At 39.6% G+C, this 72089-nt stretch overlaps 1 protein-coding gene and 1 long non-coding RNA gene across 3 annotated transcripts in view; both read right to left on the reverse strand.

The window, feature by feature from the left end:
* LOC116643967 overlaps positions 1–5200 on the reverse strand; it is a 22577-nt gene extending 17377 nt beyond the window's left edge. The window contains exons 1-2 of the long non-coding RNA XR_004301680.1: positions 5090–5200; positions 1772–1883 (exon numbers count right to left, since the gene is read on the reverse strand). This is a non-coding gene — a long non-coding RNA (uncharacterized LOC116643967). The remainder of the gene's footprint in view (positions 1–1771; positions 1884–5089) is intronic.
* A 17758-nt stretch (positions 5201–22958) lies between these two features.
* On the reverse strand, positions 22959–37279 carry RWDD3 (RWD domain containing 3). Of its 2 annotated transcripts, XM_032423084.1 has the most exons (5): positions 37182–37279; positions 29511–29998; positions 27616–27731; positions 27381–27517; positions 22959–25351 (listed from the first exon to the last, which is right to left on the reverse strand). In XM_032423084.1, the coding sequence occupies exons 1-4, from the start codon at positions 37264–37266 to the stop codon at positions 27403–27405; spliced, it is 804 nt and encodes a 267-aa protein (XP_032278975.1). In that variant the 5' UTR covers positions 37267–37279; the 3' UTR covers positions 22959–25351; positions 27381–27402. The 2 variants fall into 2 exon arrangements, with proteins under 2 accessions (XP_032278975.1, XP_032278967.1); XM_032423076.1 differs by lacking the exon at positions 22959–25351 and having other exon boundaries at positions 26728–27517.
* Positions 37280–72089: the final 34810 nt, after the last annotated feature.

Here is a 72089-nt window from a genome sequence, read left to right on the forward strand (position 1 = left end):
CATAGAAATCTCTAAATTATGAGAACAGTGAAACATCACCTTCCACTCTGGCTCCAACATACCATAAAACTAAGAATCTAAATATTTTATAATTATTGTTAGAACTGATGCAGTGCTGAGTTAAAAATCATGAGTCACATAATGTCCACACCTATATAACCTGAATTAGTCCTTTGACAGAAGACATTCACTGAATGAATGTTCAATAAACACTTGTGTTCCCTGCCAAGGGGAAACTTTTTTAAAAAATTACTACAAGGTCAAGCCAATGACCTCTGTAGATCCTGGTGGCAGAGAGTCTAGATCCTTTCCTCTTGGTTGGAGAAAGCACAGGGAGTCAGGTAGTTTACAGGAGAGGATAATAAGAAGGAAGAATACACAGTAATCGAAGGTAAACTGAGTACGGTGTAAATCCTTCTCTGAGGAACACATCCCTTCATCCCTTCATCCCCTAAAGTTATCCCCAGGTAAAAATGTCTAAGTGACAGAGACTCTCACCACAAGTCAAAAATCCATCTGACCATGGGTGAACCAGGCTGCTGAGCCTTATCCTAAACTATATTTTATAAAATCATTCTCTCTGGATCAATAAAATGCAAATGCTAAAATTATCTTGTTAGCCATTAAAATAAAAGTAACCTTGAGAATAAGGTTGTCATTCTTAATTAAAATGGGCTTTTTAATTCCTTTAACTGACTAACGTAGATACGAATATTGTAAACACTTAGCCAACTAAAGAAAGATTCTACCCATACCCCCAATTACAGAACACTTAATTTATATATGATGCAGCTTACAACTATTTAGCAGTATGGTTGGGCTAAGTCTCTTTGGCCTACTTTTTAAATGATTAAATACTCTCCATCCAAGTAAATAGACGTCTTCAGAGCTGCATTTCGCACGATAAAACATTCTTTAAACACATAAGCCTTTGCTCAAGATTTAAGAGGGAAAAAAATCTTAGTGACAGTACATTCATTATGTCTTTATTAAGACTGGATTTTTCCATACAGTTATGCGCAGCTGAAAATAAGGCTCAGTTTAATAACAAAGCAAGCTTTCCTAGTACTACAAAAATTATAAAATTTTAATGTTTAATGCATTCCTTAATTATAGAAAACTCTGCAAAGAATAACATCCTTGAAATTTACTATGCAAATGCTCTTAATTTATGACAAATTGCTCTTTAAAACACAAGTATTAAATCTCTATTAGATTGTTGAGGTAACGTACTAATATGCATCACTAAGATCTTAAATTTCTAAGTGGCAATGCTGTTTGTTAGATGCAAACAAGGATTACCTTAATTAAAATATACTATCCCCAGCCTTTCAGCAGATTTAGCTCAGTCTTTATATAGGACAGGTTCATTATCTACCTCAAGTTAATAAAAGTATGACCCACTGTGGTTATTTCCTTTAAAATTTAATTTTAATTACTATTTTGTTAATGGAAATAAAGCACTACAGAATTGTGAAGATGATCCAAAGGCAATTTTGAAAACTTAATTAAAATACCTCTTGAAAGCTTCAAAAGGAATTTAACACTTACGTGGTTTAATAACTGATGGCCTTACAAATACAGCATTAGATACCAACTCTATAAAAAAAATCACTGAATGAAACATGCTTTAGAACTCTAGCACTGCCTTAGTCTATATCTTGAACTAATGGTGCAACTAAATAGGTATAAACATAAAACTTTTCCTTCAAAATTTTAACGTTATACAAAGGTTCTTAACAAAGAAATGAAATGGGTAATCATTACATACCGCCTTCACAATACATAAACCTTAAATGCATTCAGAGTTTTTGCATAAAACCATTGGGGCTAAATCCAGATAATTGCAGATGTGTTCAGTTTGTCTTCTGATCCTTCAGGACCTGAATATAAAATTAAAAAGCTGGTAAGATGTTGTATAAAATTCAGTACCAGGGTTTTATTAGGCAGCTTCCTCTCCAATCTAAATTTCAAAGGTTTACACATATATTATTGATCTTATCTGTGAAAATATTGGTTCAGTAAATAACCTTTAAACATAACACAATCCATAGATTTTATTGAGATTCACTACTCACGAAAAAGATAAGAATATGAGAAGCAGGGTATAACAAAGAGCATGCTCCGGGGAAGAAACACAGTCTTTGTGATACTCAAAATATATTTAGCAGCTCTTATATTACAAACCTCCCAATGTTATGGTTCATAATGCAATGTGCATTTTTGTACCAGACCACTTGACTACTTCCAGTAAGTAAAATCCCTGCATTCATTAGCAATAATGAATTTTTCTTCTTATAGATCTATTTAATGAAAAAGGCATTTTTCCAGACACCACCCCATGCCCCTCCCTCCAAAAAACTGGTATGCCATTTCATTTAACATAAAGTCAGGGATCTATTCTTTTAAACATGGGAATTCCAACTTCAGAAATCAAAGAAATTTTACTAAAAGTGAAAAATAAACATATGACTAAAATAATGACATAACAATTAAGTTGAGGTAACACTGATTTCTGTAAATCTATATTAGCCTTGAAATGTGATTTAAATTCACACTCACAAAAATGGCCTAATTGAACTAACTAAAGAAATTTTATAAAAATAGTCCATCTTTTGGTATTTTTTTTTATTTATTTACCACACAGGAAATTGCCAATTTATGAGTGAGTTATTTTCTAAGAGTTTACTTACATGTCAGTTTTTTAAAACTTAAGATGAATATTACCCTAGCAGCAATAAATAAGGATCAGGTTCATCCTAAAAAAAAAATCTATAAAAGCCTTAATTTAGCTTTATAGTGTAGCTGAAAGACTTGCAATGAAATACAGCAGAAAGCAAAACTGTTTCAATACTAGTAATTAAAGCACATGAAAAGTTAAATTGAATAAAAGATAGTTTATTATTCTTAAATGCTCTGGGAATAATAGACTTAATTGGAAGAGAAAGCAAATGTAGATGAGACATTTGTGAGAATTCTGAAGGGGACTTCTGAGCCTTTTCAAGGTCTTTGGAGTTTGTTGTCACCAATTCTGTATCAGGTCTTAATTTTGTGTGAAAACATAACATTTATTAATTATGCAGTGGAGGTGAGTTTAAAAAATGAGTGCTTTTTTCTCTTCTCCTTGCAAGTATTCTCTAATATTCACTTGATTTTTATCAACAACGATAACAGTAATTTTTAACTGATAATTGCAATGGGAAAAGAGGGATGGTAGAAATTTTCCTGGAGACAACACACACTCACGCACGCACATACATGCACGCTTGCCGGAAGAAAGGAAAGGAGGCAGGAAGGAACAATGGAAAGGTATTGGAAAGAAGGGAGACAGGGTTAATAAGGAAGCCTGTACATGAAAGAAAATGGTAACTTGAGGTCTGTTGGTAGGAATGTTTTATTCATTTGGTTGGTTGGTTGTGTGAGTGTGTGTGCATAAAACAGAGAATAAAGAGATGGGGAGAAACCAGCTCGATTTCCTGACACCCATCCTTCCATTTAAGTTAGTGTTTTAATCTCGGCTGTTTCTTTTGAGAGTAAAATGTACCAAAGTGGTGGATGATTCATATGATCCCTTACATTCAAAATACAGTGGCTTATGTTTCTATACTAATAAGCATTGAGAAGAGACATAATCAAGAAGCCTTGGAATAATTCAGTTTTTGCATAAAACCACAGTGGTTTAGCTATATTATTACAAAATATTTTGTTTGTATTTTGGTCCTCCAGGACCTATGGAAATTACCAAGCTGATAATGTACTATATAAAATTCAGTACCGGAGCTATATTAGGCAAAGACCAAAAAAAACAAAAAAAACAACCCCCCCCAAAACAAACAAACAAACAACTTAGAGCTTTTAATATGCTCATGTGCATTGGGACTCTCTAAGAATATGTAGTGCTTCCCACACCAGTCTAAACTTTTCTCAAGGGGTATGTCAGTGTTTACATTCTGTGAAGCACACTCTGGGAAAAGTAGAGTTAGAGTCAGTGATAAGACAAAGATTCCCACTGACACCCCTGTTGTCCAAGAGTGTTCTGGAGGATCTAGCCAGTGTAGTGAAATGGGATAAAGAAATGTGGCATACATCAGAAAGGGAGAGAGAGCATTTTTATTCTTTGTAAATGATATTAGAAAATCTGAGAGAATGAATTAACATCTATTAAAACTAACAGAGAGTTTAGAGGAATAACAAAATATGAAAGAAATAATTTTCACTTATACTAACAATCAATTGGAAAATATAATAGGAACAAATATTCCACTCATAATAGGAATTTAAAACAGAGAAAGAGAGATCACCCAAAAGAAAAATGGGCAAAGAATATTAACAAGCAATTAAGAGAAATATGCAAATAGCCAATTAACATATGAACAGATGTTCAAATGCAATAATAATCAAAAAAATATAAATTAAAACAAGATACCATTTTCCCCTTATGAGAACTGAAATGATTAAAAACGTGGGCAATATCCTATGTTGACATGAAATGTGGAAGGAAAAGACACCCTTCTGCAAGTGGTATTACTCAGAGTCCAGACAGGAAATTAAGAACACACCCAAATTGGGTAATTTGAAGAGCATTTAATAAAAGGGTTATCCATAAGGGTGTCAAGCAGGGTGGAGGGCACCCACAAGGAAGAGGGCAGTCTCCAGGGCTAGAAGCAGAAAAACAAAGTGGAGCAGAGAGAACTGTAACCTTAGGTCTGGGAAGGCAGCCAGCCCTCCGTAATACCACAGGAAGAGCCAAGGAGAAGCGGAACCTCTGAATTCTCCTTCCTTTTCATCTCCTGCCGGTAGCCCCCATCCTGGACAACCCAGCCCAACCAGAAGCCTGAAGGTAAGGGACCTATACTCCCAGCTGAGCCTCTCAGAGCACAAAACAGGGTAGAAAAGGTAGAGGGCACCCCCCTCCCCAGGGTGCAACATAAGATATCTAGCATGTAAGTGTTAGGGGAAGTATAAATTAGTAAAGCCAAATTGAATGATAATTTGGCAACATATATCATAAATTTAAATATTTACATATACCATAATATTTGTTTAGTCATTAAAAAAAGAAGAAGAAACAGTGAGAAAAATATCCAACCATTAGCAGAGGTTGTCTCCAAGGAAGGTTGGGAAGGAAGCTCAAGGTTGTAGGGTCAGCCAGATCTGGGTTGGCATCCTGACTCTAGCTGCTCATTCAGTATTTTTTTGACTGCAAAAAAAGAAGACAGGAAATCAAACTGAGTTGAGGAAGACAGTTTTGATCAAGGCTCATATCACCAAATCATGGAGAAGCTGGGGGATAGGTCTGCCTTCAGAAATACCTGGATCCAGGGACTCAAACCTCATCAGGTTCTTCTCTCTCTTCCCTCCATCCACTCTTGCTCTCCTCCCAGAGGCTACCAGCTCTGCTCCCTCTGGTTGGCTTCATTCTCTCAGGCCAGCTGTTACCGTAAGTTCAATCCATGGCCAAACACAATGATAAAGGTACTTTCTTCAAGCCACAAGGCCAGAGAGAAATGAGTTTCCCTGGTGCTTCAGTTGGAAATTCTTCCAGAAAATGCCACTGCTTGGACAAGCCTGGATCACATGGCCAACCATGACAGAAACGTATGGTAAGCCACAGGACCAAGGGCATGATGATCGGCCCTTTCTGGTACAAATGCCTGACTCTGTGGCCAAAGGACATGAGAATTTTGATTAGCCTCCACTCTACCATAACCACATGTTTGGGATAGAAGAAACACAATCTCCCCCAAATAGAAATTTTCTTCTGGACAACAAAAAGGCAAATAAATACTATATAAATGATAACTTTGGACGAATTACTTAATACCTCTGACTCCCAGTTTCCTCATATATGAAATAAAAGAGGTGATGGTGCCTATATCAGAGGATTACTGTGGAATTAACCCTATGTGTTGATCTTATTCTCTTACTGTTTTTTTATCTCTGTATTTTCCATATTACTCTATTTTTTTTTTTTTAAATAGGCTCCATGCCTCGCATGGAGCTCTATCTGGGGCTTGAACTCACAACCCTGAGATCAAGACCTGAGCTGAGGAGCACCTGGGTGGCTCAGTTTGTTAAGCGTCCAGTTCTTGGTTTCAGCTCAGGTCATGATCTCATGATCTCAGGGACATGGGATCAAGACCAGGTTGGGCTCTGCATTCAGTGGGGAATCTGCTGGAGATTCTTTCTGCCCCTCCCCCCCCAACCACGTATGCACTCTCTCTCTCACACTCTAATAAATAAATAAATCTTAAAAAAAAAAAAAAGACGAGCTGAGATCAAGAGCTGGATGCTTAACCGACTGAGCTACCCAGGCATCACATATTACTTTATTTTTTTAAAGAACATGTGTTACTTTTAATCATGATAAGAAACCTGTTTCCATTTTGAGAAAAAAAGGAGAGGCCAGCTACATTAATTTAGGAAAAGATGTCAGGTTAAGTTAATTACTAATTACTTAACAATTTGTATTACTTTTATAGTGACTATTTACAAAAAAACTACAACTAACAATTACTTCTCTGTATGTTTTGCATACCTTATCAAATTTAATGCTCACAAAGACTTCATGAAGTTGGTGCAGTCCCCATTTTACTGACAAAACTGAAACGCAGAGAAGTAAACTAATTTACCCAAGGAGACAAAGCCAGTAGCTAAGAGAGCTGCTGTGTAAACTCAGGTCTTTCTAAAGAAGAGGTCAGCACACTATAACCTGTAGGCCAAATCCCACCTGCCCCCCGTTTGTCTATGGCCCACGAGCTGAGAATGGTTTTTCCACTTTTTAACTGTGGAAACAAAGGAAAGGAATACTGTATGACACATAAAAATTATGTGCAATTCAAATCTCAGTGTCCATCAGTAATGTTTTATTGGAACACAGCCCTGCCCATTTATTTACATCTTCTCTGCAAGCTTTCGCACTACATTGGCAGAGTAGAGTTGAGAGAGATCATGTGGCCCGAGAAGCCTAAACTATTTACTATCTGGTTCTTTACAGAAAAAGTTTTGCCAACTCTGGTCTAAATCCCAAACACATTATCTGTCAAGGATCTTTCACTACCTATCCGAATACTGCCTAAAAATTATTGCATGCTGCCACTAGGACGTGTCTGGTGGCCCAAGCAAGAGTATTTCCGTGCAAGAAAATAGAAGAGCACACACAAGTTCATCTTGGGGAATGAAGAGCAATAAAGGAGCTAAAAAATGTCTGTAGCCATACCACCCTGACTGACCTGATCTTAGAAGCTGGGTAGGGTTGGACCTGGGTAGTACTGGAATGGGAGGAGAGGTAAAGAATGCACCAGTTAATGACATCTGCTCAGGACAGGGTAGGGGAAGGGAACGGTTATTGGTTCTCAGTGGCACGTGGAGTGACCATTCACTTACATAAAGTGTTGAGTTCCTGAACGCAAGATCACACATCATTCACAACACCTAGTGGGGGCAGAAAACTTTTTTTGTTATAAAAAGTTTAGAAGTAAATCCTGCATGACATTCTAAGTTTATAAAAGTAATCTAAAGAGAGGCGCCTGGGTGGCTCAGTTGGTTAAGCATCTGCCTTCGGCTCAGGTCACCATCCCAGGATCCTGGGATAGAGCCCTGCATCGGGCTGCCTGCTCGGCGGGGAGCCTGCTTCTCCCTCATCCTCTGCCTGCCCCTCCCCCTGCTGTGCTCTCTTTCTCTCTCTGTCAAATAAATAAATAAAATCTTTAAAAAAAAAAGTAATTTGAGAAAGAAAAAAAGGATGTGGGTGAGGAGTAAAGAATGATCTATTAAAATTCTTATAACAGAAACTAAAAAACTTTGAATCTTTGTAAATATCAGAAGATAATCTGCTTTTCACTATACATAACAAATATGGACTGCCAGATTCACAGCAACCCTAGGGAGTTTCCTCGTGTATTCCCTGCTTCATTTTACCAGTACTATATTTATACCATCCTTGGAAAATAGTTATCTACTATTTTCTCAAAAATCTCTTAAGACTGTACAATCACGTGTGTTCAGAAAAGAATTTCTCATAACCTTTATACTTAAGCGATGTTTCTAATATAATCAAAATATCAACATTAAAAATAATTTCAATCAGAGAGATGGAACAGTAAATCCATACTTGTTTTATTTCATCATCGACTTACTGTGTAGCTTAGATATATATGAATGTTACCTAGGCTCTAAGTTTTTTATTTATAAATCTAAGCAAATATGGAATATTTTAAGAATTGGACTTAGACATTGTGTGAATTCCTTTATGGTTTCTGACAATAGATGTCAAGTAAGTACAGGGGATTCTCATCAAGGTATCCCTACACCCTATTTCTCAAAGTTAAAAACATGAGTTCCCCTAAGAGAACTAAGGAGCCACTGGGCCACAGAAGAACGAGTAGTAGACAAGACAGATTGTGAGTGCTAACCACAACTTAATCTCTTAGCTTCTGCTTTCTCTATTTTTTTTTTTTTTTTTTAGATTTTATTTATTTATTTGACAGAGAGAGAGAGCCCAAGCAGGGGGAGCAGCAGAGGGAAAGGGAGAAGCAGGCTTCCCGCTGAGCAGGAAGCCCGATGCAGGCTGGATCCTAGGACCCTGGGTTCATGACCTGAGCCGAAGGCAGATGCTTAACCAACTGAGCCACCCAGGTGCCCCTGCTTTATCTACTTCTGAGCAGTTGTGTGTATTTGATATATTGAAGCCCTTTATGCACTGCTAAGTGCCATAAGATGTGAGTTTGTGTTATTGTCCTCAATAATTGCCCTTAGGATCTCAAAGACAACTGATTTAGAAACACAATGCATTGCGAAGACAGAGACAGACCATCTTTAAGCAAGTTTCTGATGTCTGCTTAGGGTTAAGTAATCATGGCATATATTTCACATGCAGCATTACAAGTAGGAATTAAATAGGAAAAGGTTGATGGGTTGCAGGAAATAGAGAACATCTCGTTCTAACTAACTCACGGTTTCTTTGTCTCACTGGGTTGATAAAACTACGGTGAAGTCTTGATTGGAGATTGCATATTACCTGGCAGGCAGGTTAACCTTTCTACACTACAGGATTTGGGTTCAAAAGCTGATGACAAAACCACCATGTGTCTAAAAACTGATCTTTTCAATTCTACTGTGTAAGCAGGTTGAAACTGCTGGGCCTGTTAATTAACCCCTGAATCCCATCAAGATAATTGAAGCATAAACTTAAGATAAGATTTATATGGCAGACAAAGTAAAGAATTCCAGAGCATGAGGCTCTCCACCCTGCGCCCTCTTCCTAGCTCAATCTGACAAAAAGCAGATTCCACCGCCTTTGCCCAGATCTACTGAAAGGCGCAAAGTGTGCACTTGGAAACCAAATAAAAATGTAATGCCTCAGACCATACTGTTAAACATATATTTTATAGATATCTGGTCTTACAGAATTTTCTTGTTCTCCTTGTATGTATTTTTTGTGTAGAGAAAGGATAAGCAGATTCCATTGTGGTCTCTTCTCGTTTAGTTAAATGTTGTAGTATTAGGCCAATGATAAGATATCAACTACTTTTATTTAGAAATTATTTTAGTTATAGACAATGATCTGTTTGGCTTTGTTCAAAATCAGCTCCAGGATGATCCTTCTTACATTTCCATTAACTATGAAATTAAAGAGAGGAGGCAATTTTTAAAAAGAGAAATATTGCTTTTAGCCTGAAACCCTAAGTGTTGAGTTTCTGCCTGCAGTGGGTTTTTTCAATTAAATTATAAACCATGGGTAATAGAGATTTATAATGGGAGTGCTGATACAATCTTAACTATAGGGAAACCATCCCACACACTCTATGCGGTATATGGATGGATTATTTGCATTAAATTATCTTTAGGGAATGCAAACAAAACAAAGAAAAATGTAAAGCTTGTCGCATTATTAGCATAAAATCAAAGTCCTCGAGTGCATAATTGTTCCATACCCAGAGCGTTAACGGATTTTATTCTGAGTTCAAAGACCTCCTAATTAATATGCAAAATGGCCTCATTTTGTAAGCAAGTTTGTTGTTGTTTTTTTTTCCTTCTCAGCAAAGAGACAGTTCCTTGCTGGAGGAAAATACTATGAGGTGTAGAAAACACTAATATTGGTACAAAAGCCCACACATCCATATAGCCAAAAACAGTAACAACTAGATGCTACTAGAATATTTATTTTTCCTCAGTCTATGTATAACTATAAATTGTATGTTTAATCAAATAATACCTAGCTTTGGAAGATTAAGTGTACAAAATATAAAAAGAACGCAGTCTTTCTCTAGAAAGGATCACCTATTTGTACATTTTTTTTAACTATTAAAAAGAAAGAAAATCCAATAGAAAGAGAAATTTTGGACCTAATAATATAAATTTAAATTATGTGACTCCAAATCCAATTTTACAAAGCAGTCCTCTCCAATTTACATGCCCTCAGTCACCAGGATTGTAAAAAGAAAAAAGAATTACTAAATTACACAATTTTTTAAAAAAATGTACCAACAAATGGATGATTTTCCAGAATTCTGACTTTTCAGAATGCTATCAGAATACTATAATCCTTGGAAGTGATTTACTGGGTTATTTTCTTTAATAAATTTCTTTCCAGTATGGACAGTACAGAACAACCGATTTTTATTCTGAGTACTTACGTATTTTTAAATAATTTATGCTCTTTAAAGTATTTGACATATGTTGTAAATCAAACTATAACCACCACAACACTGTCATGTTTTAGAAAATGTAGTAATTTCTCTTAACCAAGAAATAATGTTCAATGAAAGAGATATGAGCTCTTAAAATACAGTACAGTCTCTAATGTGTCTTACTCATGTGAGCAATGGCACATCAATCTACAGGACTCAACCTCCAGCTGTCACACCAGGCTCACTGCCTGATTAGAAATAATCCTCCCCTAATAGGCAGTATTCATGAGGCCAATGTTGATTAAGAATCTGCTATGTGCCAGGGAGTGTGCTGGGCTCCCCATCATTCCCTTTATCCCATTTGGGTTTCATATTTTTATTTTGCATTTATATTTACACACATTTATATTTACCAACTGTAACCTGCTACTGCTAGTTTTGAGATTATCCCATTTAGCAGTGCATTAAACCCTTAGTCAGAATGTTCAAGATGTAAATTCATGCCATGCATTTTAGATAAAAAGTTATTCTTTCCAAAAGTCTCCTAGGGTTAGTGAAGAAAGAAGGATAAACAATTTATTAATGTCTTTTTCAAGTTCTTAACACATAATCAATACTCAGCAAATGAGAATGAATGGTTAGATGACAATATTAAACCATAAACCACTTTACTCAAAATTTAAAAAAGAAATGTGTAGAATGGAAGTTTAAAATTTATATTTTAAAATGGAAGAAACACAGATTGTATATTTAAAACTTTACTTTGAATGTGAAAATGCTTCCACTTATTAAAATGCCTTGTCAATAGGAGATTCTGCTTTTGTCTCATTAAATAAGTATGCACAGGTTAAAAATGACATTTATCATACACTTAAAAAAAAAAAATCATGTTCCAAAGAGACTTGATTATTTAAAACTTGTTCAACCAGTACCACAACATAATGGCTGAGTTTAAAATTGTCTTCACACTTTTACCCAGGAAAAAATAGCAGCCTCTTTGCTAACTCTGTAAACCCAAAGGTTGAAATCAACGTTGTTAATGACAGGGGAAAAAAACTCTTTGATTATTTTTTGTATTTTTAAATGGAATGTAACAAAGCTTTTCATTTATAAAGCACCTTACAGTTTACTGAGTGTTTTCGTATAAGCCACCTTCTTTTAAGGGACTTAGGATACTTTCGTGAGAAATTTCTACCCACAGATCACTACCCATGACAGTTCTATTGGATTTCTAGCTAGTTAAACCACATCTATAATATAGAATTCAATTCCAGGTGCCACGTTTTAAGAGGGACTTTGACCAATTAGGATGTAATGAAAGGCAAATGTCCAGGTGAATAGGAGAAGCTATAATTTTTGATAAATTATTCAAGCAACTTGGGAAGCAAAGAATAAGAAAAGGTATAATATCTGCTTTCAAATATTTGAAGGGCTGTCATGGAGAAAATCGTATACTAATTCTGTGTTGCTCCAGAGGCCAGAACTAGGATAAAAAGCTGGAAGTTAAAGAAGGCAGATTCTGACTCAGTGCAAGAAGGAACTTCTTATGCACTCGTGCTGTCCAGTAACAGTAACAGCTGCCTCATAAGGGTGATACCGGCTCCGGAGGTTTTCAAGCAGACGTTGGCTATCTGTCAGAATTACAGCTTTTAAAAATTGCTGCACTGGGTAGGGAGTTGAGCAAAAACTCCACGTTTCTCTCTAAGTCTCAGATTCTACTTTTCTAGAGAAGGTGAAATATGCAAATGCAATGTAAAAGATTTTTATTGTATGCTCATTTCTCTAATAGCAAGATGTTTTTAAGTTTGTTTTTTTTAAATAAATATAAGACTGTGATACTCAGTGCTTATTCCCGACTAAAAAGAGTCATTTAGCTGTTAAAAACACCCAATATGTATGAAGCAAGTTTCAGGCATTGGGTCATGTACATTCTGTTCAGACATAAATAATTGCAATCATAAGAAAACAGCTTTCATTTGTGAAGAAACCCTATGATCTTACAATGTATACATGAGTATATATTTAAGGATAATTTTACAACTCAAGAATAAAGAGTCTCTCTCCTCTCTAAAGCACCAGAACAGAATGGAGCAGATATTTCCCTGGAGACTGTAGCTATTGGACAATAATTGTTTGCTTGGCTCCTTGAGGTCTCCTTGTATTATATATAGGACTAAGGAGCTAATATAATTCTCTTCCAAATGAAGATGTATAGGCCTATGTCTTAGTCCTAGTTTTGCTACCAGACGTATGAATGCTCTTAGGTAAGTTACTTACTTCAGTACCCTGCTTAAAAAAAAAAAGGAATTGGATTAAACTATCTTTTTAACTCTTCCTAGAACTTCCTAGTTCTAAGGTCTATGACTTCTATATACATGATACCCCAGTCAAGCAGTCAAACACTGTCAACCTTCAGGAACAAACTATGAGCCTAAAAAGAATTTGCGAAGCCTGCAACTGTGAGTGAGTGGAAATAACAAAAAGAAAAAAGAGTTGAAGTTTAAGAAGACACATTGTGATTGGCTGTCACTCTCATTGGATGATGATGGCTCTAAAACCTAAGCCCTGATACCCTAAAGTCATAAAATTTGGAGGAAATGGTAAGAAAGGGAGAAAAGAGACAGCAAACGGGAAAAGGGGAAAAAAAAAAAAGAAGAGAGGAAAGAAATCAATAAGCAGCCAATCTCTGTGATGGTAGAGATTAAGGGAAGCATCAGAAATGGTGAGTAGGAAAAAGAGACAGAGGGGAAATGGAGCAGAAGGAGCAGAAAGAAAAAGGAGGAACCGACACTTGCAGGAACGTGAGGGCAATGGGGTCCATGCAGTAGAAGTGGAAGCTGAGGCTCTTTCACCTCGATAGACCAGGACCCAGCTTTCTTATATTGCAAGAGGCTGGAGTCCGGGCTGTTAGTGACGACCCCCATGCAACGAGCTTAGATCATGTTCAATCCATTCTGTTCATCAGATGAGTGCAAAACATCGTTAAAATGTTTTCATCTCTAAAATGTTTCCAAAAGAGCCTTGGAACTGACCTTTGGATCATGGGGAACCTTATTCATCCAAGTTAACTGAGATCCTCCCTGGTGCATGGAGTGGGTTCATACACAGATTTACATGGATGATTTATAAATAGATATAAAGACCTTCATACTTGAGGGCCTAGAACAAAGCTCAAGCCATAAAGAAATCAAATACATTCTGCCCTTCTCTCTATTCTCTTTGTACTTGGATTTCTTGGGAATTCACATTTATGTGGGCTGACGATGTAAATCCAGCCGTGGGCTTAAAGAAAACCAAGAAGTGAGCAAAAATTAAATCTGCAGATTTCTCTCCATTTTTTTTCCCTGTGTGTTATTTTCATAGGAATCTATGTCTTCTGGAAAACTCCAAACAAAAAGCTTAAGTCATTTAGGTCGACTGGAGATATTAGCACCATGTAAATTTCCAATAATTATTAGTAATAATTCTGGGAAACAGAAAGATGATAACAACAAAAACGAAAGCCCACACATTGGGGCGCCTGAGTGGCTCAGTTGGTTAAGCATCTGCCTTTGGCTCGGGTCATGATCCCAGGGTGCTGGGATCGAGTCCTGCATTGGGCTCCCTGCTCAGCCGGGAGTCTGCTTCTCCCTCTGCCTGCAGCTCCCCTTGCTTGTGTGCGCACGCTCGCTCTCTCTCTAACAAGTACATAAAATCTTAAAAAAAACAAAAGCACACCAAATTGATGTGTACTTTATTAAAATGTGGGAACATAAAGTACAAATGTGCCAAGGTGATATTTCCCTGAAAACAGTAAAAGCATATTTATCTATAGGAGATGATGTGGGATGGTATTTCGCACACGCGCTCCCCCTCACACGTTCCTGTATCCCTTACCCAGCCCAAACAGCTTGGGCCTCCCACCTCCTCTAACGACAGGAAATGGCTGTTGAAGCTGAACACAGGTAAACAAAAGAATGAAATTCTTAGGCTACATGTTTTGAAATCTTACTTCGAATTAAGAAAATCTAGGTTTCTAAGAACTCCAGGCAACAAACTGAAGCCATAACTAAGGGATCTGGACTAATTCACAATCAGTCACGTTTTAGCTTCTATTATTTTACTAGGGTTCAATCTTCAGATCCTTCAGGGCTGGATTGGATGGCATATGATAGAAAACTGAAGATGGGGCCGAAAGCCAAAAAGGTATATTCTTTGACATTAAAAAAGCATTTAGAAGGTAGCTCTTATTTTCAGCTCCATTTTCACCCTCAAGCTCTCCTTGTCATCCAAGATTGCCACTGGCCTTTCAGCCACTGTGTCCACTGTCCAGGCGGCAAAGGGAGGAAGCGCCAAGGCGCGGCTCAGAGTGAGTCAGCACCTTGAAGAGCCTTCCTGGAAGTCACACAGCACTTTCCTTTACTCTGAATTTAGTCTTATGGCCATAACTAGCTTCAAGGGGAGCTGCAAAATATAATTTTTATTCTAGATAGTAATGTACCCAGGTAAAAATTACTAAGAAATTACTTACTAAGAAAAATTTATTAAGAAAGGAGGTTAAATGGAAATTAGGTAAACACCTAGTGACCTCTACCACCACTAGCTTTTCTCTTTCCCGGGGACATAATATTCTCTGGGCAGGGGAGGGGGCGACGAAAGGGATTTTAGAGGAGATAATTTTGGGAGAGAGACAGCAGAGCCTGGAGATAAGCACAACCAACCTGAAAGGACCAAGTGCACAAAAGCAAAGGTGGTATTCAGAGACCTTCCCCTCCCTGAGGGGGCCCCGGGACCCTCCAGTGGGCCCCAAGAAATAGCATAGGAACAGAATCTATGCTCTCCCACGATCCAGGCTCCGTACGAGTGAGCACTGTATCTCACCAGTGCGGAAGAACTGTGTTAGTCAGTCTGCCCACTGGTTTCTGACTAGGTCTCCCAATGGCTGCTGTTAGTGTACCAGAAAGAGCGTGCTCCTCTAGGCCCTGAGGCTTGCCATGATCTGGGTGGGCAGTGTCCCTTACAGGGGCTCTGGACATTCAGAATTCCCCTGAAACAGAAATTATGACACTAAACATCAAGATGGGTCCTGTGATCATAGGTTTGGTTTGGTTTTGAGTTTTTAAATGTATATTCATAGCCACACAAATAAGTCTTTTCCAGAATCCAAAGGAGGAGTTGAAATTTCTCTAGCAACACCATCTGTATTCATTTCACATAACTCAATATTTACTGAGCTTCTAATAAGCAAGTTTCTACCCTCAGAAAACTTCCAATCTAGTAGTGGGGACAATAAAAGCACATTTAAAACTGTAACATGAAGTACAGAATATACTAGGAAAAAAGCAAGGAAGGGGTGCCTGGGTGGCTCAGTCGGTAAGCATCTGGCTTTGGCTCAGGTCATGATCCCAGGGTCCTGGGATCAAGCCCCACATCGGGCTCCTTACTCAGTCGGGAGTCTGCTTCTCTCTGTCTCTCTGTCTCTCTCTCTCTCTCTGTCAAATAAATAAATAAAATCTTTAAAAAAAGAAAAGCAGGAAGAAAAAGCAGAAGAAGAAAAAGGAAGAACTAACCTCAACTGAGTCCTACTATGGGTCTAACACCATGCTAGGTGCATTTGTAACATTATTTAATCCACTGACAAGTCTAAGGGGTAAGGAAGTGGGATCATTCTCATTTCCATATGGGAAAATTAAAGCTTGCTACAAGAATTTAGACCAAACAACAATTACTGATCAAACAGTTTATAGAGGGAAACATTCTGAAAACAGAAAAAAGGTCAATAGATAGTTGGCAGAAGAATGGACAAGAGGAAAGGACATTTCAGGAAGAAGGATGAGCCTGAATATACACAGAAGAAAAAATAAGAAGTATTAACCAGTTTAGGTAGGTCAAAAGGATATGTAGAAGATAAGTGGAAGATAAAACCAGAAAACAATGCTTTGTGGTCAAATTGAGAAGATATTTGAAAATAGCAGAGTGAAGAGTTTACAACTCACCCAGTAGGAAATGGGAGTGATAGGGTTACCTGAGGAAGATTTACCTAGTCCAGATCTACGAAGTCTTTTCCACAATTCCAAAAGCAAAAGTTCTAAAAATCAAAAATGCAGGACGTTGTTTTGGTTCTTTTTTGATACTCTGCCTGGAGGCAAAAGCCAATCTTATCTGAACTCATTTGGCATTAAAGTTTAACATCAACAATACAAGACCATTTATACTTTTTATTTATCCTGCTTAAAGTGAATATTCATACACTTCACTGCAGAAAAACAAGATTTGACTACAGGACATTACCCCAGTCCCCATTAGGGAGACTTTGTAACATAAAGTATCTTCTCCACATTACCTTTCTAAAACTCCAACAATGGAAAAGAAAAATCTGCATTCTGAAACACATCTGACCCCAAGTTTTATATGAGGGATTATCAATGTATCGGATGGGTCAGGGGGAGAACAGAGATGAGCATACTAGATTGGAGACTTCCAATAGTCCTGGCCAGAAAAAAAAAGAACCTGACATACAGTGTATCCGTGAGAATGGAAAAGATGGGAGAATATAAGAATCAGTAGGATCTAGATTTGGCAGCTAATTGGATGCAAAGAAGTGAGGAAGAAGTCAATGGAAAATCCAAGATTAATCGTGGGAGCCCAGTGACAGTTTTGGTAACAATATCAACAACAAAAATGGGATCATTTGTTTTAATCATAGTGGATTTAAGGTGTTGGCAGGACATCTAGGTTGTAACATCAGGCAGTTAGAAATGGGTGTGTAGAGTTCAGGGGAGAAGTCAGGATCTGAGGGGTAAACTTGAGCCACAGCCACAGAAAGATGATATGCAAATGGATAAAATTCCCAAGTAACAAAGAAGTGAAAAACTCCATGCATGGAAATTTGGAAATCACTAGCACTTTGCAACACAGCTTTCCTAGTTGCAATAAAGGTCTATTGCTAAAGATTAGCAGAGGCTAATCTTCCCCCCGTGATGGAGAAACAGGATTGTCAAACACATCAGCAAAAAACTAGGTTGGAGTTCACAAAAAAAGGAATACAATTCCAGAATTCCCTCCTAATAATACCTCATAACAATGAACTGAGCAAACACAAGTTTAGAGCTCTAGAAAGATGTCCCAAAGCAGGTGAGTTCACTTAAAAAAAAAAAAAATCAATATACATCTCTGAGTCTACATTTTTTATACTCCCAGGCTAGTAGAATCGTAGCTTTTTGTGGAATTTATTACTGTGGCCAGTTCTGACTCAAGCGGAGCCATTCAGGCCAAAGAAAACTACAGTTTGTCAAGTTAACTTGTTTTGTAAACAGTATCTTTCTTACCAATGCTACTACAGATTCATATCGGTCTTTAATGTTTTGTAGCCTTGGTACATGGTAAGAAGAGACCACAGTGAGTTAAGCAGCTATGAACTGAAAGCCACATTCCTCTCCTCCAAAAGCAAAGCTACGGATGGCTTCTTGAGAGGTGTGTTGGCTAATTGTATGTGTCAACTTGGCTGCACCACATTGCCTGCATATTTGGCCAGACATCATTCTGGGTAGTCCTGTGAGGGTGTTTCAGGGTGAGATTTGCATTTAAATCGGGGGACTTTAAGAAAGCAGATTGCCCTCCATACTGTGGGTGGACCTCATCCAGTCATTGAAAATGGGAATAGAACAAAAGGCTGACCTCCCCCAAGCAAGAGGGAATCCTGGCAGGAGACTGCCTACAGACTTCAGCTGCATCACTGGCTCGTCCCTGGGGCTCCACGCTGACGGCCTTCGACACAAACTACAACATCCGCCCTTACTAAGTCTCAGCCTGCCAGCTCATTCCGCAGATTTGGGGTTTGCCAGCCTCCATGAGCCAATTCCTTAAAATAAGTCAATATATATACCCCATTGGCTCTGTTTCTCTGGAGAACCCTGACTACTCCAAGAGGGACGGAAGGAGAAAAGCAACATCACTTCAGGTGATCTGAAGAAATTGAAATCTATGATCCAGGTTGTTTGGAAAAAAAGCAATCTAGTCCCAAACCAAATGGTGGAAAGCAAACTGACTTAGGCATTAGATTGGCTGAAATGACAAAGTGATCAAAAATGAAGATTCCATTCCCCAACTTTTCTCATTTCTTGATCATTTTTGTACATCACAGGCAGTTTTACCATCTGTAGACATTTTTGTCTGTCATAATATGGGGGGAATTGCTCCTATTTTTAATCTGTTTATTTCAAATTCATTTTTCTGTCCTACGCATTCTATAGCAGTGACACTGGAAATGCAGTTTTTCGTTTATCAAATTCAGACATCCGTGCATCAACTGACAAATTAAGCTATCGTACCACAATTCCAAAATTGTTAACATCTTCATCCTATATAGCTCTATGTGTACAAGTATTTGAATGTTGCATTTTCCCTTTTGTATAAAAATAAGTGGAAAATAGCAAATTAAGCGGTCAAAAATAATTCTCACAAGCAGAAGGCTCATAAAGTTAGCGTACCTGAAGTAAGACGGAGACCATTTGGCATGTGAAGGCAGGTGTACGACTTCTGTTGCAGCAGCAATCTTCGCTCAGCTGAAGCCATTTCAAACAGGCCATGTGCCTTCAGGCCTCGGGTCTTCTGCACTTTAGAGTTCCTACTGCCTGGAACTCTCTGCTGCCTACTTTTCCCCGGCTTGGTCCCTTTCATTCAGGTATTGGTTCAAAGCTTAGAGAAGATTGCCCTAACAACTCTACTTAAAATAGCCTATCCTTCTGCACCTGCCTTCCAAATTTTCTATGTGGCTGAGCCAAGCTTTAAGATTGGAGAAATTGCTATTACTTACAAAGATTTAAGAATTACCTTCAATATTTTTCTTATTTACTAAAAATATTGTAAAAACTCTGGCATTTTTAAAAGCCAAGCCCACCTTTATAGAAGAAAAAATATAGAAATATACAATAAAGTAAGAGTAGAGCTTAATGAATGACTCCAAGGAAATGTCTGAGAAATGAGCACCTGGTCAGGAAGTAGAACATAGCCATCTCCCCCTGCAGAAAAAACCCCCAAAAAAAGTCTTTATATGCAACCTCAACCACAATTCCATTCTCCCCCCCTACAGGTAACTGCCGCGCTGACTTGATGCAAGATCAAGCTCAAGCAAGTCCTGAAGGCTCAGGCAAGCTACATGATCAAGTGGCTCAGATGCCTATAGCAACTCTTTGCTTGTCTTTTAGTTTTAGCGGGTGAGTATGCATCTGTAATTGAGTGTCATTTGCCTGCTTTTGAACTTTTAGAATTATATGGTACATGTTCTTTTGTGTTTACTTCATTTGTGCAATCTTGCTTTTATAAAAGGAATCCACGTTGTTCTATGTGGTTATACTTCACTCACTGAGGTTGCTCTATCGTATTCCATTGCCATGAGTATACCACAATTTACTTATCCATTGTGTTGATGGATGTTTGGGTTGCTTCATTTGGGCTAGTAAAAATAATATTGTTATGGACATTCTTGTAGGGGTAACCTCACACATTTATGCACATGTTTCTGTGAGGTATATACCTAGAAGCGGAAATGCTGGGTTATAGGATATGGAATTGTCAGTTTTTCTAGATTGTATCAAACTGTTTGTTCGAAGTAGTTGGGTCAATATATACTCCTGCCAAGGGTATGTCAGTGTTGGTCTTGCTTCACCTCTTTGTCCACTCTTGTTATTATCCAACTTTTAAATTTTAGCTCGCCTAGTGGGTAGCTAGTGGTATCATTGTGGTTTTAATTTGCATTCCCCCTGATTACTAATGACATTGAGCAACTTTGCATACTGTTTTGGCCATTTGCATGTTTTCAGTTGTGAGGTATCTATTCAAGATTCTTTTGTCCATTTTTCTATCGGGTTGTGTATTTGTTAATATTCTGGAAATGAGCCCTGTATCAACTAAATGTTAAATGCCTTTTCCCATACTGTGGCTTACCCTTCCATGATCTTTAATGATATCTTTTGATGAACAGAAGTGTTTTATTTTAATGGAGTCCAATTTACCAATCTTTCCCATCAAGATGTTACTTTTGTGTCCTGTTTAACACTAGGATCTGAAGGTCAAGAAAATATGCTTCTGTATTTTCTTCTAAAATATTTTTGTCTTTCACATTTTGGTCTCTAATCCATCTGGAATTAATCTTGGTTATGATGTTAGGTAGGAGCAAAATTTAATTTTTTTTCTCCATCGTTCCAGGACCATGTTCTGTCCTTTCCAAGTGCGATTCCTATAACATCCCCACTTAACTCACCAGTTGGGCTTGGCAGAAGCAGATGGGTCTCAGAGAATGGCTGTAGAATATCAAATTTAGGTAGGTAATTGACTCCAATCATAATTGCTATTCCAGATGTGGTCTTATCCTGCAGCAAATCAACATAGCCCTGAGTACTTGGTATCCAGCTCTGGATCTGGCAAATGCTTTTTCTCGATATCAATTTGTAAAGCCCACTAGAAGCAGTCTGTTTTTACCTAGCAAATACAGCCTGACACTTTTACTTCATGACTATATTTTACTTTGGGACTATGTCAGCTCTCTGGCTCTGGGTCATAATTCAGTATTCAAGGACTTCGTTCATTTTAACATCCCTCTGAACATCAGGCCGATTAGACCTGGTGAACAGAAAGTAGCAAGTACTCTAAATACCTTATCCAAAAGAGGGAGATAAAAACCCATAAAAATTCAGAAGCCCATCAGCATGATGAAGTTTTTGGGGCTCCAGTGTTTCCAGGTATATGCCAGGATATCCCATGTTGCTTCCCCTTATACGTCTGCCACTAAAGTACAATGCTTTCTAGGCATCTTTGGATCCTGGAGGCGATATATTTTGTATTTGAATGTGATTTTCTGCCCCATTTGATGATTAACCCATGGAGTTGCCTGTTCTGAGTGGGGCCCAGAGCAAGAAAAGGCTACAGATCCCAATTGCAGTACGAGCTGCCTTGCTGTGTGGACCTTGCAACCCAGAAGACCCAGTGAAGGTCAATGTAGTTATGGCCTGTGGTGATGCTATGTAGAGCCCCTCACAAGCACAATTGAACTTGGGGTTTTAAATCAAAGCCATGCTCTCTTTTACGTATAATTATCAGTCTCTTGAAAAAGAGCTCCTAGCTTGTTCCTAGATCTTGGATGAGATTGAACACTTGACTGTGGAATACCAACTGACCATGTGACCCGAGCTACCTATATCATGAAATGGGTATTATTTCATCCATGAAATCTTGAGTATGTACAATGAAGTGATGTGTACAAGATCAAGCTCAAGCAGGTCCTGAAGGCTCAGGCAAGCTACATCATCAAGTGGCTCAGATGCCTATAGCAACTATTGCACAGCTTCTTCTTGGTGTCATGGGGAGTACTCATAACTTGTTAACTGAGGAAGAAAGAACTCAGGCATGGGATATGGATGGTTCTTCAAAATATGCTTCAGCAATTACCATTCCAGTCTACAGTGTCTCTGAAAGGTGAAAGTGAAATCTTCTCAGTGGGCAGAACTTTGAGCAGTACTTCTGGCCGTCTACTTTGTCTAGGTAAAGAAATGTCCATGGTGTAGATCTACAGTATTTCATGGGCAGTGACTAATGGATTGGCCAGGAAATCAGTCACTTTGAAAGAATGAGATCAGAAGACTAATGACAAGGAGATCTGGGGCAGAGATATGTGAATGGACCCCTCGGGATGAGCACAAAATATGAGGATATTTGTGTCCCATGTGATGTTTATCAAAGGGCAACCACTGTGGAGAAAGCCTTCATTGATCAAATGGACAGGTTGACTCATTCTGTAGACATCAGTCACTCTCTTTCCCCAGTGCTTGCTCAGTGGGCTCTTCTACAAAGCAAATATGGCAGCAGGGATGGAAGTTATACATGGGCTCAGCAACATAAAATTTCTCTCACCAATATTGACCTTGCTGTTATCACTGCCAAGAGCCTAACCTGCTATGAACAGAGATCAATGCTGAGCCACCAGTAGGGCCTCACTTCCTGGGAGATACCAGCTGCCTAGTGGCTAATCACATTGGATCTCTTCTCTAGTGGAAGGGCCAGCAATTTATCTTCATAAAATACTTATTTTGGATATGAATTCCTATAATACTACCAACCACAATATTATAGACATTGTGAGAGCACAATATAGCTTTTTTTTTTTTGAAGATTTTATTTATTTATTTGACACAGAGAGAGAGACAGCTAGAGAGGGAACACAAGCAGGGGGAGTGGGAGAGGGAGAAGCAGCCTCCCGGCTGAGCAGGGAGCCCGATGCGGGGCTCGATCCCAGGACCCTGGGATCATGACCTGAGCCGAAGGCAGATGCTTAACGACTGAGCCACCCAGGCGCCCCCACAATATAACTTCTAAGTGAAATATTTATTTCACAATAAAAGAAATGTAGCAATGGGCTCATGACTATGAAATTCATAGGTCTTTCCATGTACCAAATCACCCAGAAGTTGACTAGCTTTATAAAGTAACATAATGACCTACAAAAGACTGTTATTTGGCCAGCTGGGAGACAAAACTCTGAAAGGTTGAGGTGCTATCATACAAGATAAAAAAAAGTACTTTGAATCAGTGATCAGTATAAGATGTATTTGTCCCACTGCCAGAATACAAGGGTCCAGAAATCAAGGAATAACAATAGGATGGATTTCTGTCCATATTATATTTAATAATCCACTCACAGAATTTTTTATTCCCATCTCTGTAAACTTGGGCTATGCTGGTTTGGCAGTCTTAGTTCCCATGGAAAGAATGTTTCTAGCAGGGCACACAAAATGGTTCAAATGAATTAGAAGTTGAGATTGACACTTGAATATATTAGGCTCCTTATGATACTAAACCAACAAGCAAAGAAAGAGGTTCCCATAATGGCTGGGGTGATTGATCCTGATTATTACAGCAAAATTGGGTTACTGATACACAATGAGGTCAACAAGAACTATGTCAGGAGCCCAGGGAATTCTCTGTTGGGTTGCCTCTTAATATTTCTTGTTCAATAGTCACAGTTAATAAGCAACTCAACTACTGAGGAGTTAGATCCTTCCAAAATGAAGTTTTGGCCACCATACTAGGTAGAGAGCCTTGACCAGTGAAAGTACCGACCAAAAGCAAAGAATGGAGTAGAGGAAGAAGTTATAAATATCAGCTGTAGTTTCATGACCAGTTATAGAAATAAGTACCAAAGTACTCATGAAAATTTGTTTCATTGCTTGTTCTGTATATCTTTGTATATATTAACTATTTTTCCTTCCCTCTTCCCTCAAGTTCTTCCCTTTCCCTCCCTCAAGTTATATAAGAGATGGTGGTGGTGGTGAACTTTACAGTTTCATCTTTAGTTTACAGAATATCCAGGGGGAATTGTGGAATTGTAACTGAACTAGAATTAACACCAGTGAGTATAATAGTAACTGATGGGACTTTAGTTCTCCCCCTTTGGGAGAAAAGGTGAAAATCTCTTCATTTGTACAAAAAATAGTTAAATCTGCATGGATGGAAGCATAATAATTGTACAGAAATTTAAATATGGGTAGGGAGTATGTGGGAATGCTTAATAGCTAAAAGGGAAGATTGTGCTGGTTACTTGCTATAGGTACTCGGGTCTCTCACCTCTCACTTCACACACACACACACACACACACACACACTCTCTCTCTCTCTCTCTCTCTCTCTCTCTCTCTCTCATCCTCCTATATTCTGTGGTTCTTCTGGGTTGGGATATTCAAACTAGATTTCCCAGACTTCTTTGCCAGGTGGATTCCTGTTGGGTTTGGTCAATAGGAGGAACTGCTGGAAGATCTGAAAGCAGCACACGTACCAGCACTGTGATAGTTGTTGGCATTTGCTGTAGTGGTACCAAGTGGCAATTCCAACAGACAAAAGATAGTACCTATCAGCAGCTTTAGCTCTGGTCCGGGCAGCACCATGTGAGCAGATCTGGGACCGATTACAACAGCAGGTACACACTCTTGGCAATTTCTGAACTCTGACGGCATCACCCTCCCCTCTTTTTCTTTTCTGTCATCCAGTCCCATTCCTTTTCCTTTTTGCTCTTCCAGCTTTCTAACCAATTCCTGTTTTAAATTCAGTTTGAAATACCTAAGCTGGTTTCTAATTTCCTAATTGGGCTTTAACTCATTAACCAGTCCTTTCATTTTTATATTTTTCAGTTCTAGAATTTGTTTGTTTTGTTTTTTTGTTTTGTTGTTTTTCAAATACAAATATACCATATCACCTTTTACAGTTTCTAATACCAGTTCCAAGTTTGGCTTTTGTCTACTAGAACATACTAAGCATAACTGTTCCATGATCTATGTCTAATAATTCCAGCATGTAGCGTCCCTGTGGGTCTATTTCTATTGTCTATTATTTCTGTTGTTTCTCCCTGATAGTATCTTGTCTCTTCATGAGTCCAATTATCTCTGATTATTTGCAGGATATTGAATTTTAAAATTACTCATAGATAAAATTTGACACCTAGGATAATGTTATCTTCCTCCAAAGATTTGGAGGATATGGGGGCATTAGAATCATGGACTACTTTAATCCAAATTCAAAGTTTAAGACTTTCTGGACCTAACAGAATCCTCAAAGTTTAGCTATAGTACTAGGACAATTAGTTTATTTACATTTCAGTCTTACTCTTACAGTGTAGTCCTTCAGGGGTCCCAGCCCTTGGCCTCACCTCTTCTTTCTTCCAGAAGTCCTAATTATCTTTTCATAAGTACCTCAGGCTGAAAAGAAAGCATCAGAGTTTGAGACAAAAATAGCAATGGAAACAATTCTCTTCTTCTAAAGTTAATAAAATACCAAAAAGACTCTTAAAGACTTTTTGCATATAATTTTAAATTTTCTTTTATTCAGAGATGGTCAAATTAAATTTATATAAGTCTCTAACACTGTCAAGGTTAGTTTTGCATTCTGATGTGTATATTTGTGAAAGACTCAGATGTAAACATCCAAGAAAGTAATCATAACCAATACTTTTTAAACATAATTTTAGCAAATAGAAATTTAATTAATTTGGAGAAAGTCACTACCAACATTCAGTTTTGCCTGATTCAAGTTCTTCTCTAGGGGTAGAGGGTCAAATCTGAAGACAAAAGTTTGGAGGAGAACCACAAAGCATGGTATGGAAAACACCTGAGCAGAGAAGATTCAAGGTAAAATAAAGGACTAGCAGTTCTGTTGTGATAAAATTCAGACCAGCCCCCTACTACTTCTACTATGACAGCCTCGATGGCAATAACTTTTAATCTCCTTGCTTAGTAAATCAAATGAAGCAGTAATAATGACCAGCCCCAAATTTTCAAGCCTATTTTCAGTTTAGCATACCAGTAGCCTAGCTTCTCCTTGCCATATGCTGTTCCCATAGAACAACCTAACTACATTTACCAGTTCTCCAAGAAAAAATCATAAACACCCTGGAATGAGGTAAAAGGAACCAAAAATCCTCTCATTAGAACCCCATAAGATGATCAATAGGTAGGTATAATTTAATTATAAGGGTGCCTGAAAGTGAGACAATCAGATTGAACCACCATGATCCCAGAGAAGCACTGTCAAGAAACACTACCCACATGCTGCAACGTTTCCTCACTTATGTCTCCCATCAGTTATGATTTTATAATGATACCACTGTACTTCACAGATTGCAAGGAGAGGGATTTACGTGGCCTCTCCTCCATCACTTGGCCCCTTATTTTGGAAGCACAGTTGGCTTTATGAACACAAATATCCTTTCTCAAACATAAATGCCTCCTTACACTTTTGTTACAGATTGTAATACAAGCTTTCATTTTATGGCTTCTTCTCTCCTTGGGTCATAATAAATATATTTTAAGATTATCACACTTTAACAGATTTCCTAAGAAATAAAAAATAGTATCTCTATATCATTTCCTCCATCCAACAAGTCAAGTTCATTTTATGTGAAACATTTCTCCCCTTGTAAAACCAGAAGGTAAGTTTTCCCAAAAACTATTTTAAGGCACACCTGGGTGGCTCAGTTGGCTAAGCATCTGACTCTTGATTTTGGCTCAGGTCATGATCTTAGGGTCGTGACATCAAGCCCCACGTTGGGCTCTTACGCTGAGCATGGAGCCTGCTTAAGATTCTCTCTCTCCCTCTCCATCTGCCCCCGCAAAAAATAATAAGAATTTTCATTTAAATTAACTCTCTAATCCTACAACTAACAAGTACCATGCTATCTAGGACCCCAAAGAAAGTGATCAAAAATCACATTCTATAGAACTTCTTTGGTTTGTATTTAAACTAACAGTTTATGCACTTTCACAAGGAAATCAGTGTTATATTTTTCTTAACATTCAACTTAAAACATCAGACATAATAAGCTGAATGGGGGAAAATCGTGATCAAATGCTAAAAATGTAAACATGAAAACAAATCTTTAAAAAAAAAATTCATTTAATTACAAGAAAATTGGCCAGAAAATTGCACAGTTCCAAACAAATCCTCTATATAATCACAAGGGCTCATTTACCATCATCATTTTATATTTATCTTTCAATAACATTCCATCTATTGAACCTAGTCTTTACTGGCAAAAATTAGAATACATGGGTGTTTTTACTGTTTAATAGTCCATAAACAAAATGGGCTTTTTTTTCCTGAAGTTAGAATGGTGTCTATCATTTTGCTTCAGAGAAACTTTAAAATTGTTTTCTTATGAGGATTTCAATTAGCCATTCCCCAAACCCACTGTAAAACACAAAACAAAACAAAACACCACTGCTGTCTTACTAAGAGATTCCTGTCTTTCATTTCATTTTACCAGCCCGAGCACAAATTCAGAGAAAAGCTTCTTAAGTCCTGCAGTTTCAAATTCCTTTTGTAACTCATCCAACGATGAATACTCTTTGACTTCAAATGCCAGAAACCTGCATTATACAAGAGAAACTCATGAATATGCCTAGATTTGTCAGAGTATAATTATCGATTCAGTTACTTTTCCATCTGCAATAGTACTAAATTATACCTTTTGTGTTCTGTCTGTACTTTTGTTTCAAACAGTACACTCATCATTTTCTCTTTGCATTTCTTTCCACTTGAGTCCACATCTACTCTGGAGGTTTTCTGAAGAATCAGGTACTCCTAAATGATAAATCAGTACATTAAATACATATCTTACTCTGAATCTCCAAGTCCTAGTTTTAAAGGAGCCAAGAACCTGCAGGCTTATTTTCCTGCCTAGAGTACTCTCTTTCTGAATCCAGCAGTAAGAGGGATACAGTGTCTTCCTATACTAGGCAGCAGAATGTGCTGGTAGAAGGTTTAAATCTGGACTTCGAGGCCTCCTAGATCTGATTCCAGGCTAAGCCCTCTGTGCCTCAGGAACCTACTCCACAAAATGGTACTCAGAACGGCACCTACCTTACGGGAAGCTGTGATGACTAAATGAGTTAATATATGCAAAGTGCTCAGAGGTCAGCCTGGCACACATTGCTATGGCACAATTAATAGTACCAGCTAGTGGCAGTATTATGACTACTTCTGTGTCTGAAAGAACTTAACAGGCACACAGCACTGACCATTCCAAATTGGATGGCATCTGTAAATATGTACCTGAAATTCTCAATCCTGATATATAATCTTAAAAAATTTAACAGAGATATTTACATTAAATGGCACTTTAGGGAAAGCTCATAAAAAGGAAAAAACTCTTTAAATAAAAAGTATTAATTTTGCACATTAGCAAAGTTCTAGTCATATGAATAAGTACTTGTTAAGTAATTGATGGATCCAATCTGAGTAGCAACATCTGCAAAACAGCTGCACTTAGCCTAACATTCCTGAGCTGGCTTAAAGAAAAATCTGAGCCTTTTAGGGAAATATGAACAAGGAAATTAATTTGTATTCATTTTGTCAGCCAGGAGTTTACCCAAAATGTCAAATTTTATAGATATACTATAGATCACCTTGCAATATCTGGTTCTTTGGTCAGACCTCAAACCAAGATTTAAATTAAACTTTAATTATTTGTGGTATCTATATGCTACAACGCCAGCACTAATCTGGTGAACCAAATAAGTACTGTGATAAGCGCTCATCCTGAAAAAGCTAGGTAGTTATTCTACAAATCTTTCAGATTATAGGTTGTGCAAGCTAAGTCTGTTTTGAATAAATTCAATTGTAAGTATTCTTGACCCAACCCATTTGAAAGCATAAACCTATTAAGTGATTTGTAGCGCTTTCAAGATTTAAAATATTAATAAGCAGCTTTCCTCGTCTGGTCCCACATAAAACAGGTTAGATGAGTTGAGCATGCGAACTTGGAGAATCTGAAGAAGATGATGATTTTGAAAGCAGCTGCTGAGACAAGTCAGGTGGAAAGCAAAAGTTAGGTAGGAGGTGGGTGACAAGCTGACAGCCTAAGGAAGCTACTACTTCCACTAACACTAAATCCTGGTTACGAGGGACCAGCTCCGCTTTCCAGGTGTTACAGAAGCCAAATTAAAGTGTCAGGATGTGTTTTTAACTGCCAAAAAGTTAAAACTTTTACACACTACCCACAAACAGACACCTTGCTGTGCCTGAGGGATGAGATACAAATATGCACAAACTTTTAGTGCACATTTACAAAGTCGAGGCGCAAAGCTAATTAGAGAAACAAACATTCACACACCACAGAGATTTTTTTTTTAATGACCTATCCCTTTCATTATGTGGAATAATTTTTAAGATATAATTTACTTATTCTTCAAGCTTTGCAAGTTTGTAGTTGTAACTAGGAAATAGAGACATTCTTTAAAAAATGGAGACCCATTAACATCTTAATGATTAATCTGTCCCATTGTCACAAAACACACTTACAGACACACCATTTTAGCAGAAAATAGCCAAATTCATATTCAACATTAAACTTTTTGGCACCTTGATATTGCTTCTGTCTCCTTGTAGTAAAATCAGTATTATTTTACCCAGGAACATCAGTCTTCCTGTCAGCTTTAAATCGGAAGCCCACTTCTCAACGGTTTTGACATATTTGGTCTTTGCTCTCATGTGATCTAAATGCACAAGAGTTAGCCACAGTCCATCATCCACAATCGTGCCTGTTGCAAAAGTACACTTTGCACTGCCACTTCCAGTGTCTGGTTGGTTGAGGACGTGCCTGAGATTCTGCTGAATCCAGAGAACCAGCCCGTGAACCATAGGTTCCGACAAAAGGTTCTCTGCTTGCTTAAGTAACTTCTCTTTCACAGTCACGGACTGGGCCCGGGTCAGGTGTTCGGAGTGAACCGAGATACCAGGTAGACACGAAGGGTAATTGAGTGGCAAATGGAACACCAATTCTAAAGGTACATCCGCACCCGTAAGTCCTTCAGCTTTTGTGAGGATTCTGAACACGGTCCCATCTGTCTCTGGAAAGCATCCAAAAATAATGATTAGCTATACATAATTCGATTTGAATGGCACACTAAGAAGTTAAAATTTTCGTTTCCGATGTCAATTTATGTTTCATGAGAAAACTGGAGTTACTTTACAAAGGAGACACATAATCCCAAGAGAGCCCTGATTTACAGATTATCTCCTTCAACCATACACATATACTCATGGATTCCTGTATCCCAGCACCCAGGGCTTCTGTGGCATTTACATTCGCCATTGCCCCATTTTTATTCAGGTTTACCAGAACGGCTTCTCATCACACAATTTTTTTCTACCCTCACTTAGTTCTAATTCTGGAAACTCAAAATAAACTCACATGAACATTCAGAGAAAGAGTGTTGCATATCTATAAAATCAGTGATTAATTTAAAAGTTACACAGTGCGTCCAAGGAAGGTCATCGTGTTGCAAAACCAAGTCAAAGCAAACACTGGAATGCTGTGTGGCTGCAGGGCCCGAGAAACTGATGACTGTGCATGAGACAGTAACTGCCTGGCCCCGCTCTTTTCTGACTTCAAATGTATTAGTATCAGTGTAACATGAAGGTAGCAGGATGAACTAAAATGGGACGGACATCAATTCAGCCCTCTCTGGCTCCACGAGGAGGAGGAGGGAAGCACACACAGGCTAGGAGATAAAACACTGCTCCCTTTCAGATTTGCTCGACTTCACCCCTCTGATGTGTTCCACACCGCTTCACCCCACTTTTCAAAAAGTTGATAAAACGTCAGGCTGATTCATTCTGCAGGGGGCAGAAGCACACAGATCAGAAGAGCAGAGTAGAACAGAACTGGGTGCAGACGAATCTCTTTGAAGCTAACTTGCCTCTCTCTACCCCTACTTCTTTCACCACACGCCCTTGTTCCATCCTCCTTCACGAGAGAGGCAGGCAAACCTTCCTCATTTTCATACCTGGATTGCTGCTCAATAGCCTCAACAACTGGAACCTGACTGTGTCCCCCTTGAAAGAACCAAACAGAACATTAATATGGCTGTCTAGCCATCTGATTCCATTTATATAAAAGCTCTTGTTACAGATGTTGATTCACACGGGACCAAACACATATGCTACAAAAAGGTTTTTGTTGTTGTTGTTGTTTTAATAGACTCTTTGGTATCAGATGCAAAGTACTACTATTTTAAGACACCACCCTGAAACACAGATAGCAACCATTATGAAGACCATATTAAAATGATACAACTAAAATGTGTTTACATGAGTAAAATGGGTACTGTATAAAGAAAAATTTTCCAGACCTAACTTAGTACATTCCTCTACAATCCATCATGTTTCTCAAAACCCTTCTTTCTTCCACCCAGTTCCTTATTTTTTTAATATTTTATTATTAAATAGGGTCCCTATATGTCAGTTAGATCAGTACACTTCACTATGTGAAATGGGCACCATAAATACCTACAGACAACATATGACCAATAGACTGAATAAACTCTCCAGAAATCCTTTAGGGAGCCCACTTTCTCCTTCATAGGGGAGGCATAACTTCTGAAGAACTTCATATATTCATATTATTCATCATTCAACAAACATCACATCTCTAAAATCTGTCTTATGGTTCCCATGGTACTTTGAACTTATTTCGTGGTACTTTCATACCAGAACTATTATGGTTGAACCTAATGAACTATTTTCTTCACCACTGGAATATCTCAAAATTTTCTTTTTAGACAACAACCAAGAAATAATTTTACAAGTTATAAGAAACTTTTAAATTTTACAGTTAAACAGTCTGAGCACTAGCTTGTAACCATGGGGCTCACAGGTACAGAAGTCCTTGCTACCTGTGATAGGCTAAAAAATGGCCCCAAAATGTGTATGTGCTAATCCCCAGAACATGGCAAAAGAGCCTTTGCAGATGTGATTAGGTTAAGGATCCTGAGATGGGCCCTAAACGTAATCACAAGTGTCCCTATAAGAGCAAGGCAGAGGGAAACTGTACCACAAAAGGCAATGTAATCAGTGAAGTCAGATGCCACGCTATTGGCTTTGAAGATAGAGGACCATGAGCGAAGGGGTGCAAGAATTCAGCTCTAGAAGCTGGAAAAGGCAAAGAAGTGGATTCTGCCCCTAGAGCCTCCAGAGGGAACACAGCCCTGCTGACCACATGCTTTCAGCCTGGTGAAGCTGATTTCAGACTTCTGACCTCCAGCACTACAAGAGAAAGAATGTGTGTTATTTTAAGCCACCACATTTTTGGAAATTTGTTATAGTAGCCACAGGAAACTAATATAGTACTTGTGTCCACAAGGCAAGCTTTTCCCTTCAAGCAAGAATCCCTTTCTGATCAAAACTCTGAAACCCACAGTGTTCTCCAATCTCTGCCATATAAGTACCCACCTATTCCTCCCCAGTGCAGGTAACCAACTGACAGAAACAGGCAGTCCAGGGAGAAAGTATGAAAATGCTATTGAGCTGGCCTTTCAAATCCTGACGAATTTGTATTTTTCTCTCTTAGTGATTTTCTGGTCCTAGTCAGCAAATAGAAAACAAGGGAGAGGGACACCTGGGTGGCTCAGTTGGTTGGGCATTCAGCTCTTGATTTCAACTCAGGTCATGATCTCAGGGGGGTGGGATCAAGCCCTGTGTTGGGCTCCATGCTGGGTGTGGAGCCTGCTTGGGACTCTCTCTCTCCCTCTCTCCACCTCACGTTCTCTCTCTCTCAAAAAAAAAAAAAAAGCAATGGGAGAAATCTTTACTTTTGCCTTAGAAAATTGTAAAATTATTAGTTATATGGTTAGAAGAAAAGTTGCTTTGATTTTTTCAAGAATTGGGAAGGATTAACATCCTTCCTAATTGGTCTTCTCAGAGACAGCGACTCCCTGCCCATTCCCCCCCACACACAGACACACACATACTGGGGCTGCAAACTAAAATTACACAAAATGATGTTATCTCTATAGGAAAATGAAAAGCCCAACAACAACACCACTCTGCTGATATTTAATGTGGTAATAAAATTATACATTCTTTTAAAAACTCATTTTCTCCCTAAAACTCCAGAAGTATGTATATTACCCTGCTTTCACATCTGCTTTAGTTTGTACATGCAATTAAACTGGCTCTCTCTCACATCAGAATTTTTCATATAACCACATGTACCGTCAATCTGATTTTTTCATTAAAAAAAAGATACACAAAAAAACAAAGTTGCCTCTATCTGCTTTAAGACTATTAACAGCTTAGAAAGAGTGATTAACAGAAAAATAATCTGCTCTAAATCTCATGCTAATCTTTGCCCCTCCCTGACCTCAAAAAACTCATTATTAAGTTTAATTCACAAATTCATCATTGTCAATAAACATCTATGCCCCAGAAAACTTATGCTTGCCCTAGAAAACTAAAATTTTCCTAAGTTCCAAGACTATTTTAATCCAAAGATCCTACCAAAAGATGTAGGCCTTGCCTCTGGTTGAAATTCACATAAAAATTCCCTAGTTGTTTTTTTTTTTTTAAGTCACCCTGCCTTATAATAAGTGTATCAATTTCATAAATAAAACACTAACTAAAATAGGTTTCAGACCTTGTTCTTCCCTATAAGTACATGAAAGAAATTATACACCTAACAACACACCAAACAACAAAGTTTCAAACTAGAGAAACTGAACTGAACCCCAAATGCCACAGCAGTGTTATTTTTAAGGATTTCCCCTATTTCACAGTCACACAATAGGAACTTAATGAATGCTGTCCAATAACAGAAGACATTGGAAAATGTAAACAATTTAATAGAATGAGTTCTTCAAGATTTATTTAGAGCCCATTAAGAAGCCATATACAACTGACTTTCCTTTTACTTGCTTTTTTTTTTTTCTCAATTTTTAGATATCCTCAAAGTAAGCCTTTGTTCAGAAAACCAAGAAGCAGCACCCAATCCCCTCTTGTACTTCATTGCATGGGGCTTTCTTTCCTCTTCCTCCCGGGCAGCTCGCCACAAGTATGCATCCACTCGTGCTTGTTTTTATGCTACGGCTGGATTTTTATATGTGTTTAAAATGTGGTTAGAGAAAAAAAGCAAAAGGAAAACTAAAAATAAGTGAAGCTAAAAGTGGCAATCCCATCCTTTAGAAGTCAAGTTCAAGGCTGAATTGGTTTTACAGAGGTGAGCACAGTACTGACAATCAGCAGGAAACAGAGCTGAGCAGATTTAGAGGGGTCAGTGGGTGACAGTGATGATTCATTTTGCAAGAGGGCCCAATCCAATCTGAACATGAGTGTTAGCAGAAGACAAAAATTCACGCTGAAGCTACTGTGCAAACATATTATATGATATTGAGTCTTATATACCTCCCATTTTACAACTTTTTGATCCACAAGATAATTTCCAGAAATACGACTCCACATAGAATGAGCACTGACGACAGCAATATAATCTGTGACCCTTAACTATCTCATCAGGAAAATAAGGATTTATAACAATATCAATTTCATCTATCTGATAGGTGTGCACACATATGAATACCCACACACTCCCCTTCAAAATTACTCAGAACATAAGTTGGGTGAGACGCATCTCCTTTCTCTGGGTGCTCATTATTGCTCTTTCACAAGTGTTATCCTTGCTAAGAATTCTTTTCCTCATGCAGCAGCCCCATCTCTATCTAAGTGTCCATACACTCTGGTGTCTGGTGGTTACTTAACCAGCCTGAGCATCCGTTAACTTCTCTATAAAACAAAGCTAAGAGTACCCCTCACCAAGTAAGATGCATTTGAAGTATGTGGTACATGGAAGGTGACCCCATTAAACCTGGCACCTGGCCTGACTGCACTGTACGGGGAGGGGTAGAATATTTCTGATTTGGTCTACCCACTCCATAATAGACAGCAGTGTGGGGGTTTACATCATTTGCACCCGTAAGAGATAGTTATACCTGATGCCTCTTACTATGAGCTTACTATAACCACTGTAACGAGGCCATGTGCTTAAGTCCCCTGAAATTCCCAGCACAAATTAGCCCAACCTAACTGATTCCAATTAGTCAGGCTCTTCACTCTTATGGTTGACCCTTGGGTTGGCAGCCTAACCCTTCCTGGGCAACCTCATACCAGAAGTGCAATCCCACCCACAATGTCCCACAATGTTCTCCTGATTCCAGGGGCAACAAGAAGCAGCATTATTTGCAGGGAGGCCAGAATGGAACTGATGGTGTTAAGAATGTTCTGGTATCAATCTTGTAACCTCCAACCCAGGCTGACAGTGACCGTGAGAACGACAGGCAGCAGCCCGCTGTATGTTTACTGTGGTCTATTAAAGAAGGCCTTACCTTACCCTTAATTCCCAGTTGTGAACATCAAACATCCCTATTTCAATCACTGAATTGTTCTATTCTCCAATGAACCTTTCAGCAACAAAATGTCCTAAGTTGTTACACTGAATTCTTTTATAATTCAATTACTTATTGATGCCAGAATGCTGAATTAAATTAATTAGGAGGCATGGCTTGAAAGTCATGCTCAATTTAACAGCAGATAAAGGGTTCACAGTGTTCTCGCTATTAAGAAACTGCTCTCTTTCTTTCTATGCTTACTTTTTTACGTTTTCTCTGACCCATCAGCAGTATCTTATGCACAGCAATGTACTCATGACCGGGCTCACTACCACTCCATCCTTTTTAAGGCGTGATGGGAAATCATATGTTCATTTTTCCAGGATATTTCAACTGAGCCATTATGAAAGAATTTAGAAAAACTGATGATCTCCTAAACAGCCTGCCTCAGGCAGAAGTAATTATCAGTAGAGACATGGAGACAGTGAGTAAGATGATGAAGAATTACGAATGCTATCCAATCAGAAGGGGGGGGTGACAAGAAAACACTAAAAATAAATTATTTCATATGGATTGTCAACGACAGCTTCTATATAAGATGCAAGACAGGCTAGGCACTGAAAAGGAAGCAGCTCCATTACCCGAATTGGTTCACAGTGCCAGGTTCAGAACAGTGGTCACATGACCACAGGTGATGCAAGGAAGAACACATGAAAAGGCCCAGCTCTGGCTTCCTGTGTGAATAAGCAACCAAATGATACCATGAAACTCATCTTCGTCCTAGATGGTTTTCTCACAACACCCAGAATATTTTTAGACTACTTTCTTAAAGGTCAACCAATTTATGGTCAGAAAGGCAATTTTAATAGTTGCTGAAACATAACAGAAGGCTAAATCCCATGCCAAAAAATTTACATAATGTATTTAAAAGCTAAGTGAAAATTGAAAGTGCAGTTCTGGTTTATACTTAATAGAAGTCACAGACAGGGACAGAATAAGTTTTGATAACTATTATCAAAAAATAGCCAAAAGAACCTTTCTAGACTAAGTTCCCAGAGGACATGGGCGGTGTCTTTGAAACCCTGTCAGTGTTTACAGGGAATCAGTACACGTGAGTTAGATCAACGCGCCCCCAAGAGCCTCTAGATGACAGCCACCTTTCAGCGGACTAGAAAAACGCAAAAGAAGAACTATCAACTAGGAAACCTCACTGAGAAAAGGTTCGGATAGAGCACTGGGCCAATTCAAAGATTCATTCAACAAACATTTACTAACTACCATATGCCTGGCACTGTCCTAGGTGCACGGAGTTTTGTGGTTACGTAACAGACAGGGTCCCCGCCCACCTGCAACTTGGCACACTCAATGCCCAGAGAGTTAAAACTGTGGTTGAGTGCCCTGAAGGAATAATGCACAGAGCTTACAACGGGCAAAATGCAATTTGGGGCAGTTGGGTTTAAACGGGGGGTGTCAGGACAGGCCTCTTTTCAAGGTGAGACCTGAAGTCAACACTGGCGGCCCGGGAAGCCGGGTGGAGTGCGTTCCGGGACCAGGGCTGCGGGCGCGCAGGGCCCGGCGCTTGGCCCGTGGCAGCGGGGCGGGCGCGGGCCGGAGGGGCGCGGAAGGCTGGGGCCGCCGGCGAGCCGCACCGGCCTGGGCGCTGCGGTCTCCGTCCCCTGCGGAGCGCCGCCACACTGTTCACGTTGGAGGGGGTCGCCTCACTCTCCCGCCTGCTCCCACACATCTCCAGTCCCGGTGCGTGTCGTTCCATCCTTCAACCAGCCGGGTCCGCGAGGGGGGCCCCGGGGCAGGGAGCCCAGTGCCGGTGGTGGGGAGGAAGGACGCCCGGCCCCTCCCTCGCGGGGGTAGTCACCTGAGCGACTCAGCACTTCCCACTCGTCGGGCCCGCAGAAAATCGCTGCCAGGGCCGAGAGCTCCTCCCGGGCGGGCTCCGCCATGGCTGCCCCGATGCCGCCGCCGCACCTCCCCTTCCGCCGCCGCCGCCGCCACCGCCCCTACCGGCCCGGAGCGGCGCGGCCGGGCGGCCACTGGGGGGCGCCCCGCGTCTCCCCCGCGCGCCGCCCCGGGCGGGGACGGGAGCCTAGGAGTCCGCCCAGCAGCTCCTGCTTGCAGACTCGGGACGCCCGAAATCCCCCAACTTTAGCCCAGGCTTTGAACACTCACCATTCCCGCCCAGACTTGGCCCTGGACTGCCGGGGTGGACAGACTGGACGAAAGGAACTTGACGGTTAGGAAGACAAAAACAAGCAGGAAAGTGACCAGTGAGGAGGTGAGCCCTGGTCCGGCTCAGAACTGAACTAGGTGTTGGGGACCTTGCAGTTAGCAGGAGATACTCTGTCCCGATGAAGCTGTTAGTGACTCTGGCAGTGTGAGACACCCGGAAAAGGCCCAGGGCAGTAACAAGCCCAGATGCTGAGCTGTGACTGGCGCTGGGACTCTGGACCAGGGCCGGATTCCTGAGACCTCTTTCTCTTAACCCAGCAAAAGCCTAGGACCTGCAGGTCCTGCCATTCTAAGGATGTTACTGGGGTGGCTCTGGACCTTGTGGGGAGCTATGCGCCAGGCTACTGGAAGCAACGTCTTAACCTTCCCCATTTGTCTCCTGCCTTCACAGGGGGCAGCCCAGACTCCTTGGCCTTGGGGAGTACATCAAGTGTGTAAACGTAGCAAACTCTAGCTTTTCAATATTACTCATTTTGTGATATTTGATGCAATACAAAACAGTGTGGCTCTTAAAGCCTAATAATGGAATGATCGTCCTTGAATCCAGCACTTCAATTGAAGAATTTGAGCAATACCAATTGGGTAACAGAATTATCAATCCATTCTGTTCCAGCTTTGATTTAGTGAACAAGATTACAATGATCCTCTGTGATAGTTCTATCAGTCAGCGTGTTTAGCTTGTCCTTTTGTTTTTCTAAGTAACAATTTAAAATTTTGCAGCCCCAAGAAGTGGCTGGTCTAGCTCACTGAGGTTCCACAATTTCTTCTTTGTATCAGAAATAAGTTTGTAAGATAAATCAGAGAACTTAGATGGCTACGCAGTGACTCCTGTCATTGACCTACAGAAGTCACAACAAACGGGGCTGATTTTAAGATTCTGAATCCATGTTACCATGCTCAACATCATTCCCACTGTTGCTAAAAAGAGATTTTAAAAAGAAAAAGATGCTGGCTTCCAAAAAAAGAAAGGAAATCTAACCAGATAGACTGCAGGAGAAATGCTTTTCGCAGGATGCCATGGGATTTCAGTGACCCCAAGTAATTAAGAGCACTGCTGTGCACATAATTGGGAAAGACAAAGGTTTATTTAAACTCATAATTATCTCTAATGTGGCCAGTTTGTTTAATAATAATTTTTAAAATTTCTTTGAGTTATTTCCAAAATAGCAGTTCAGTAGGTTCATAATTAGCTTCTAAGGAGTTTGGTGAACAAAAGAATAAATTTTTAATTTAAAATATCACTTAAGTTATTTGATTTTAGTTTGAAGTCCAATGTCAGTATTAAAATACAAATATTGGTTATTTGACTTACTTATTTAAGATAGTCTACAAAAAATCAAATAGTTCATATCTTATTTTTAATTTCCCAGATTCAACATAACTGATATGAGTGAAATAATATGAACAGCAAGACTCCAGTTGTCAGAAATATTAGGAGGCAATCACAAAGCTTGCTGTCAGCTAGGGTTTCATGAAATTGATGTAAGAGTCCATCAATCTATTTAAAATTTTCTTGTCAATAGGTTTCTTCTTTGCTCTTCCTTTCTCTGTTGATTTCTTAACCTGCTTTTCATCCTCCATTTAGCATGTTTAAATAAAAAAGGAGTCGATGTGAATGTCTTTTAAATTGACACTATCCTAAGGCCCTGAAATCCCACGAATGAGTTTCTACTCTCTGACATTTGGAAGAAATCATCACAGAGAAAGCATAATGTCAGCTTGATATTTCTCGCACTATGAAAATATCAGCTACGTGTCAAATATCTAAACCCTACCTTAATGTAAGAAATTTTCTTGTATTCACAGGCTACTGAAAAGTCTAAATATTTCAATGTGGAATGAACGTCTAGACATGTAGATGAATGTCTAGTTAGAGCACGGTCTCTCTGCCTCTCCCTCTCCAATTCTTCCTCAAACAGTGTGTGATTTGCTAGAATATTATTTATACATGCAACTTTTCTAAACAGTTGTTTTACCAAGACCATAAGGAGGAGAAGTTTTAAATCTCTGACCTCCAGTTAAAACCACTAGCTCAGGAAACAGTTCTTCTAGCTTTTCTGAGAAAACACTTCTACTCACTTTATCACTGGGTAGTATGTAGACCTAAATACTCACACTGTATCTGAAAATGTAAGTCAAACCCCACTTGGGCATAGAAGTAAGAATACACAATTTTAAGAGTATTAGCAGAGGTTGGTTAAATGTTAGTATCATGTCAAAAAAGCTAAGAATACTGAAGTAGTGGGACGTGATAAGGAAAATGATCATGTTAAGACTATAAGAAAAGTAAAAATACTTTTTAAGAACTACTAAGAGTATTGTATACCTGAAACTAATATAACACTGTATGTTAACTAACTGGAATTAAAAAAGAGAGAGAAAACCACTAAGAGTAAAGAACAAAAGAGGCACTGAATGCCAGCTTGTGAAATGAACCTGAACTCCAATAAGCTGTTCTCCTAAAGAGTTTCTGTATTTACTCATTTCATAAAATGTTCTTGGACACACATTGATTGTTGATTGGCCTGACCCTACAAGCTGAGTGTTTTGAGATACAGAAATGAAAGCAACAAGCCCTTGCTCTCAAAGACTTTAGATTTAGGTTAGACAAGTAAACACAACGAGCAACAATTACAAGTTCTTTCACCACATTTTCTTATTGGTGTGAAGGTCAATGTAATAGCTGAAAGCAATGGGTGGAGTAACACGCACTTCCCACAACTTCCCAGAGAAGAAATATGTTTGTAATGTATAGGAACATAGTCTGTTTCCAAAGGTACGTAAAGACCGGTGAGTTGGTCATAGTTCTTTTTGTTCTATTAAAGTGTGAAAAGTCACAAACTGATTTTTCACCAAGACAACAAAATAAAAACAAATAAAATATGAGAATTTGACCGTGACTCTGCAATCATACCATTTGGTGGCAAGATCTGCCTCCACCATGTCCAAATAGTTTGTACTCACTCCCAAAGATTGGTGACATTCTGCCTATGAGAAACATGCTTGATCCTTATGCATGAGTGATATCAAAACAGTTCCAGCTTGTTTTGTGGGAAAACATCTACATGGCCCAGGTCCAATGACATAAAAGTTCAATGCCTTATCAATATTATAAAAACAAGTCTTCAGTATCAGTAGGGTTTTAGAGTTTGTATAATTAAAATAACATCCAACACTTAATTTGGGTTATTACTGTAACTGGATTGCTTTCATTAATTATATTTTCTCACAGTATACTACTAGTATAGCCAGTTTTTATTATGGGGACAGGGGGAGGGTAGTTTGGGAACTATGTGACTTTTTAAAAATACTTCCTTTCAAACTCATAAAGGAACTATAAATGAGGAAACCCTGCCATTTTGGCAAAATAGATTCTCAGTGGTTGAAAATAGAAAGAGGTAGGTATATCAAAGAACCACATCTATGACTGGGAAAATTAGACCTGGATTTCCTTTTTTAAAAAATGTGGGGGGGGGGGGGCCCTATAGGCAAAAGATGTATTAGATACAGAAAGAGGGAGGAAGAAGGGAATGAGGGAGAAAAAAAGGAATGGGGGAGAGCACAGAGCAGGGAAATAGGAAGGTGAACACTTAAGAAGATAATATGGAAAGGATGAGTTTTATGAAGTGAAGAAAAACATGAGTTAATAATTTGGCTTTATTTCTAGAAGAAAAATGTAGCTTCATCTGCTTTTGAAGCAATAGAAAGACCTGAAACTTTATTCAGTAATAACATGAGATCTGAGATTTGCTTCAAAATAATGTAGAAAGGGTCGAGAGGCTGGAGTATGGATGTGGCTGAGTTGACCATAGATTAAAAACTGGTGTGGCAGAGTTGTGAGTGCAGAAGGATTTGGTATTTTATTCTGCCTACTTTTGTGTATTTTACATTCTCTATAATAAGTTACTTTTAAAACATATTCAATAGAGAATAGGTCAAGATATTTGACTTTTGCATAATGCTCAATAAGGAGAAAAGAACAGAAATAAAGGGGGGAAATGGGAGGGGAAAGGAAAAGAAGAAAAGAAGCAGGATTAAGGAGAGAAAACAGAGTCGGTGAGAGGTATGAAGAGACAGAAGATAACAGGTTCGAAAGTGGTATGTCCAATAAATGTATGGTTTAGGATCCATTACAGGTGAGAAAAGCACAAAACCTAAAACTTCAGCACCTTTAACGAGATACTGGGGTTTTGTCTTAGAGGTTCAAGTGGAGGGAGGCAGGCAGAGCTGGGGTGCTCTGCAACGTAGGGACCTATGGTCCTTCCCTTCCGTGGCTTTGCTCTGTACAGCATCGGGTCCCCACTGTCATGCCATACTCCAGGGTGGTCCCTGGAGCTCCAACCACCAAGTCTACATCTGGTCAGGAGAATGGGACTCAGTCTAATCCCATTGACTGGAATTTAGTCCCATGACCACTCCCAGTTTAGGGGTTGGAAAATGGCATTTTTATTCTAGGAGGCCATGTACCCAGCTAAAAGTGGAAGAAAAAATGAAATATTATTATTATTCCTTTCTTATTATGGAGAAAGGGAAAATATTGGGAGGCAGCTGGTAGTCTCCACCACATCAAGTGGAGTTTTAGTCAAGAGATTAAGTTGTCACATACATAATTCTGTAGAGCTCACCTTTTCCCCATCCCTTGACTGCCACCACCCCTCACTGTTTGTCTCGTCCTGTTTTATTTTTCCCATAACATTTACCATTATCTGAAATCACCTTGTTTACATGTGTCTTGTGGTTGCTCCACAGAATCAGTCCCCCATCAGCACCACCAAAGTGATTCAGCTGTCCAAAGTGATGAGGACACATGTGTACCAGAAGGGTCCAAAAGGGTTTACTGTTCACATGCTGAGCTTTCTGGGAAGAATAGGGCAATTCAAAATGGCCTGACTGAAGTCAGGGGTGAATGGCTCTGGTGTTCATTGTGGTTAGGGGGTGGGGCCAGGGTTAGAATTCTAAACCCCAGCATCGCTGGGGTTTCTGTGGTCTGAACAAGGGAGGGAGTGCCCAGACTTTCTCACCCACTTGTCCAGAGGCGGGACAGAAGGGAAGAGGGAGGGCTGGGGCTTGAAAGCTGTCAGCAGTCAAACATCAAAAACAGAGTCAGACATGTTTATTGTCTGTCTCCCCCAGAATTTGACCTCCGTGAAGCCAGGGGCCTTATCAGTCTTGTTCACCTCTGTATCCTCCACATCTAAAACAGCGCCTAGTGAATTAGGAATGCAATGCATATTTGTTGATACAAATAAACTCACTGCAAAGTTTATAAACTCTTTATACAACTCCTTATTCAGCAGAGTTATGGAGCACCTACTATATCCTAGTGACTTTATGAGATCTCAGGCATTCCATGACGATGACTGAATATGACACAGTCACCATCCTTCAGAAGCTCCCGATCCAGTTTGGGAGAGACATCAGCCTTTCCTGGGGCTAGCTGGTAAGTGTCTTGCCAGATGAATGGAGGGCTGTCAGAGAAGGCCAAGGAATTCTGGTTTGGCCATCATGTTTGAGTTTCCCCATCATAGGGTACAAGGAGGAAAGCTGGAGAAAAAGATGGCTGGAAAAATAAATCTCTACTTTCATTCAACAAGCATTTATTGAACACCTTACTATGTGCCAAATATTACACCAGGCCCCGAGGAAACTATGGCTTTTGACACAGACCTCTTGGAAGTTGTAGTGTAGTGGGAGAGACAGGTCGTAAGAGAGAACTCATTTGGTAATCAGCAGCCTGTTGAAATCATGGCAATAGATGAAATTGCCTGCCTGCATCTCAAGAATTTCGTAATGACGGTGATGTTTCCCAGCAATTGGAACAGAGAAGCACTGGTTTGCCAGTTTTTCTAACACAATCTGGATCAAGACAATAGTCCCTTTGTGGTAGGGTTTCTGTATTTCCCTGTTGTTTTCACTTTTTTGTTTCATTCTGTTTTCAGTGGAGAGAAAAATCAAGCCAAGAAAACAGAAAAAAAAAAAATTCCTTTGTGGCACTTTTATCACTTGGAAGGGTCTCTGTCTCTCCCTAGGAATATAAAAACTATCTTAGAATAGAAAGGTAGATCTAGAATACTTGGTCTATTGTTTCAGATAAAATCCTGCTATATTTATGTGATTCTCATTGCTCTTTGAAACCTTGATTGGCCAGTAATTTCTTCACTGATAGCTTCATTTATTTTAAAAGGAACATTATACTTCAAGAAGAAGCAATGACCAGGGTTCCTACTATTGGGATCATATTACCAAATACTCTGTCCCATCTCCTTCTCCTTTCTTATAAGCTACTTTCCCAGCTCTTTACCTGGTGAATTCTTACTCGTTCTTTAGATCTGAATCACACCCCTCCATCTGAGTCTGAGTTGAGGACCCTTCCTACATTTCCCCACCACTTATCATATTTACACACTTGTCAAACTGTACTGTAATTGCTTATGTGTCTACAACCCCAGTAGGGTATGACTTTCATGTAGTGAGTAATAGACATTGTGCTTGTCCTCATTCTCTGGACAGTGATTGACTCCTTGTTGGGTGGACAACTTTTGAGCCCCCACTCTGTCCAAAACTGTCTTTGGTTCTGGCCTGGTTATTCTATCTTTGGTTGTACCTCCAACTTTAGCACAGTGACTGCCATATAAAAGGCACTCAATATTTGTAGAATAAATCAAGAATGAGTGAACCCACAGTTACAGTGTCAAAGTAAATATACTGTGGTTCATTTTTTCTTATTACCTCTACTCTGATTCCGACCAGATTTTATTAGCCCTTGAACATGTTAATACACATCAACATTAAGCAAGCAGATTATTACCCATGTCTTTGCTGGAATTACATTTGGAGTAATGAAGAAAGTACAAATGGGCAAAAAGTAGTGAATTACTCCTACTAAAGTCCCATGGTTTCATACAGGGGAGTGAAAGGGAGAAGTATATTGTCACCTTACAGTAACTTTGTACATTTCAGTAATAGTCTCCCACAGTTGCCACTTCACTTTGTTATATACAAAGAAAAAATAAATTTTAAGTAATTATTTACAAAATATAAAGTTTTGAGACTGCTGGGCTAAGTCTGGAAGTCATGTGGTAGGTATATAGTGTTTATATCCTAAATTGAAATGGGACACCACATGCTACCTGATCCAGCCTGGCTAAAAATATATCATATTTCCACCTGTGTGTGTGTGTGTGTGTGTGTGTGTGTGTGTGTGTGTGTGTGACTAGGGTATACATTTTATTTACTATTCAGGTTAATATTAATCATTTTAAAAATAACAAAATCACTTGAAGACAGGGTAGTTATATATAACAACATAGCCATAGTAATTAAGTTACAAAACAGATTTTTCACCCTGTAACTCATGATCACTTAAGAAGTTTCGTTTTTCCTTTTTTCTTTTCTTTCTTTTTTGTTGATACTTTAATATGTTGTTGACCCATGATTTAAGTTAAAAGACCACATTATGTTGAAGGGGGCCCAGGAACTTTTTTGTTATGCTAGAACTATTCTATTTCTTGATTGGGGTGGTGGTTACATGAGTTTATGCCATTTAACTGTACTGTTTTAGACCTATGCATTTTATTTTACATAGCGTATATCTCAATTAAAAAAAAAAAAAAGAGTACTGGGAGGAAAATACATGTTAGTAAGTTCATCATACTTTTATAAGATTCCTTTTTTTCTGATTTTGAGCTGAATGTGCCCTCAACTTAAAATTGAAGGAAGTTGTTCTTTTAAAACTCTTAAGCCTTGCTGCTGCTTGATTTTTATGTTATAACAACAAATCTTGGCAAGAAAAGGCTGCAGGTCTCAAGTATCTTCAAATGGCACCAACCTGTCTCTGTGAGTAGGATGCTAATAGAACTGAAGAAAACCATTCCGTCACTTAGTGCAAGTTGTTTTTAGCCTAAAACTCAGCCTACCATTTCCTGTTGATGTAAAAGAAAGAAAATGTGATTGATACAAGTACACTTCATTTTATACAGATTAAAGAGGGGTTATTCAAATACTCTCTAATGTGCTAAACGAGCTCACTATTTCAAATAATTTTATGGTGACTTGTTTTTTCTAAGTGAGGGACCTGTAATAATGTGGGCTGTCTACCATTTGTACATCAACCCTTAGATGCACATATTTCCACGTTTTAACAACTCTGAAACTGGGAGTCTTTATACCATTGACGGCACCGTGCACTGGCCATTGGCCAGGCAGCAGACACTGACGTGGCTTGCACATGCATTAACTTGGATGTTCTCCTTGATCACATGATTTCTGGTGAGATCATGAAAGCAGCAGTCTCAAAACTTGCAGAATGGCAGAATGGGTATTAGCAACTTGGAAAATATCCTAGAATCTCAGCATTAGTGGAGTGACTTCTTTAAAAGAAATGCTGTTTCACTGATGCTCTTGATGGAATAAAGGATGATATATATGGAAAAACACAGACACTGATGCCTCTGAGTTGAGACATTGATTCACAGCCATCAGACACAGAATGTGAGGGAGTTTCAGGAATATTTTAACCAATTTATTGTTCTATCTTCCTTTTTATGTATGTACAACAGTGGTATTTGATAATGTACCATCTAAATAAGTCTAGAAAAGCTTTTTCAAGAAGTGTAAAAAATTCCAAGTGATAAGAGACTGAACCATAGTATAACTGGCAGTATTTTGAGGCAGCATATTTCATTTTTGATGGTACCTAAAATAATGGCTTATCTTACAACTGATGGCATCTTACATGCTCTCGAAGCTGATCATCACAATTTTTGTCTGTTGGCTTTTCAGCCGGGGGGTGGGGGGGGATGAAAGAGCAGGCAGGAAAGAATCTTAAGTGTATGATAACAATAGTACTATTTATTGAGTAGCTACTATAGGCCAGTGTTAGGCTAAGTGACTTATGTATATCATTACATGTAATTCTCCTCAAAAAGTCTGAGAGAAAGTTACTACTGAACTGACTTTTATCAGTTCAGAACCATTAAATAACATGTCCTAGGTAAGTCTGCAAAGCTGAATTTGAACTTTGTTTTGGCTGACCTCCAAAGTTCTTGACCTTTTTATAATAACTTCTTCCCCAACTCTCCCCCTGAAGAGCACTCCAACTAGTCTCTCTCTCTCTCTCTCTCTTTTTTTTAGTTTTACTTTTTAAGTAATCTCTACACCCAATGTGGGGCTGAAACCCACAACCCCGAAATCAAGAGTCACATGCTCTACTGACTGAGCCAGCCAGATGCCCCAGCACTCAAACTACTCTGAAGGGTTAACTTGCTTCAAGCTTATGCACTCCTTGCTTGCTGACCTAAATCCCTTGGTCTGTAGCAGAATTAACTTACTTTCCTCGAGATTTGTAGACCACTGGCCTTAAGGAGTGAAGGACCAGACTTTTCCAGAAGATAAGGCCTGACTGCATTTGAAAATAGCTGCCAAAGATGCCACCAACTCTGTTCGGGGTCATGTCAACAGACACCTAACCGTCTGGGCACCTGCTTCTCCTGCCAGCAGCCCCCTCCCTTTTCCCCTTTCAAACCCTCTGGCTTCCCCTAGACAGAGAATATGGTCTTTGAGATGTTAGTCCACTGTCTTCTCAGGTTGCCAGCTTCCTGAGTAGAGCAACCTTTTCTTTCTCACCATCACTTGTCTCTCGAGTATTGATTTTGGAGCCACAAGCAGCCAAACCTGAGTTCATAACTGGTTCTCTGTTGGGTAACACCCCAACCCCGCAATCCCCAGAAGTTCAAATGAAAGCTTCAAGAAGATAAAGATAATGAGAGAGAGAGTCCTAGCAGCATTCAGTTCTGTGCAGGTTTTTCTGGAAGACAGCTCTATCTTGATTTGGGAGTGCAGGTCTTCCTTCAATTGTGTGAGCTATCCCAGAATCCTAACACCAAACCACCCTCTTTCTTGGCCTTAGCCAGTTCCCTTTGGGACTGCATCACTTGCCACAAAGAGCATACTACTATAACACTTCACGGTTCTAATACACGTACACATTTTACTAGTGATAGGAAGATATGACTTCGCACACACTTTTATTTTTATTTTTTAATTTTATTATGTTATGTTAGTCACCATACAATACATCATTGGTTTTTGATGTGGTGATCCACGATCCATTGTTTTCGTATAACACCCAGTACTCCATGCAGTACGTGCCCTCCTTAATACCCATCACCGGGCTACCAATCCCCCCTCCCCCCTCCCCTCTAAAACCCTGTTTGTTTCTCAGAGCCCATAGTCTCTCATGGTTCATCTCTCCCTCCAATTCCCCCCCCCCCATTTTTCCCTTCCTTCTCCTAATGTCCTCCATGCTATTCCTTATGTTCCACAAATAAGTGAAGCCATATGATAATTGACTTTCTCTGCTTGACTTATTTCACCTAGCATAATCTCCTCCAGTCCCATCCATGTTGATGTATATCTATTGTATATCTGGACCACATCTTCTTTATCCATTCATCTGTTGAAGGGCATCTTGGCTCTTTCCACAGTTTGGCTATTGCGGACATGGCTGCTATGAACATTGGGGTGCATATGGCCCTTCTTTTCACTACATCTGTGTCTTTGGGGTCAATACCCAGGAGTGCAATTGCTGGGTCATAGGGTAGCTCTATTTTTAATTTGTTGAGGCACCTCCACACTGTTTTCCAAAGTGGCTGTACCAACTTGCATTCCCACCAACAGTGTAAGAGGGTTCCCCTTTCTCCACAACCTTTCCGACATTTGTTGTTTCTCTCCCTGTCCATTTTTGCCATTCTAACTGGTGTAAGGTGGTATCTCAATGTGGTTTTGATTTGAATTTCCCTGATGGCTAATGATGATGAACATTTTTTCATGTGTCTGTTACCCATTTGTATGTCTTCTTCAGAGAAGTGTCTTTTCATATCTTCTGCCCACTTTTTGACTTGATTATTTGTTTTTTGGGTGTTGAGTTTGAGCAGTTCTTTATAGATCTTGGATACCAGCCCTTTATCTGTAGTGTCATTTGCAAATATCTTCTCCCATTCTGTGGGTTGCCTCTTTGTTTTGTTGACTGTTTCCTTTGCTGTGCAGAAGCTTTTTATCTTGATGAAGTCCCAAAAGTTCATTTTTGCTTTTGTTTCACTAGCTTTTGGAGATGTATCTTGAAAGAAGTTGCTGTGGCCGATGTCAAAGAGGTTACTGCCTATGTTCTCTTCTAGGATTTTGATGGATTCCTGTCTCACATTGAGGTCTTTCATCCACTTTGAGTTTATCTTTGTGAATGGTGTTAGAGAATGGTCGAGTTTCATTCTTCTGCATGCGGCTGTCCAATTTTCCCAGCACCATTTATTGAAGAGATTGTCTTTTTTCCATTGCATGTTTTTTCCTGCTTTGTCAAAGATTATCTGACCATAGAGTTGAGGGTCCATATCTAGGTTCTCTATTCTGTTCCATTGGTCTATATGTCTGTTTTTGTGCCAGTACCATGCTGTCTTGGTGATCACAGCTTTGTAATATAGCTTGAAATTGGGCAACGTGATGCCCCCAGCTTTGTTTTTCTTTTTCAACATTTCCTTGGCGATTCAGGGTCTTTTCTGATTCCATACAAATTTTAGGATTATTTGTTCCAGCACTTTGAAAAATGTCATTGGAATTTTGATCGGGATGGCATTGAAGGTATAGATTGCTCTGGGTAGCATAGACATTTTAACAATGTTTATTCTTCCGATCCATGAGCATGGAATATTTTTCCATCTTTTTGTATCTTCTTCAATTTCTTTCATGAGTGTTTTGTAGTTCCTAGAGTATAGATCCTTTACCTCTTTGGTTAGGTTTATCCCGGGGTAACTTATGGTTTTTGGTGCTATTGTAAATGGAATCGTTTCTCTAATTTCTCTTTCTACAGTTGCGCACACCTTTAACACACAGTCCGAGCCCAGCTGGCTTACTTCACTGAGCCGCACAAGGGCTGAAGATGGCTGTTTCAGGGACAGCCTGCAGCCCTGGAGGCGCCTGATTCGGCTTGGGTTTAAGCTAGAGTAGTGCTCCCCGGCGGCGGCTCAGGTTTGCTCTCCCCAGCTTCACTTCCCCGGGGTCAACCTCGGTGGGGAAGCACACGATCCTCCTGAAGAATCAGCAGAAGGCCAAGAGTCGCCTAACACTACGTCGCGCACCTGCGTTACTCACCTCCCTTCATCTCCTGGCGGAAGCATCTGCTCGTCTCCCACCGTCACAAGAACACGAAGATATTTTGAGGGAGAGAGACCACATTCACATAACTTTTATTACAGGTATCTCATTATAATCGTTCTATTTTATTAGTAGTTATGTTTAATCTCTTCTTCCCTAATTGAGAAATTAAATTTTATCATAGGGATGCCCGTGTAGGGAAAACCATGGTATATAGAGGGTTCGGTGCTACCCACGGTTCCCAGCGTCCACGGGGCGGGGGAGTCTCGGAAGGCCCGCCCGCGACAAGGGGGACCTGCTGTATGGCTTCAGCAGCAGGGGCGGGGGAGCAGTGTACAGCTCAAAGAACACAGGACCGGGGCGCCAGAGTGGCTCAGTCAGTTAAGCATCTGCCACTTGGTTTCGCCTCAGGTTGTGATCTCATGGTTGTGGAATCAACGCCTGCATTGGGCTCTGCGCTCAGCGCGGAGTCCGCTTCTGCCTCTCTCTCCCTCTCCCTCCCCGCTCACAATCTCTCTCTCTCAAATAAGTAAATGAAATCTTTACCAAGAAAAAGAACACAGGACCACAAACCTACTCGGTTTCCCTGTGAGCAGCTGTTTGCCTACAAGCTGCCTAACTCTGAGAACTCAATTTCCCCAGCTGTAAGAAGATGCAAATTACGAGATGATTTCGAAGAACTTCTCTGGTGTTAAAATTCGTGGCTCCTGCACAAATGAAAGCCATCCAGATATCGCGTGAGTCACACTATGTGTAAATAAATCCGGTGGCTTTCATGGCCAGTTCCACCCTCAGTTTCTTTGATAATATGTATTTTTTTTTAGTGGAATTCAAATTCAATATTTCAAGTGATACGCTTAACAAAATTAAAAGTTTTGCTCAATGGTAAGAATTTTTTTTATACTATAAAATATTTATGGATGAAATAGAAGAAATAAATTGATGTTAAAAACCTTATCTCCAGGGCACCTGGGTGGCTCAGTCGTTAAGCATCTGCCTTCGGCTCAGGTCATGATCCCAGGGTCCTGGGATCGAGTCCCACATCAGGCTCCCTGCTCAGCGGGAAGCCTGCTTCTCCCTCTCCCACTCCCCCTGCTTGTGTTCCCTCTCTCGCTGTCTCTCTCTCTCTGTTGAAAAATAAATAAAATCTTTAAAAAAAAAAAAAAAAACCTTATCTCCAGGAACTATCTGAAGATTTTTTTTTTTTTTTTTACCACAAGACTTGTGACTCAGGGAGGGAAACCCGCCAAGTTCTGGAATGGTGCACTGAGTTCTCATTCTTACCCCAGCATACATCCTTGAAATGGAAGTCAGATCTTTAACATTAGGCAGTAAGAAGGAGGCTGAAGTGTCCCTGTTTTTCCTTATGGACTACTGATTTCAAATTTTAATAACAAAATAGAATATATGATTACTTTTCTCCCCAAAATGATGACCTTTAAAAATACATATTAATAAATGATTTGAAATTATTAAAAAATTGTATATTCAATCTTAGGTAATTGAAACAATTTTACAAAGAAAAAACAACTCTTTAGCAAAAAATGTTGACTTGGAAAAACAAAACATGGAATGTGATTGGAAAAGTATGATATTATTATTTCTTCCAAAAGCACTAAATATCTTTTTTTCAACAGAAGTGGAATTGAGTCTATAATCTGCCTTCAATTAATAATGTATTTGAGGAGAGACTCCTGAATATTTTTGTTTGTTTGTTTACTGGTGTCATGTAATCACCTGGAGCAGCTCTTTCCTAACTCAGTATTAAATATGGCTTGGAATTTTTTATAACTTTCTATGATTTCTAACTTGCTTATACTCAGGAAATTTTTCAGGGAGTAGTCTTCCTCCTGTGTTCATTGCTTTGGGTAACATTTTAACAAAAGGAAATCAAGGGAAGGAACGAAACTGTCTTTACCGAATTCTAATTATGTCCGCTGCCTGAAATGTTCACGCCAACAGACAGGGGGCCACGGAACCACAAGCGTGAATATGTGGGCATGTCTGTCTACCTGTCTGTGCTTATACTGGGAAAGGCTTCCCAGCAGGACTTGCTGATTCAGGCATAGCAAGTACACCTTCTGCAAGAGCAAGGTTTGCCTTTCAAAATCCGTCAAGGTGAACTCTCGGCTCCCCACCTCCAGATCTCCAGTCATCAAGGCATCTTAATTAGTCACATGTAGCAAGGCCCAGATACAGCACTAGTTCCAACAGTACGTAAATTAATTGGCTGTGAGGGCCAGGAGGAAGCTGACTCTCTGCGTGTCTCGCAAGTAGCTAACAGCAGTGATGTTCAAAATACTTAGCACTGATGCAGCTTGGGCCCCAACCAATCTGATGAACGTTAGGCATAAACATACTGGCTGCAGCAGTGCACTCGGGTTGAGTGTCACCCTGAGGGCCTGGTGCAACTTTATAGGTTACAAATGCATTTTAAAATATATTATCTTCAGGGGCGCCTGGGTGGCTTAGTCATTAAGCGTCTGCCTTCAGCTCGGGTAGTGATCCCAGGGTCCTGGGATGGAGCCCCGAATTGGGCTCCCTGCTCCTCGGGAAGCCTGCTTCTCCCTCTCCCACTCCCCCTGCTTGTGTTCCTTCTCTCGCTGTGTCTCTCTCTGTCAAATAAATAAATAAAATCTTTAAAAAAAAATACAATAAAATAAAATATATTATCTTCATTCATATGTGGAATTTAAGAAACAAAACAAATCAGTAAAAGGTAAAAAAAAAAAGAGTGAGAGGCAAACCAAGAAACAGACTCAACTATAGAGAACAAACTGATGGTCATCAGAGAGGAGGTGGGGGCGGATGGGTTAAACAGGTGATGGGGATTAAGGAGGGCACTTGTGATAAAGCACTGGGTGATGTATGCAAGTGTTGAATCACTATATTGTACACCTGAGACTAATATTACACTGTATGTTAACTGGTTAAAAATATATATAAATATATATTTTCCCACTTAATCCTCAAAAATTTGTTATGTAGGCATTATTCTTTTTCTAATTTATAGGGGAGGAAATGGAGGTTTGCTTACAGAAGCTAAGTTGTAGTAGGTCCCACAACTAGTAAGTGATAGAGCCTAGATAAATTATGACTGCTTAACACAACCAGTTTTATTCTGTAGTTTCTCTTTCATTATCAGTGCTAATTATCAGGACGTGAAAATCAATAACTTTAATGTTTTAAACAGTCTTATGTATTCAGAAACTAGAAAATTAAAACTGACAAAAGTGTTGATTCAGTATTTCAACTTGGAGTTGAATGGAGTGTTATTCAAATCACTCCATTACAGGTCATTCCCATTAAATGACTTCTTTCTTGGCCTATGGAAATGTTAACGACTAGTAAAAGAAATAGGTGAAATATGTGAACACTTCCAGTATTTCTGGGAGGCTCTTCCATGCTCTTAATTTCTGCTACTGTCAGCATGTTAATAATCTGTATTGAAAAATATGAATCAAATAGCTGACTTCCTGGATAAAATTTATCCTACAAGTTTAATCTCAGTAAGCAAGGCATGAAGTCATTAGGTCTTTCATAGGGGTCTAAAAATTGACTTATCCAGGAAAGAAGGGACAAAGCTCCTGTTTAGAAAATTCCAAATAATTCATATAAATACTCCACCTCAAGGAGGTGGAAGCTAGCTCCTGACTCCTTAAGTGTGGGCTTTGCATAGTAACTTCCATTGAAAGAGGACAGTATAGAAGGGGAGGGAGGGAAGTAACTTTACAGTGGAGAAATTTGACAAATACTGCCTTAGCCAGGTGATCAAGCTTCACATCAGCAGTGATTAGTCATGTGATTAAAATGACTCTCTGAGTCTTCCTCCCAGAAGCCTATAACCCCAGTCTAATCATGAGGAAAGCACCAGACAAATCCCAGTCGAGGGACATTACACAAAAAATACCTGACCAGTACTCCTCAAAACTGCCAAGGTCATGGGGCACCTGGCTGGCTCAGTCAGTAGAACATGCAACTCTTGATCTCAGGGTTGTGAGTTCAACCCCCACATAGGGCATGGAGCCTACTTAAACAAAATTGTCAAAGTCATCTAAAACTAGGAAAGTCTGAGAAATTGTCACAGCTGAGAGGAGTCTAAGGGGCCATGATGACTAAATGTTATGTAGCCTGGATGGGATTCTGTAACAAGAAACACCAGGTCTCAGTGAACTCAAAATTCCTCAAGAAGCAGATAATACAAGTGAGACTGGAATTCCTCGAAGCTGCCCTTGTTCTGAGAAAGCCTACCTCCAACATCACCCCCCCCACACACACACACACACAGTTATCCCCTCTCATTTTGCTTTCACAGCCAAGGTTCTTAGAAGGAAAGTGCAGACTTAACAGTCTCTACTTCATCTCTAATTCATTCTTCAAACCAGTGCAATCATGTGTCTATCCAACAATGACTCAAAGTCCAAATCCAGTGGGTCCTTCTCAGTCTCCACTTATGTGACCTGATAAAAACTGAAATTGTTGATCACTCATTTTTATAAAATGCCCGGTTTCTGGGGCTCCTGGGTGGCTTAGTCGGTTAAGTGATTGCCTTTTGCTCAGGTCATGATCCCAGGGTTTCAGCCCGTATCGGCCCTCTGCTCAGCAGGGAGCCTGCTTCTCCCTCTGCCACTCCCACTGCTTGTGCTCTCCTGCTTTCTCTGTGTCAAATAAATAAATAAAATCTTAAAAAAAAAAAAATGCCAGGTTTCCTTACCACGGCCTCCCCTATTCTTCTCATAACTTTTCTTTTCCTTGCTAATATCTCAGGATATCTACCCTCCACTATTTTTATTTCTGCCTTTTTAAACTTGATAGAACTTGAGCTTCTTGGACTAGAGAAGGGTCACTTAAGTAACCCTTTAGTTATGCAAATATAGCATAAGTAGACACCCATCATTCTGGAATAAGGGACCTTTTTTTTTTTTTTTTGGTCTTAACAAAATCTGTCTCTCGCATTGGTGTGCAGAGCTGGTCATTGGGGGAGGAGATGACTAAGTCCCTATAAGAAACCTAGGGCCTTCTTGCAGAGAAGACATCAGAGGCCCATACTCCAACCTCCATGATTCGAATGTAGGAAAACCTGTAAACGGTCAATCAAGGAGTCCTGACCAAAGTCTGCTAGAAAGAGAATTGACCAAGTATTCCAAGAGCTGAATGCACCAGGAAAATAAGACATGTTAACACAAAGACTCTGCTGCCCGTGCAGTGCTTGGGGGTGGTAGCCTCCCAAGAACTGTCCGATTGCCACAGTCCTGTGGGACCCAGGAATGCAAGCTCCCATGGGCACCAAAGTTGGCAATCAGGTGGTGTCCCCTGGGTAGCAGTCATTAGAACCAGGGCACCAGACATAAAAACTAGGGTGCCAGATGCATGTAAAGCTTTCCTCCGGGAGACACTGGCACTCTGGAGCACAGCACAGGGAGAGCGCGAAGATAGAATCCCTGGAAACAATTACAGTCAGCCCCTAGATGGGTGTTTAATTAGAAGCCTCCGTCCCTTCAGACTGCAGCCATGATAATTAGGTAGTTAATAGGCCTCCTTCACAGAAAGACCAAGCTCCTGGGTCTGTTGCCTCTTGCTGTGCCCTGGGAGTAGTACTGTTTAAAAAGCCTTTCTCCCTCTGTTACAGTCCTGTGGGACCCACAAGCATAAGCCCCACTGGCCACCAGAGCCAGGTGATACAGAAGTGACCCATGGTAGCAGCTGCAAAAATTGGGATACCAGAAAGGGGTATGAGCTCCTTTCTGGGTGGCACCAATTACTGCAATCCCATGGGAGCAAGAACACAAGCTGCCCTGGGTTCCAGAGCCGGGTGGCCAAGGCAGCACCTGGGCTGCAGCCACAAAAAAGCTCCCTTCCAGGAGATACAAATGCTCTAGAGCATGGCAGAGGGATAGGGCAAAAGTGGCACCTGTGAGAGTCCATCCCAGAGAATGTTCAGCAGGCTCCTACATGTCTGTGTTAAATTAGATGCCTGCCCTTCAGGCAGATACTTTAACATGAGCCTTCTTCACTTTAAGCCTGGGTGCAATTGGCTGCTTCTGACCTGAGCCTGGGGCTGGGTGAGTTTGAGTGCACAGGCCCTTTAAGAGCTGTTTCTCCTATCACTTCAGTCTTATAGGTATTGAAACATGAGCCCCCATTGGTTTTCAAAGTTAGATGTTTGGAGGCCCATCTCTCAGGGCAGGTCTTAAAAGTTAAGTTGCCCGATACAAGGTGCAAACCCTTTGGTCTTTGGGGTGAAGAGGCTTTGAATTTTCCAGGCTTTGAGTTTTCTCCTGGTTGTGGATCAACATGCCGAGGGTGGACGGATTTATGGAGAGATTCTGTGCCAGGCTTTCCTATCTGCTTCAATGTGGTCTTCTCATTTGCCCAAAATGTAATCATCACTCAGCTACACTTTAGGTTTTTTAAAGAGAAATTGTTCCATATGTAGTGTGTATGTGGGAGGAGGTGAGTTCAGGATCTTCCTACGTTGCTATCATGAACTAGAACCAGAAGCCAATTCCATAGAAGAGGAGGGAACTCTTCCAAACTTATTTTATGAAGCCAGCATTACCCTGACACCAAAACCAGACAAGGACCGCAAGAACACGTACATAGATGCAAAAATTCTTAACAATATATTAGCTAACCAAATTCAACAATACATTAAAAGGATCACAAACCCTACCCTGATCAGTGTAATTTATTCCAGGGATGTAACAGTGGTTTATCATCTGGTAAATCCGTCAGTGTGATACATCACAATAAGAAAATGAAAGACAAAAATCAAATGATCATCTCAATGGATGTAGAAAAAACACTTGACAAAATTCAATATCTTTTTATGATAAAAACTCTCAACAAAGTGGGTACAGAGGGAATGTACCACAACATAATAAAGACCATATATGATAAACCCACAGCTAACATCATACTCAAAGCTTTTCCTCCAAGATCAAAAATAAGACAAGGATGCCTGCTCTCCTTATTTTTACTTAACGTAGTATGAGAAGTCCTAGTCAGAGCAGTTAAGAGAAAGAAATAAAAGGCATCCAAATTGGAAAAGCAGACGTACAACCATCACTACTTGAAGATGACATATTATGTATAGAAAACCCCAAAGATTTCATCAAAAAACTGACAGAACTAATAAGTAAACTCTGTAAAGTTGTAGGATACAAAATCAAAACACAAAAATCTGTTGCATTACTATACACAAATAACAAGCTATTAAAAAGAGAAATTAAGAAAACAATCCCATTTGCAATTGTATCACAAATAATAAAATACCAGGAATAAATTTAACCAAGGAGGTGAAAGACCTGTATACTGGAAACCACAAGACATTAATGAAAGAAACTGAAGAAGGCACAAAGAATGGAAAGATATTCTGTGCTCATGGATTGGAAGAATCAGTACTGTTAAAATGTCCATACTATTCAAAGCAACCTCATATTCAATGCAGTCCATATCAAAATTCCAATGACGTTTTTCACAGAAATAGAATATTCTTGAAATTTGCATGGAACCACTAAAGACCCTGATTAGGGGCACCTGGGTGGCTCAGTCAGTTAATTGCCTGACTGGATTTCAGCTCGGATCATGAAGTCAGGGTTGTGAGTTCAAGCCCTGAGTCGGTCTCTGCACTGGGCGTGGACCCTGCTTAAGATTCTCTCTCTCAGGGAGCCAGTGGGGGGGGGCGGTGGGGGCAGGAAGGGTGGCGCCTGGGTGGCTCAATAAGTTAAGCGTCTGCCTTCAGCTCAGATCATGATCTCCAGGTCCTGGGATGGAGCCCCAAATCGGGCTTCCTACTCAGTGGGGAGTCTGCTTCTCTCTCTCTCTCCTTCTGCCCCTCCCCACTGCTCATTCTCTCTCTCTCTCTCAAATAAATAAATAAAATCTTAAAAAAAAAAAAACTCTCCCTCTCTCTCTCTGTCCCTTCCTACTCCCTCTCTCTGCCTCTATAAAAAGAAAAAGAAAAAAGAAAAAAAGAAATGACCCTGAATAGCCAAAACAATACTGGGAAAGAACAAAGCTGGAGGCATCATGCTCCCTGATTTCAAAGTATATTACAAAGCTATAGCAATTAAAACAGTATGGTATTGGCATAAAAAACAGACACATAGATCAATAGAACAGAATAAGGAGCTTAGAAATAAACCCACACATATATGGTCAATTAATTTATGACAAGCCAAGAATATACAATGGGGAGAGGACAGTCTCTTCAATAAATGGTGTTGGGAGAAGTGGACAGGCCACATGCAACAGAATGAAACTGGACCACTATCTTACACCACACACAAAAAATCAACTCAAAATGGATTAAAGACTTGAACTTAAGACCTGAAACCATAAAACTCCTAGAAGAAAACATAGGCAGTAAACTCCTTGACATAGATCTTGGCAATGATTTTTTTTTTTTTTTTTTTGAAACTGACACCAAAAGCAAAAGCAACAAAAGCAAAAATAAACAAGTGGGACTACATCAAATTAAAAAGCTCTGTACAGCAAAGGAAACCATCAACAAAATGAAAAGACAACCTACTGGAGAAGAATTTTATAAATTATATATCTGATAAGGGGCTAATATCCAAAATACATGAAGAACTCACAAATAATAGCAAAAAATTTCAATCCAATTTAAAAATTGGCAGAATATCTGAACACATTTTCCAGAGAAGACATGGATGACCAGCAAGTACATGAAAAGATGCTCAACGTCACTAATCATCAAGGAAATGCAAGTCAAAACCACAGTGAGATACCACTTCACACTTGTTAGAGTAGCTATTACCAGAAAGACAAGAAATAACAGGTGTTGGCAAAGATGTGGACAAAAGGGAACCCTTGTGTGCTGTTGGTGGGACTGCAAATCAGTGCAGCCACTATGAAAAACAGTATGGTGGTGCCTCAAAAAGTTAAAAATGGAACTATCTATCATACAATCCAGTAATTCCACTTCTGAGTATTTACCTGAAGAAAAGCACCAACTTGAAAAGATATATATCTGTATATATCTGTATATATCTGTAATCAGCATTATTTACAATAGCCAAGATATGGAAACAACCTAAGGGTCCACTGATGAACAAATGGATGGAGAAATTGTGGTATATATTCACACACACTGAAATATTATTCAGCCATAAAAAAGAATGAAATCTTGCCATTTGTGACAATATGGATGGACCTCAAGTGTATCATGCTAAGTGAAGTAAGTCAGGCAGAGAAAGAAAAATACCATATGATTCTTCTTATCTGTGGAATCTAAAAAAATAAATAATGACTAAAACAAGCACAGAGATATAGAGAACAGATTGGTGGTTGCCAGAGGTGGGGGGCAGGAGGTAAGAGAAAGGGGTGAAGGCAGTCAAGAGGTAGAAAAAAAATTTTTAATAATAACAAAATACTATTCCAAGCTAATGGCACAACACAATCCCAGACAGAAGTGGAGTAGGGCCAGATGCAGAGCCAGAGTGAACAAGCTGTGTGTAGTCTGGTGATTGGCTTTGAAATGGAGGTAGAGCTTCTGAATAACCATTTTAAATCACTGCAGAGCCTGGTCAAAGAGTTGGGAGCAAGAAAACAGCACTGGTTGCAGTGTCAGGAATGATAAAGAGAAAGTTTTTGCTGGAGACCGGCAGGGGTAAAATGATTTAAGTTTAGCTGGGGTCCTGTGTTAGCCAGATGGTTCCAACCACTGGTGAGAAATTCATCTAACGTTTTGTCATTTGGCAGCAACGGTGGAGCTGATCTCAGTCATTAGGGGGAAAACTCATAACTCTCCTGATCTAAGGGGAGGTGAGGGAAATGCCAGGAAAGTTAGAAGGCCGACACCCCTGGCAGAGAAGCAATGTCCAATAGCATTTCTGCCTCTTTTTGTTTTTTCTTTCAAACTACAATCAGATAGAGAACCCACAGTGGAATATCTAAGAAGTACCAGGGCAATCTGTTTTACTGCTGGAAGATCAAGAATGCAGAAGGAGGAGGCCTGAACCAGAAAATTGGCGAAAAAATAAACAAAACAGTTTATTCTCAGCCTACCTCCTTGGCTCTTTTCTTTCTCCTTGAGAATAATGTTCTACAAAGGAAATGACTGATAAGTGCTAATTGAGCAGTACTTTGAGTATCTATTTACTATAAATAGTTCAAAAGGAGCAGAGATCACAATAGGTTGGAGCCACTGAGGGAGTAGTGACTGGAGCTTGGTCTTCAAGGATGGGTAGGATTCCCACTAAGTGGAAAGGGGAGAAATAGGCAAGGCTTGCCATGTGGAGGAAGATGCCATGTACAAAGGAAGCAGAAAGCACAAGGCCATTATTACTCCTAGTTTTAGCAGATGAGAAAAGGCTCCAACAGACTAAGTAAGTTGTCTAAGGATACACAGCTTATATGTTACTATACTAGAAATTAAAGTAAAGCTACTTGATGCAAAGCCCACATTTCTTCCCTCAGAAAAAGAGAAAAAGGAAAGAAAAGAAAAAAGGACTGGTGTCTCCTGACCCTACCCTGGGCCCTGACTTCTCTTCTTGGGTCTTAGGTCTCAGCTATTCCTCCGCAGCCAGGCATCTCTCTGGCTCGCTGGCAACTCTGGCTGCCTAACCCACCTCTGGGAACTGCAGCCCTGCAGAGAGACAGATAAGCTAAAAAATAAAAACAGAAAAAGTAGCTATAACCCTAATGCCCAATCTATGGTCCTACTGTCTTCTATCAGACCAGCGAGGGCATCCCAACACCATCCATCAAACTGCAGGACCAGTCTTCAATGGTGATACCCTGTGGACTCAAAGGCAATAGACTCATCTGATTCAAGTGCTCTCTCCACTTGATGCCTGAAAGAGGACAGACACACAAATCTCCCCACTCTTGGGTTGAATCTGTACCTGCCATTATTGGAAATTACTGAGGAAGAAAAGTATGGAAACTGCTTACTAGCATGGACTCAATTTATTAAGCAAAACGTGTGGTCCCACATTTGTAAATTTGTGAAGGTCACACCAGTCACACAAGTTTTGCTCTTTCTGCCTAACACGTAAATATTGCCATTTTTGAAGATTTTGTGCTTCACCTAGATAATTCCATCCAATCTGTCACTTTATTATCTCCAAGTTATATTACTCCAAGGGAAAAAAAAAAGGCAATAATACTTTTCTTCTAAAATGTATCGAGAAAAAGAAAAGCACCTCTTGACCTCCAGGAATTGGCCTGGTACTATCAGCTAGGCCTTGGGGCTCTCCTGTTGAACATCAACAATTTTATAGAACCAGCATCAGACAAGGCTGCTTTGTGACCATGATGGGGCAGGACAATAAAAAAAAAAAAAAGGCAACTCCATCATCATCTTTGCACACAGACATAACATAAACATTGTGCAAGCCACAGAAATTAAACATCCTTCTAGCCTGCCTGGTATGAGTGACTGGTGTTTCTTTGCCAATTATAGCCTATCCTCCACCTAGTCTTCTCTCTTTTTAGGTTATATTTATTAAGATACCCAATCATAGAATTACCTGTCTCCCGACAACATCCAATCCTAAGCACAGCCCCACTTCCTCAAAGTCTCCCCAAATCACTTAACACAAGCCCAAATCCTATACTGTGGAGACATCCCACAGTTCCCCATGGTATGCATTCTTCCTTTCTGCCATGAGTACTAAGCCCAATTTGTTCACTCACAAGTATGTTTCTGGTGGTCTTTGGCTGGATGGCATTGGCACTATTTTCTACTATATGTAAGTAAAATACTAAATACATATATATTATTACTTATGTGATTATGTGACTTTAAGAATGATAGGAAGTCACATGAACATCCAATGTACATTGATATGCAGCCAGCATTTACCAACTAATTAAGCACTGCTTTTTATCATTTCACTGTGTTTTTTTAATATTATTTATTACATATTAAAGATTTATACTCACCACTGGATTCTCCTGGTTCTATCCGGACAGAAGGAAGTTTTGGCTTGCTTGTTTTAAAGGAGAGTTCTACATAGGTGTGTGATCATATGTAGCTCAAATACCAGCTCCCTGCCCTACTTAGGAAGCACCAGCTCCTGGGGGACATTTATAGCGTGTAGTACAGGATGGACACAGCACCTCATACAGTGAGAAGACTCAGATGCTGGACTCATCCTGCAGAAGCAGGAGCCCACAGTTTCTCTCAGAGTATTTGTGCTTGTGTTACGTCAACTCCTCTGTTTTCTCCCATCTAGGTAAAGTCTACAGACAACATCTTTGTTTAGGTGGATTGTTTGTGGAAATTGGAGAAGGGCCAAGTTTTGCCTCTGAGTTCATTCCATAAATTGTGGGAAAGTCCTTGGGTTTTCAGAGGCTACAGAATTAGTGATGTGTTTTGGCCTAATTTTATCTAGATCTTGAGAAGAAAAAGAAGCTTTCTGTTGACATCTGGGTTGTACACATAATCTGAAAAATACGTTGAGACTTTTTGAGCTACAGCAGAGAATGGAACTTTTTTTTTAATTTAAATTCAATTAATTAACATATAATGTATTATTTGTTTCCGGGGTTACATTATGGACTATTTGAGGATGGACTGTTCTTTCCAATCCTTGCTACTCAAAGTGGGGATCAAGATACAACAGCATTGGCATGCATCCCTTAGAAGCTCATTAGAAACACGAATTCCAATCAACCCCAGGATCAACCCTACAAAAACCCCAGACCTACTGAATGAGAATCTGCATTTGAATAAAGCTCTTGATTCTTTGTAAGCACAATGAGAAGAACTGAGTCTGGTACTATATCTCACTCATACTTAAAGGAGAGAGAGGACAGAAAGAAGGAAGGCAGGCAATCTTATTTTGAAAGCTCTTATGCTAGGTTATCAGTAAATGAGTATTTGAGATCTTTAAACACGAGGAGATAATAAGGAAAATATTTTTAATTCAAATTCATAAGTGTTATATAGTCCATGAAATGCTCTTTTTGTTTGTTTCATTTGTTCTCTAATAGCTCATATTATTGTCACAAAATTTCTCCCAACTAATAAATAATATTAAAAAAACACAGTGAAGTGATAAAAAGCAGTGCACACTCAACACTACAAATGAAATCATCTTTTTCTATTACTTACTTAATTTGACATTAAAAATGTTGCCAACTTTGACCTAAAAAATTAAGGGCATCAATATTCTCTTTCTTAGCTATGCAGATCAGCACTGCAGTTTTTACATATTATTTCCCTTTGATTTGTTTATGTTTTTAAGGTGCTATTGTTGTTAATATTCTCCACCGGAGGTGGGCACCAACTTTCATTCATTTTGTTTTGGTGGGAAGTAAGTTGCCAAAAATAAACTATTAAGTCAATATTCACTTTTAATTTTGGATCCCTTAACATTGTGCAATAAAATTATAAGCACCCTTCAAAATTGTTTTCAGGCTTTGGTAAAATTTAAGAAACGCTAGAGGTCACAATGACATTTGATAATGAACCTTCTGCCGAAGTAATCCTGTTGATATAAGTACTTTGAAAATTCTAAGTGCTGTGCTGGCTCTCATCCTCCTTACCCAAGATAAGAGAATGTTGAAAGTGCTCACACTCCAGCGACCTCAAGAACACAATAAACAGAGAGCACTAGCCTCTGGGATAAAGACTTACTTAAATTTAATTGCACTTCTCCTCAATGTTTGCTGAAGAGCAAGAAGTTCCCCAAGATATTCAACTATTAACTACAATGTTTTTATTTCCAGGAAATAAAAAATTATGTGAGGACCACACACCTTTGAAATAATATTTGTTACAGGAAATTATATTTTTTTCACTGAATCTGTAGGATGTTTATTATTGAAATGTTTGTTATTTAAATCATTTAATTGATAGATTCAGTATTTAAATTTAAATTGTTCAGCATTCTACAAATGAACCCACCAGACTTGTACAGATTACCCTGCCTCAATATTTCGTGTGAAGGGTCTCATTAGTCAGACTCCAGCCTTAGCTTTCCACCAGCATTCTGCTCAAAATAAAGGGGGCCCTGAATAGATACAATTCCAAGCACACCAGAAAGCCTCATTCTTCCACAGAACCATAATTAGGCAATTGTTATTTATCATTAATTTATTAAAGACTTTCCTTCCCTACAATTAAATAATATTTTTAAACACCAGCCTGAAAACAATGTGTTCTGGGGGGAGAGGGAGAGAGAGGTTAAAAAGTACAGCAAAAAGTGTTTCAAATGTTTTAGAACAAACTTTTAAATCCAATATTCTAAAGCGAGGGAGGGGTGTTGGTTCCCCTTTTGGGTGAATCCAAGAAGGGTCCAGCAAGGGATTTTGCTCATTATTTTCCTTCTAAAAGCTCATATTCTTTATATTAAGCTACTGTTAAAACAACCATTGGGAGCACACATTCATATGGTTTTATCTTAAGTAAACTTTTTATTTATATATAGCATCCAGAAGTTTGTACAAATCACATGAATTTTACCAAATGAACTTACCCATGTAACCAGCACTGAGATCAAGAGACAGAACATTGCCAGAATCCCAGAAGCTTCCATCCTGCCCCCTCCCCATCATTACCCAGCCCCTGTCCCTCTCCAAGGTAACTGTTAACATCATAGATTAGTTTTGCCTGTTTTTGAAATGTATGTAAATGGAATTATATGGTATTAACTCTTTGTATCTGTCTTCTTTCACTCAACAATAACATGAGTTCATGTGATTAACCCATATTATTTCTTGTAATTGTAGTTCATACATTCTCATTGCTGTGTAGTATTCCATTGTGGGAATAGATAGGGAATGGGTTTTCCATTCTAGTATTGATGACATTTGGGTTGTTTCCAGTTTGGGGCTATTATGAATCATGCTGCTACATATATGGTTTCAAAGCCAAAGCAATATAATCAGTTTGAATAAGGAAAAGTTTGTCAGATACTTTCCTTTTCATTATTTTCCTCTAAAAAAATTAAGCTATTGGATTAGATAGAACAGAGTTGAAACTTAGAGGCTAACATTCTATAATCCTACAGTATCTTACTAATAATTTCTTCTTTTCATAAAAAGTCGTCAGCTTATCAACTGCATTAGTTTCTACTGCTGCCATAACAAATTACCACAAATTTGGTGGCTTAAAGCAACACGAATTTATTCTGTTACAGTTCTGGAGTTGGAAGTCCAGAATGGGTCTTAAGGAGCTAAAATCAAAGCCCTTGGCAAGGCTGCATTCCTTCTGGAGGTTCTAGGAGAGACTGTTCCTTCCCTTTTCCAGCCTCTAGAGGCTGCCCATGTTCTTCATCTCACAGCCTCCAACCAGTAATCCCATCCCTCCCATCTGTGCCTCTGGTCACATCTCCTTCCTCTTCTCCTATATAGATCTTCTTCAATTTATGATGAGGTTATCTCCTGATAAGCCCATCATAAATTGAAAATAACATAAGTAAAAAATGCATTAATACACCTAACCTACTGCACATTGTATCTCAGCCTAGCCTACCCTGAACGTGCTCAAAACACCGACATTAGTCTACAGTTGAGTAAAATCATCTCACACAAAGCCTATTTTATAATAAAGTGGTGAATATCTCATGTAATTTATTGAATACTGTACTGAAAGTGAGAAACAGAATGGCTGAAATGGTACAAAATGGTTATAAGTATATCGGTTGTTTACCCTTGTGATCACATGGCTGACTGGGAGCTGGGGCTGCTGCTCCCCAGCATCACAAGAGAGTATCATACTGCATGTCGCTAGCCTGGGAAAAGAGCAAAATTCAGAATTCGAAGCACAGTTTCTACTGGATGCATATTGCTTTCACACCATTGTAAGGTTGAAAAATTGTAAGTTGAACCACTGTGCGTCAAGAACCATCTGTAATATAAGAACTCCTGTGATTACATTGGATGCATCTGCATAACCCTGTATAATCAAGATCCTTACTCACATCTGCAAAGTTCCTTTTGCTATGTAGAGTAACATTCACAGATTACAGGGATTAGGACATAGACACCTTTGGAGGGCCATTATCAGCCTACCACAACAACCCTCTGAAATTATGTTCAGCTCCCCATTCCCCAGTACACTTTGCTCTTCCCACCTCACTGAAGGAAAGCAGAAATTCAATGTCCTTTTATTCCATGATCTCAACTCAAAACCATTTATAATGTAAATTCCTGGAGAGTAGAAAGTGACCGGTTGTACTGCTGTTTCTGTACCAACCCAATAATCTCTGATGCTTAGTGGGTATTCAGTGACTATTGGTTGGTTGAATGAACTCATGAAGGACTATTCCCTACATCCTTACGTCTCCCTGGTAGGTGAGAAGCAGCCATGTTACACTCACGGACCTGGGGATGGGTGCCTGCAGCTCTGGTTTTACCCCATACGCTGGTCTTAACCTCCATTTCCTCATCTGATAAATGAGGTGGCTGGCACAGGTAATATCTAGAGTACCTGGCCACTACTAGCATTCATTTTAAGTGGAAACAATAGTGACGATATACTGTAAAGTGAAAAGGAGAGAACTCAAAATTCTGTAAATGGTATGATTCAAATTGACTGTAAAACTATGTACCATATTAACATAAATGATGACAGAAAGGGAAACTGCGTTTGGGGTATATGGGCACAGTACTATCTTCACAATATTTCAGTCAATTTAAACTGTTAGACGTTTACTTTTTAAAAGTTGTCTGATGGTGAGATTGGATTATAAACTCCTTGAGGGTAAGGACCATGTTCTTCCTCATGTTTACATAAAGCCTAAGACAATGCTTCAACAGAACGACTAGTAAGTGTTGAAGTGTAAGAGAAAGTATTTTTGTGGATTTAAGGTTACTATAGACACAGTATCTAATAGTCATTAGAACCATGAAATAAGCTTTGTTGTATGTAAAGGCCAACTAGGCTTGATGAAATCACTGGTCATCAAGGAATGGGGTCAGGAAGGAGGTTTCAAAGTTTATAGCTTTTTTTTTTTTAAAGATTTTATTTTATTTGAGAGAGAGAGAATGAGAGACAGAGAGCATGAGAGGGAGGAGGGTCAGAGGGAGAAGCAGACTCCCTGCTGAGCAGGGAGCCGGATGCGGGCCTCGATCCCGGGACTCCAGGATCATGACCTGAGGCAAAGGCAGTCGCCTAACCAACTGAGCCACCCAGGTGCCCCTAAAGTTTATAGCTTTTAAAGGGGTGTACCAAAATGAAGCATGAAGGAGCCCAGAAATGGCACATGTAATTTGGAAAAGCATGTTTAGTTATTATTTTATATTTGAAAAAAATTTTTAATCCTGTACCCAGGATTCTCAATAGGTATGGAGATGAGTGTTGGAGTGTATATGGAGTATATACATCCAAATCTGGGCACATATACAAAACTGATTGAAAAATATAATGTAATCATATGTGTGGGTATTTAAAGTTCGAGAAATAGTGGACTAAATCACTGGGTTTCCCATTAAAATCACCTTATTATTACAAAAATAAAGCTACTCATTAAACATCAATTACCATGAACCTCACTGTCTCCAAATCCACTGATTAGCTCTAAACTGTTTACATAATTCCAATCCCAAACAATTATCTGTATAAAAGCTTAGGTGAAGACCAGAAAAAAAAGTGCATAGAAAAAGTTACCCTAAGGAAACATTAAAAAAAATTAATCACAGTCATTTTTATGTGGCTAGACCATGGATCCCATTTCTTTCCCTTTTAGTTAGCAGGTTTTATTTCCTATGATGAAAATAAAATTAATATTTTTAAAGTATTCTTAAGAGTCTACATAAAAAGATTTTTTGTTCGTTTGTACTTCAAGCAATTAATATTACAAATATTCTATATGCTCATGAACATGTATAATTGGAATTATTCAAAGTGTTTAAAGAAGATTTCTTGATTTCCCCTCCACCCCTCCCATAAAACATATTCCTTCCTTGGTCTTCCCCATCTCAGGATATAAGACCATCCTCCCATTTGTTCAAGCCAAAATCATAGAAAATCATCATTTATCAGGCTCTTTTCCTTACCTCCTCACAAGTCCATCAATAACCACTGTCAGCTCTACTTCTAAAATATACCCTGAATCTGTTCATTTCTCTCCATCTCTACTGTCAGCACGTTAGTCTGAGCCAGCATTTTACAAAAACTGTGAGTTGCAACCCATTGATGAGTTATGAAATCAGTTTAGTGGGTGACAACCAGTATTTCTTCTTTTACGGTGAAATCGAATAGCAAATCTCAGAGTGCATCACTCATGGTTAAGGGGATTGTCTCATGAAATTTTTGTTTATGCATATGTATTTATGTACTGAGTCACCACATAAAATATGTGTCTTCTTGGGTGTTGTGCTAAAAAATGTTTGAAAGCCTGCATGTAAGCCCACATCATTTTCCCCTGGACTGCTTAAAACCTGGAATGCTTATTCTAAGCATGATGAAAAGCCAAAACCTTACAACAACCCAGTGTGATCTGTGCCTGCTTACCTCTCCGACCACATCTTCTCTTTCGCCTCCCCTCACTAACCATTCTCCCATCACAGTGGTTTCCTTTACGTGAAACACACCAAAGTATCTCCACCTTGGGGACTTTGCACCTGCTATTTCCCCGACCTAGCACGCTCATCACAACGCTTGCAGATTCCGCCTGGTCTTAGTGCCAGGGTCATCTCCACAAAGTGGCCCTTCTAAAATGCCTCCAAATCCCCACTATCTTTTATTTCTTTCCCAGCACTTATTATTACCTGAAATTACCTGGTATATTTCTTTTTTTTTCCAGGCTTGTTTACTGTTGTTCTCCAACGGCTAGAATGTGAGTTCTAGAGAGCAGAGCCTTCCTTGTCTACATTGTTCACTGATGTCCTCCAGAGCCTAAAATAGAGCCTGGCACATAGTAAGTGCTGACTAGATGTTTTTTGATGGCATGATTTACTGTATGTGAAACACTATGCAAGATCTGGAATCAAAGAGGAAAGACATACCCACAGAGTCACTTGACATATATATGCTTTCCTGCTCCTTACCTCGCCCTTCCAGCTCCCTGGGGAGGACTTGACAGTTTTGTTCACCATTTATACCCTCTGCTTGCATGGTACCTGGTACCTAAAGTGTCAATGTTTTTAAAGTGAATGACTGATTCCATGAATTTGTGGTGGCTCCAATTACACAGAGTTGAACGATTTTCCAGCAGGTTTCTGGAGCCTGACTTAAACATACAAAATGTAGGCATTTGGTTAGATATGGAATAAGGATATTTAAGAGTTGAAGCTAATGTCATGAAAGGGATGGACAGTGGAGAGTAGACTTCTTTTTGGCTTCACATTTTTAATACACAGCTTAGATGCCTTTCTAAAAAGAATGGTCCAAAGTTATAAAAGTTTTTAGTTTAGTCATTTTTAAAGAACAAAATTAATATGCTGGCACATCGATTTTCTCACTCCATTCTTTAGAACATAAATCCCAATTAGCACTTATTTTTACTCATTAGAATGCTAAGGAATCATTCACATTTTCCCCTAGAGCAATGCAGATTTACTTATTACTTTTCTTCATGACATGTTGTCTCAGAGAGTCCATCTACTGACTGTAAAAACCCAGAGTGGATCTTTACTATAGATAACTCCATTATCAGTCAGCCGAAAACCAATAAAGTTACAGGAAACAACTAAGTGTACCACCCAACTAAGTCACAGACAACAAACATCAGAATAGTTTCCCCATCCCAGTTCATCCTGGCCTTGACTTCGCACAGAGCCCACCAGATAACCCTAGCAGGCCATGTTTAGGGTCACTAAGAACACAGAAATCTTATGGAAAGTCTGATTACCCAGTACTGAGTCAACGGAGGTAATTGACCCATTAGTGGTAGACTGGCTTCTCAAGATAATTGGAGGATTTAGAGTTTTTGTTTTGGTGAGCAAGGAATAAATAACTTACTATTTACATTTTCATTAGTCATCCCCTTTCCTTTCTGATTATATTTTCTTGTGGGAAATAAAGAAAATGGGTTCCATTTTTGAATACCATGATCAAGATGTTTATATCTTTCAAAGGTTAACACTAGGAAGAGTATTAAAAAAATCAACTTGGCTTCAAGTATAGTGGGAAAGTACATCATTAAAACTTTATCTCTTTTCCCGAAGAATCTTGAAGCAGTCAGCAAATATTACACTCAGACTCTTTTGGCTAGGTTCATCGATCGCAAGTGATAACATCTCCTCTTGCAAGTGAGGAAGATGGAGTCATAAACAAGGGGCCTTACTCAAGGGCACATAGTCACAATCAAAGTTAGAATTTAAGCCACCTCCAAAAACTTATGCAACTGAAACCAATATTCTAGAATTGCTGGCTGACAGGAATTTTGCTCATAGCCTGCCATAACCCGGGCTATCCCCCAACCTTGATTCTAATTACTCTTATCATAGAATGATTGAACTTGAAAGAAAAGGGGCCTTCAATTTACCCAGTTGAACTCCTCACCTTACGTGAAAAAACAAATGCCAAGAGGGTGAAAACACTTGCCTACACTGGTCACTAGTAGGTGGTGAGCTGGAACTGGAATCCAGGTTTTCAGACTCCCAGATGAAGTCTTTCCACCATGTTACTCAAAATAACAAAGTCTGTGCAGAAGCCTGAGGAGGGTTGAGCTCCCACTACTTGCCCCAGCCAGTGGGGGTGGCTGAACTAATTTCTTTGAGTGAAAACATAACAGCTTGGCTATGGCCATAGAAGCTTCTCCAGGACAGAAAGTTCTGAGATCCAGGCTCAGTCAAGAATGAATTTATTTATCCTGGTTATTCCAAGAACTCACTTGGCAATCTAGCCAGTGCTTAATAAATATTAACATGATTTGGGGTGCCCAGGTGGCTCAGTCAGTTAAGTGTCTGACTCTTGATTTTCGCTCAGGTCATGATCTCAGGGTCATGAGATCGAGTCTTGCGTCGGGCTCCATGCTCAGCATGGAGTCTGCTTGTCCTTCTCCCTCTGCTCCTCTCCCTGCTCTCTCTGAAATAAAATCTTTAAAAATATATGTAAATTAACATGATTTAATGAATGTATTCTTCTTTACTCTACCTGAACATGTTTTGTTTTTAGTGGAGAAAAAAAAGAATCAATTCTCTTAATACGTGTCTTGAGGATAAAGTAGGTGACAGATCTGTGAGAGGCAAGGGCCTCCAGGCTTGAGGCATAGGAAGTGTAAGGGCATGCAGCTTGGATGCACTGGCTGGAAGTGGGATGGATAGGATGGGGTAAATTCACTGAGAACTTTAAATTTGGTTGAAGTAGTTTAGACTTGGGAGTAGAGTATTCTCAGAATATTCAGAAATTCTGAGCAAGGCTGTGACACATTGAAGATGTGTTTGAAAATGAGTCAGTCAGTAGCATGTGTGACAGATGGGCGGGGAGAGAGTATGTAGTGGGAGAGACCAATTAGGAGACTATATGGTAGTCCAAGAGGGAACGTTTTAGAGTGCTTCTCCATGTCACCTTCCTAGCAATTCAGACACAGAAATTGGAGACCTAACACATGCATGGCAGCCTCCCTGCACCTGCTCCAGGTTACACGGGCTTCTGCTCTCTGCTTTGAACTTTGCCCCCCTACTCCCACCATCCAATGACCACCTCACCTGGACAGTCATACCCCCTGCAAGGCTGCAGCTTTCTCCGTCTGCAGCAGCCTCCAACTACCGGACCTGCAGCCAGATTCCCTGGAAGGGCCTTATTCTCGGGGCATCATCTCTAGACCTTACCCAAGCTCTTTGACTAGGGAAGGCGGGGCTGACACCATGGGCAGCACTGAGTCATGAGGACAGAGAGCAGACCTGAAAGGGCTGTGGGGAAACTATGGGTCAGTGACAGTCAGGAACCTGGAATACACAGATACAAGGGGTCGAGGCAAGACCGTGGTTCAGAAATGAGCAAAGCAATGGAAGCCACAACAGTGAGGCACTTTGAGACTTTTTCTTTCCCCCAGAATGAATTCTTCACATGGCCGTTATGTTAGAAGTCTACCAGAGGCTCCCTCCGCTCTTCCAACTACTGTTCCTTACCTTTCCTCATTTATAGAAAAACGCCTGAGACCCTGACTTCCCTCTTTCCTCTCATCCACACCGTCCCCTTAAGAGCTGCCACCAGTCATTCTTCAACCTCCCGCTGAGTCCTTGGCTCCCCATGTTCTGACATCACTTCCAGTGGCATCTGTCACCTCTCAGTTCCACAGCCTTATTTGTGAGCTATGTTCAGTTTTTCTAAATCCTTCTGGTTCTCCCTTTGCAATATTTAGCAGATCTGGCCCTTTTGTTTTTCTTCCTTGTCCAAGCCACACATCAGGCTTAACCACTTTGCAGTTGCTTGGCCAATTTCTCCATCACTAGCCTATTTCTGTACTCCCATTCATCTGACACTGAGAATCTCCCTCAGATGCCATTCCGATCACATTACTAAGCC

This window comes from Phoca vitulina, unplaced genomic scaffold, assembly GCF_004348235.1.
Source record: "Phoca vitulina isolate PV1807 unplaced genomic scaffold, GSC_HSeal_1.0 scaffold2, whole genome shotgun sequence".
In the NCBI taxonomy this organism is placed as follows: domain Eukaryota; kingdom Metazoa; phylum Chordata; class Mammalia; order Carnivora; family Phocidae; genus Phoca; species Phoca vitulina.

What these genes read in the sequence shown, in the direction of transcription:
- RWDD3 (XM_032423084.1), bottom strand. Translation starts at nt 37,266, where the DNA reads ATGGCGGAGCCCGCCCGGGAGGAGCTCTCGGCCCTGGCAGCGATTTTC. An exon ending in GGAAGTGCTGAGTCGCTCAG is followed by an intron (nt 29,999 to 37,181) that starts GTGACTACCCCC and finishes GATGCTTTCCAG; the next exon opens with AGACAGATGGGACCGTGTTC. An exon ending in GAGACAGAAGCAATATCAAG is followed by an intron (nt 27,732 to 29,510) that starts GTGCCAAAAAGT and finishes TTTATCATTTAG; the next exon opens with GAGTACCTGATTCTTCAGAA.